The 72,089-nt window shown below is 47.5% G+C and overlaps 2 long non-coding RNA genes across 4 annotated transcripts in view; both read left to right on the top strand.

The window, feature by feature from the left end:
• LOC144113388 (uncharacterized) overlaps positions 1–12,999 on the top strand; it is a 24,359-nt gene extending 11,360 nt beyond the window's left edge. The window contains exon 6 of one of the 2 annotated variants that reach the window (XR_013310768.1): positions 11,580–12,999. This is a non-coding gene — a long non-coding RNA (uncharacterized LOC144113388). Of the gene's footprint in view, positions 1–11,416 lie in introns of both variants that reach the window. The other variant, XR_013310767.1, reaches the window with a different exon arrangement.
• A 25,223-nt stretch (positions 13,000–38,222) lies between these two features.
• LOC144113387 (uncharacterized) lies at positions 38,223–62,589 on the top strand. Of its 2 annotated transcripts, none has more exons than XR_013310766.1 (6): positions 38,223–38,505; positions 40,425–40,511; positions 41,653–41,801; positions 45,982–46,123; positions 49,318–49,490; positions 61,170–62,589. It is a non-coding gene; the product is annotated as an uncharacterized LOC144113387 (long non-coding RNA). The 2 variants fall into 2 exon arrangements; XR_013310765.1 differs by having other exon boundaries at positions 61,007–62,589.
• The last annotated feature ends 9,500 nt before the right edge of the window (positions 62,590–72,089 follow it).

Here is a 72,089-nt window from a genome sequence, read left to right as displayed (position 1 = left end):
CATATAGAATATTATGAGTGTAGAAACTTCGTAGCATGGCATTGAAGGGACTGTAGTACATTGATTGGATACGTATTTGATGACGGTTCTTCATTGCATGTGCATATTCGTGTCTCGAATATTTGAGTGTGTGGTATATGTAAGTACTTTGCTTGCTGTGGAGCATTATGTAGGTGGACGTTTTTAGTATCCTATTATTTCATGTGAGGAGGATATGATGCGTGTGTAAGCCATATGACCAAGTAGTGCACCAGCTGGCATTGCAGAGGAGATGTTATCAATCGAGCAAGCACTAAAAAGCAACTTGAGGAGGCAATGACCTAAAACAACTTTGAAGAGGTAGGGTTAATTAAGGTTCATCACCCAGTAATTGTCATTCTGCTCATGGTAAATGTCATCTTTAGGGATACTTATATAGATCAATCGGTGTACTCTTATACGTATTCACACACGTGCGCACGCACTGACCAGCCCTTATATGTAGCCTTCATGGATAACGAGAAAACATCCGACTGAGTCGAAACCTGAGCCAGCAGTCATGCAGGCATTATTTAATCAGGGTGTAGATGAGCCTTATGTAAAACAACCGGAAGATATCTATAATGGCTGCACAGCCACCGTAGTCCTCTATAAAACCAGCAATAAAGTTTTAATAAGGAAGGGTGTCTGGCAAGGAGACACGACCTCACCAATGCTGTTCATCACCTATTTATAGGAGGTGTTCAGAGGCCTGGTTTGGGAACAGCTGAGGACAAGAGTTAATAGAGAATACCTTAGTAATCTGCGATTCGCTGATAACATAACCTTGCTAAGTCACTCAGGGGATGAATTGCAAAGCACAATCAGTTACTTAGAGCAGAATGATTGATGTAAAAATTAACATGCAGGAAACCAGAGTAATGTTGAACAGTTTCGAAAGTAAGCAGCAGTTTACGATTGTTAGCGAGCTGCTGGAAGTGGTAAGGGAATACGTGTAATTAGGGCACTTAGTGACCACAGATTCAGATCACGTGAGTGAAATAACTAGAATAAGAATGGCTGGAACTCATTTGGCTGGCTTTCTCAGACCATGAATGGAAGTTTTCCAATATCCCTCAAGAGAAAAAAAATATATAACAGCTGTATCTTACCCTTACTTATGGGGCAGAAACATGGAGGGTGATGAAAAGGGTTCAACTTTATTTGACGACAACACAGTGAGCTATGGAAAGGAAATGGTAGGTGTAACATTAAGAGACAGGATGAGGGCAGAGTGGGTCAGGAAGCAAACGCAGGTTAATGACATTCCTAGTTGAAATCAAGAAAAAGAAATTGACTTGAGGAGGGCATGTAATGCGAAGGCAAAATAATTGGTCTTTAAGAGTAACGGACTGGATACCAGTAGATGTCAAGCATAGCAGAGGGCGGCAGGAAGTTCGTTTGACAAATGAGATTAAGATGTTTGCGGGGATAAGGTGGCCACAGCTGGCATAGGACAGGCTGAATCAGAGAAGTATGGGGGGAGGACGGGTTTAGGCTGGTAGTCATGCTGGCGCACTGCAGGGAGGTGGTGAATGGCGGCTTTTTTTCGTTGAGTTGAAGAGCGAAGTCCCTGGGCATATACTGGGGGCAGGTTACCTTTTTTGCGGTTGATGTTGTTCGGAGTGGTTTGCATATGCCAGGATTCCAGAAGGAGCCTTTTCTGGTAATTTCTTTCGGTTCTGGGGATGTGGGTTTCTTCAAAGTTGATTCTATGGTCGGAGTCCTCGGAATGCTCGGCTATTGGATTGAGCTCTCTTGCGAATTTGCGGACGTCATTTTTATGTTGCCGAATTCTTGCTTTGAAATTTTTGGTTTCGCCAATGTAGCTTGCGTCGCAGTCGCCGCATGGAATTTTGTAGACAATGCCTTGGGCTCTTTCTCTCGGCGGCTGGTCTTTGGGAACAGGTAGGCAAAGCGCAACAGTGTTTGTGGGCTCGTGTGCAACTTGAGATCTGATTTTTTTTAGGATTCGGGCGATGGTTTCGCTGACACCTCCGACATAAGGTAACGTGACGTATTTTGGTGGTGGCGTTGGTCTTTGTGCGTTGATTTCTTGGCGAATGTTGTGTTCTTGACGTTTTTGACGTGTTTTTTCAGTTCTGTGCAGCACAGAACTTGACAGAAAAAAAGAACAATGCACGATATTCAGAGAACTAATCATGAACGGCTACCCAAAAGACTTTATTCAAAAAACCATTCGACGTCAAAAACACAGCATTCGCACAGAAATCAATGCACAAAGACCTACGCCACCACCAAAATACGTCACATTACCTTATGTCAGAGGTGTCAGCGAAACCATCGCCCGAATCTTAAAAAAATCGTGTCTCCAGGTTGCGCACAATCCCACAAACACTGTTGCGCTTTGCCTACCTGTTCCCAAAGACCGGCCGCCGAGAGAAAGAGCCCAAGGCATTGTCTACAAAATTCCATGCGCCGACTGCGACGCAAGCTACATCGACGAAACCAAAAATTTCAAAGCAAGAATTTGGCAACATAAAAATGACGTCCGCAAATTCGCAAGAGAGTGCAATCCAGTAGCCGAACATCCGAGGACTCCAACCATAGAATGAACTTCGAAGAAACCCGCATCCTCGGAACCGAAAGAAATTACCACAAAGGCTCCTTCTGGAATCCAGGCATATCCAAATTACCCCGAACAACATTAACCGCACAAAAGGAAACCTGTCCCCAGTATATGCATAGGGACTTCGCTCTTCAACTTAAAGAAAGAAAGCCGCCATTCACCACCTCCCTGCAGTGCGCCAGCGTGACTAACAGCCTAAACCTCCCTCCCCCGCGCCTTTCGCATCACAGCTGTCATTCCTTTGACCCCGCTCCCCTCCATACCTAAAAGACGTTAGGTACTGCCCTTAAGTCACCCCTGATGAAGGAGCCGAGTCGGCTTCGAATTGTTGGGTTAAATTTAAAATTTTTGGTTGGAGATGTGTAGTTTATTATAAGTTTTCAAACCCAACCAGACAGGCAAATCTGTCACAATGTTTGGTGTTCTACATTCAGTGGCACTGGGCATGCTAGGTTGTTGCAGTCCATTGAAATCCAGGATGCCATGAAATATCAAAGGGGCTTGCCTCTGTTCTGATGACGAGTGAAGTGATTAGTGTAGCTAGAAAGAAAGCACAGGCAAAGGCCATATGTTTATGGCTATTTCACAAACTGAGACTAATGAGAAAGCTTGAAGACTAATGAGAAGCTTGAATTTAGATTACAGAAAAAGCAGAAGCTATGGAAAGGAAAATGCGGGTTACAGTTAAAAGACAGGATTAAAACAGCGGATTTGAGAACAAACTAGACTTAATGGTCTCCTAGCAGAAGTTAATAGTTGGAAATGAGCTTGGGAAGGACATGTAATGCGGAGGAGGATGGCCTTTTAGTGTGATAGTATTGCTGTGGCTGGTGCAGGACAGAGCCAATTGGAAGTGAATAAGAGAAGCACTCGTTTTGTAGTAGATGCACGCTTGCTGATGACTACTACTTGTGCATGTCTCACCACTGTCTTGGTTAGTTGCTTCGAGAACTAATGCGGACTGAGGACCTTGCTCTTCTTTGCAAGCAGTGATGTGTGAGCAGCAGAAATTGCTTGAGCACTTAATGCATAATACAAGCCACACATTCTTTGTCTAAAAAGTGAGAAAAGTTTGTTGAATTATGCATGTTGCTTGTGGATCTACGGGAAGGGCTATCACCAAACTAACTAGATTCTTCAGATTTAGGGAAAAAGGTACCTGAAATAAAGGGCAGTCTTTGTCCCAGTTTGTCATTGTGTTCATTGTGTCACTGCCTGTTCAAAATGAATTACTCTACTTCTGAATTCTGTACAAAGTGCATGAGCCTCAGATTGAGTTGGTAAATGCGAAGTAGCACCTGTGAAAAGTAGCTATTTGCTGTTGGAAACAACATTCTTCCCATATTTTCTGAATGCAAGAAAGGGTTTTCTCTTGGGTGAGTTAAGTAGCTTTCTATTTCTCTCCATGAATGAGGATTTTTGTCTCAGCAAGAATGGCTGTCTAATTCCTTATAGTCTGGGGTGCACCTGACCCTTATCATGGGAGGGTGCCTGAGAAGAACCTTTGGGAGAATACTTGCAGCCACTCTTGAATACTACATAATATGGCTTGTTCACTGCCTTTTCTCATGTGTGCAGCGTGATTTTCATGGAAGCTGTCTGCCAAGATTACATATACTACCTTGTGCTTCCAAAAGCAATTTTCTCCTGGAACAAAGGGAACAATAACGCTTTTTTCCAGTTTTTTTATTTTCGAGTGGTGTTTATTGCTTCATGCCATAAATAGGGACGATTATACGAAATGTAAAAGGTTTTCTGATCTAATGAAATCCAGAAGAGACCAATGATGGGGTCGCTGTATCCAAACAGAATAGTGCCAGGTGGCGTTCGTGGCGCTCGGAAAGAAGACGACGCTCGTGGTGCTCTCGTTTTGAAAGACGTTGAAGTTCGCCGTCTCGCCAACTGAAGGACGTGCTGCCGAGCCCTGCCTTCTAACAGGTCCTCTCTTGTCACCAACACCGTGACAAATCTGGTGGAGGTCGGATCGATCTCATGTCCCGTACCCCAACCGTTAGTCGGAGCTCCAGTCCAATTCCCGTCACGACGCCTGTTCACCGTACTCGCCGCCGGATTCGAGGCTTACCCCCCGAGCCTGTTCCATCCGGTATGTCCACGGAGCAACCTGCCTTGAGCATCCCAATGCCTGGGGCGTCGACACCCTACTTCACGCTCCAGAACCCCCGCATCCCGAAGTCCTTCCACGGCGACATCTTTGAAGACGTGGAAGACTGGTTGCAGCACTACGAGCGCGTTGCCGCATTCAACCAGTGGGATGACGCCGCCCAGCTCCGGAACGTCTACTTTAGCCTGGAGGACGGCGCTCGGATTTGGTTCGAGAACCGCGAAGATCAGCTGGTCTCTTGGAGTGAGTTCCGGCGTCGGCTCCTAGACACATACGGCAGCTCGGATCGTCGCGAACGGGCAGAACGCGCTCTGCAATCTCGCGTTCAGCTGCCCAATGAAAATGTTGCAGCGTATGTCGAGGACATGACGCGCCTTTTCAGACGCGCGGACCCTGCAATGCCCGAGGACAAAAAACTGCGCCATCTCATGCGTGGCGTCAAGGAGCAACTTTTTGCCGGCCTTGTCCGCAGCCCTCCGAAGACTGTCGCCGAGTTCCTCACTGAGTCTTCCACGATCGAGAGGGTTCTTCAGCAAAGAGCATCCGCGTACGATCGACCCGTATCCGCCGCCTCCGTTTCCAGCGAGTTACCGTTCCACGGCACCGATGCCTCCCGGATACGCGATCTCATACGGTCGATTGCGCACGAAGAAATCCGGCAGCTGTACGGGGCCCCTACCACAGCTCAAAGCTCCATGGCGACCTTTTTTCCGCGAGGAGGTGCAGCAAGTGCTCCGGCCGTCCTTACCTGCCGGTGAGGCTCGTCCATCCCCTCCTCCTTTCGCGCCTGACCGTCGTCTCACCTACGCCGAAGCCCTGCAGTCCCCTGCTCCAGCACCGGCGTCCTTCGTTCCGGCTCCTGCTGAAGTGCCGGGGCCGCCTGCACCCGTGCTGCAGTACGTGGAAGCTCCCCGACCGTCCGCGCGCAAAGCCGACGTGTGGCGCACATCCGACAGACGCCCCCTATGCTTTCACTGCGGGGAACCAGGTCACCTGTATCGGCACTGCCCCTACCGCCGTCTGGGCCTCGAAGGGTTTCCCCCCGATTCTCCTCGACCCCGCTATGGCGAACGACCCAGGGCCGTTGCGGATTTTCTTGAAGACCAACGTTGGCAACAGTCTCGTCGCCAGCGGGCTCGATCCCCATCGCCCGGGAGTCGTCCTTCACCTTCTATCGCGAGTTTTTCCCGGGCGGCGCAAGGCGGTCGCCCAGCCCACGGCGGGAAAACTGCAACCAGCGACCTTAGGGGGTGGGCTCGCTGGACGTCGTTCTGAGGGGGACCCCCCATCGCCGCGGGCACGACATGCCGACGCCTCGCGGGTTCCGAAGTCCGCGGTCACCATTCACTCCGACACAGCGACACTCCCTCGACATAACGACGCTTCGACGGTTCCGAGGTCCGCAGTACCCGTTCGCTTCGACACATCGACACTGACACATGACGGCGCCTCACCGATTCAGACGCCCGCATTCTCCGATACTTCCGACGCACTGACCCCATTAGAAAGCACACGCCACGCCGACGAACTACCGGTGGCACAGCCTGCAGACAACGACGCCTGTGCCCGATCATCTTCTCCGGAGCCTGCATCTCGTGAGCGGCTTTCCTTAGACATACCTGTGATGCTGGATGGTCGCCACGTTCGAGCGTTATTAGATACTGGTGCTGATTATTCGATTTTAAGCAGCCAGCTCGCCGCCGTCCTCAAAAAGGTTCTCACGCCATGGGCTGGCACACACGTTCGCACTGCGGGCGGTCATTTGATTGCACCTCTCGGCATGTGCACCACCCGAGTTCAAATCCGGGAGTCCACATTTGTCGTCTGCTGTCTTGTTCTGAATAACTGTTCGCGCGACCTCATCTTAGGTGTCGACTTTCTGCGTGAATATGGGGCGATTATTGACCTACGCGATAACAAGGTCACGTTTTCAACTGAGAGTGCTGTCGCCCTCCCCAACGCGCCGCGACCAAGCCAGACACTTCGAGTTTCTACGGACACAGTCACCCTGCCGCCTCGAACCAGCGCCTTCATTACGGTTGAGTGCGAATCATTTCAAGACGGTGACGCCATCGCCGAAACCAACCTGTCATTACTGTTGACGCAAGGCGTGTGCGTGGCCCGCAGTCTGATCCATCTTCACAGTGGCCAGTCACAGGTACTTGCTACCAATTTTTCGCACGAGCATCGGCATCTTTTTCGCGGCACTTCCGTAGCCTTTATCGAACGCATCTCCGATGTTTCCGAGTGCTTCTCCTCAGAACCAGTGCAGCCTCCTTTTCCCCTCGAGAGCCTCGATGTCAACTCCGCGCTGTCAACCAGCCAACGGGAGCAGCTGTGTGCACTATTGCTCGAATTCAGACAGTGTTTCGCCTCCTCGTCGAAAGTGCGTCAAACTACCATAGCCAAGCACCACATCGTGACGTACGATGACGTACACCCGATCCGTCAACACCCCTATCGGGTATCGTCTACAGAGCGCGAAGTCATTAAGTCCCAAGTTAAGGAGATGCTCGAAGATGACGTTATTCAGCCTTCCAACAGCCCATGGTCCTCGCCGGTCGTCCTCGTTAAAAAGAAAGACGGCACCCTCCGTTTCTGCGTCGATTACCGGAAGCTGAATGCAGTCACGAAGAAGGACGTTTACCCATTGCCACGTATTGACGACTCTCTCGACCGCCTTCGGCGCGCTCGTTATTTTTCGTCCATCGACCTAAAAAGTGGCTACTGGCAAATTGAGGTCGATGAGCGGGATCGTGAGAAGACGGCCTTTGTCACTCCCGACGGCCTTTATGAATTTAAAGTTCTACCTTTCGGTCTTTGTTCTGCGCCTGCCACATTTCAGCGGATGATGGACACTGTCCTTTCTGGTCTTAAATGGCAGTGTTGCCTAGTCTATCTCGACGACGTGGTGGTTTTCGCCGACTCATTTAGTCAACACCTTGATCGCCTGCGGACGGTCCTCGAAGCCCTTCGTTCAGCTAACCTGACATTGAAGCCCCAAAAATGCCACTTCGGTTACCAGGAGCTGAAATTTCTCGGCCATGTCGTCAGCGCCGCCGGCGTGAAGCCCGACCCCGACAAGCTGGCCGCGGTTGCGGAATTTCCACTGCCACGTGACAAGAAAGCTGTTCGGCGCTTCCTAGGGCTCTGCAGTTACTATCGGCGTTTTATCGAAAATTTCGCTGACCTCGCAGAACCGCTGACTCGCCTCACCCGTGACACCACACCTTTTGTTTGGTCCCACGAGCAAGAAATGGCTTTCGCCGAGCTCCGCCTGCGACTTCAAACGCCGCCCGTTCTTGCCCATTTTGATGAGCGAGGTGACACTGAGATACACACCGACGCCAGCAACATCGGCCTCGGCGCGGTTCTCGTGCAACGCCAGGATGGCGTTGAACGAGTCATCGCTTATGCAAGCCGCGCTCTGTCACGCGCAGAGATGAACTATTCGACGACAGAAAAAGAATGCCTCGCCATTATTTGGGCTGCTGCGAAATTTCGCCCCTATCTTTATGGACGCCCTTTCAAAGTGGTCACTGACCACCACTCCTTGTGTTGGTTGACCAACCTGCGTGACCCGTCTGGACGCCTGGCGCGATGGAGCCTTCGCCTGCAGGAGTTTGACCTCACCATTGTTTATAAGTCCGGACATAAGCATGAAGACGCCGACACCCTCTCTCGTGCGCCTGTCGAACTCGCAACCCCCGACACGGACGACGACATCAGTTTCCTTGGGGCTATCAATTCTTCTGATTTCTCAACCCAACAACGCGCCGATCCAGTGCTACGACCCCTCATCGATTATATGGAAGGCCAGCCAGCCACCGTTCCTAAATGTTTTTCTCGACACCTGTCGTCGTTTTCCCTGCAACGAGGCGTGCTCTATAAGAAGAACCCTGGTTCCAGTTCGCGCGCGTATCTCCTCGTCGTGCCGACAACACTTCAGGAGGAAATACTTTCTGCGTGCCATGACGAACCAACCTCTGGCCATTTAGGATACTCTCGCACGCTTTCCAGAATCCGCCAGCTGTTCTACTGGCCCAAACTCGCCACTGTTGTCAAACGCTATGTGCAGAGCTGTCGGCAATGTCAGCGCCGTAAGGCCCCGACCGCCAAGCCTCCGGGACTCCTCCAACCTATTGCACCACCACGCGCCCCATTCGATCAGGTCGGCATTGACCTTCTCGGTCCGTTCCCTTTGTCCTCGGGTGGCAACCGGTACATCATCATTGCCACAGACTACCTCACTCGATACGCCGAGGCCAAAGCCTTACCCCGTGGCACAGCGTCCGAGGTTGCGGATTTCTTCGTGCATCAGATCGTACTTCGGCACGGCGCCCCGACCTACGTCATTACCGACCGAGGAACCTCATTTACTTCCCAGATGATGGCCGAAATTTTTCAGCTAAGCGGGACGACCCACCGGAAAACTACTGCTTACCACCCGCAGGCAAATGGGCTGACAGAGCGGCTTAATAAGACTATGGCGGACATGCTGGCGATGTACGTCGATGTACAACACAGGAATTGGGATACGATCATACCGTACGTGACATTCGCCTACAACACAGCAGTTCAAGAGACGACCCGTTTCACACCGTTCCGCCTCCTCTACGGCAGGGAGGTTCAGACGATGCTCGACGCAATGCTCCCTTGCGCAACCGATGACCATCTTTCTGCTGACGCTGAGGAGTTTACCCACGAAGCCGAGCAGGCTCGTCAGCTAGCCCGTATTCACATCACCCAGCAACAAGACAAAGACTCGCGGCGATACAACCTCCGGCACAGACAAGTCTCCTACCATCCCGGCGACCAGGTTTGGGTATGGATACCTGTTCGACGACGCGGCTTGTCCGAAAAACTCATTTGCCGCTATTTCGGTCCCTACAAAGTCTTGCGGCGCGTCAGCGACGTTAATTACGAGGTAGAACCGGACGCTGAACTTTCCCAGCAGAGAACCCGTCGAAAGCCCCGTCCAGAGATCGTCCATGTTTTGCGCCTGAAGCCGTATTTGGCACGGGGACCCACCCAGAATCTTCGTGCCTCTCTTGTGTGATTAATTGTGCTTGTGTGTGCTTGTGTGTGTGCTTGTGTTCGCGCGCTCTTCTGCGCGTGTTTTTTTTTTTTTTTTTAAGAGGGGAGGAATGCCAGGTGGCGTTCGTGGCGCTCGGAAAGAAGACGACGCTCGTGGTGCTCTCGTTTTGAAAGACGTTGAAGTTCGCCGTCTCGCCAACTGAAGGACGTGCTGCCGAGCCCTGCCTTCTAACAGGTCCTCTCTTGTCACCAACACCGTGACAATAGGATGATGCGCTTTTCAACAAAAGACCCTTTGTTTCCAGGTGACTGATTCTCATTGGCTTCAGTGCTGGGCAGGCTAACGACAGTTTTCAATTATTCTTACTCTATGCTGCCTGTGCTAGTGTATTGGTTTGTGAGTTGCTGTCCTGTCTGTGTGATGTCTTGTACTGAAAATCTGTGTCTCATAAACCTCTCAAATTCTTGTAATGTTATATAGGTTTCTGTCGAGGCCATTCGCATGTGATGCAAAGAGAAGGTAACCAATGGTCCCTTCGGGTAAAGAGGTGGATTTCTAGAGAAGGCAACCATAAGTGGGACAGAAGAAAATACCTTGTGCCATGGCAGTCTTTGTCCACAGACACCTTTGTGCCATTTAAATCCATCATCATCGGGAAGTTTGCCTGGCCAAAGGTAGTCACAGCTGGCTCAGGACAAGGCTAATTGGAAATCAATGGGAGGAGCCTTTGTCCCGCAGTGGACATAAGTACGCTGATGATGATGAGAAGCCTCTCCAAAAAGTACTCCCAACTAGAGCACTACACGGGCTCAGGCTCTCCCGAAAGCCCGGGCCGGGCCTGGTCTTTGGGTTGTGGGCCTGGGCCAGGCTCGGGCCTGTATACTGACGGGCTTGAGCCAGGCTCAGGCTTGTGTAGTGAGCACGTACTGAGCACGTACGGGGTTAACAAACTGCAGGTCAAGACAATATTGTAGCTATCTTTCTACTTTTTCCAGAGTACAAACTTGTTAATCTTCAGTAATAAGTCATATGATAGGTTGAGCATGCAAACAATGAAAATGATGCGGAAAACAGAATAAATCAGGCAAAACAGCATATATACCACTCTTTACAAAGCTGAAGTTCTGAAGCACCGAAAGTCACAAACACAGTACTTTTGCTTGCCGCCTTCTTAGCTTCACAAAATCGTTAACCATAAAGCATAAGTACGGCGTCCACGCACAAAATAAAGCAACATTTTGCTTTACTCGTTCGGATATAGCCTGAGAGCAACAGGAACTGTGAGGCTGTCTTTGCTGTTTGCTGCCAGATGTTCAGCTCTGAATGCATCACACGTATCTCCTCCCCAGCATGCGCCTTGTCTCTTTAATGCTCTGCGCTCGATACTACCGAGTCTTGTATTTCCTGATAACTGTTGTATTATTTGTTTTGTTTAGTTGTGGTACTCCCGCGGGTTTCCCGGAGCATAGGGGAGACTGTGCATGCGGGCAAATCTGGGCCTTGAAGGGTGCATGTAATAAATGCACCCGTGTAGTGTAGTTTCTCTATTTTGGTCTCAGTATTTGTGCTAATGACTTTTTACAATGTATGGAATTATAATTATGAGACTTCTTTCTGTTGTCTGCCAAGTCCTTTCTTTTTTTTTCAGATTTTGTGACGATTAATTCTACAAAAGCTCTCTAAACGAATTGTCTAAGATATGACCGCATTAACACTCAGTTTCAGTGAAGTGTGGGACCTGTAGTAGTTGACATCTTCATTGTGTAATATATCCAAGCCCAGTTGATCTTCCTGCATTTTGTTATTGCTAGATGGTAAGAGACAAGCGACAGCGGGAGAAGCAGCTGTTTGAACAGACGCAAGCGGACACCTAACTGGCTTGCGGTCTCGTGCGACCTTTTGCGTTTCTGTGGCGATCCGATTGCAATGTTACAGCCTGTTCGACATAAGCTTGCAAATATTAAATCCGAAGCTAAGAGACGGAAAACGGCTTGAGTTGATTATTTTCAGCAAGTTGGTTTGTGTGGCATTCAAGGCACTGCACTTTGTTCTGGGCAAAAAAATTAAGTACCAACTCAAACAGAAGCAGACACTAGAGAATTTTAGACCTCTGTTCTAACAACCACTAATGCTTTTTCGCTGAAATTCATAGTAACAACAATGTTTGTGCTTCTGTAGCAGGCTTACAGCATTTGTGTTGTTTTGGGCCTGAGCCGGGCCCACCGACTTGTTGGGCCAGGCCGGGCCTGGTAGGTGAGAGCTTTCCTGGGCTCGGGCCAGGTCCAGGCATTAGAGAAACCGGGCTGGGCTTGGGCTGGTAGCGGTAGACGTTATCAGGCCCAGGCCGGGCCGAGCCAATAATTATGGCCCGTGCAGTGCTCTATTCCCAACATTCGATCACCATTCTTCTCACTGGTCTTTTTGTACGCATTTAGTGCAAGCACAGAGAAAGTGGTGGTGCGACTGTTTTGCATTTGTCGCCAACAGTTCATGGAGCCTATTTTGACTGCTGTGTATAAACAATAGAACGGTCTGTGGGGCTGCATGTTCTGATTCATCATGTGGTCCAGTAGTGCATATTCATCAGTAGTCAGGTCAACTCTTAGTGAAGTAGTATTTCCTTGCTGTAGCCTGCCATGAAAGTGAAATGCGTGTACACTTTGTGGCGCAGCTGGAAGAAATCTGTGCCACTAGCTTGCTTATAAGCTGTCATCCTGTCTGATTGCTTGTATGTGAATATAGTTTTCACAGCTGCCATGCCTGGTGCGTCAGCAAAACCTTGAGTTTCTCCCTCGCTTGCTGTATGTTGGTGCCTCTTTGAAGCTTTAGATTCTGGATGCCAACCCTGCTGATAAAGCAAAAGACAACAAGTAGTTTTGCCTTAACTATACAACACGCTATTTGCTAAAATGCACGTGCATATTATTGGCATAGTTGGCATGGCACATTTGGTGGCATATAGTAACAGCATTTAGATTGTTGACAACTTTGGGGTGAACTGTTTTCTCTTCTTTGTTAATTCATCCGTAGAATGCTTAGGAAGTAACTGTTGCTAACAGTTGTATGACACTTTTAGTGATGCTGACAAAATCAGTAATGCTGATTACTACTCTGAAAGGACATTGCAGTATTTATGTTTTCAATACATCCTTTGTTCAATTTTCAACTACTACTCTTCCGAGCATATGGTTTCAGTTTCCCTGACATGAATAAAAGCTATGAAAAGAAGCATTCCTGCCTGTTCATGAAGACCATCAGTGCAATTAATTTGAATTTCTTCGCCTGCAGGAGTAGTAGCCCTGAAAATAGTTTCAGGTGTGTAAGCACCAAATTTTTCTTACAACAGTAGTAGTTAGCACTCATGTTCTAGAGGTTATCCACCTGAAGACAGTCTGGCATCTGGTTAAGCAACTGATGAAATCTAATAAATGAAAGGTGGTTGCTGCATTTTAGAAAGCTTGTTGCTGGCCAAATTGTTTCCATTCTGAAGGAAACATGTTAAAACTGTACACTGACAGTATCAGCACTCATCTTGTTCATTTTCTTTCTTACTCGTGTCTTACTAAAGTATTGGCGCTAACATTTTTTCCTAAGATGGCAGTGGTGCTGTGGTGTAGACTGGTGCAACACAATTCTGATCGCCTCTGTGGCGAGACCTGCATTTCTCTCATGATTGGAATCACATTACTTGAGTTGCTGCTTTGTTCTAGATTGCAGGTATACATTGAGGACAGTGTTGCTTTTCATGCAATGCATACAAATCACTTCACTTTGTGCTTCTTTGTGCAATGTTTATGGTCAAAGTGATACTTTCATGTGAAAAATTGGAAGCAAACTTGCTTGCTGCATGAGCCCAATGCAAAAAACTGCTTTCATCATTTGCATCATATATAATATACATGCAACAGACACTGTGCAGCCACATAGCTAGCTAAAGAAAAATTACTTTTGAAGGAGCATTTTTAGTTTTCTTGGCAGTTGTCTAGTGCTATGGCAAGACAACCAAAAATGTTGTCATGTACCTTAATAGATCTGTCTTGCTGATAAACCCACGTTCATGTGCTGTTAGCTGAGCATCGAACATCTGAGCCCAAGAAGAGATAGGGAATAATGGAAAGGCAGGGAGGTTAACTAGGCAGTGTCCTGTGAAATCAACATCTTAAAGGAGCATACCTAGAGACCTATCTTTTGGTTGCGTGTTTTCTTGTTTGTCTTGATGTGTAAGGCATTATTATACAAGGATTACCATGCGATATTCTCCTATGACCGTTAAATAATTCATAAGTGAGTTTGTTTCTCGTGTTGTTTCGGTTTTGCTTTCAACAGCCGACTGATGACGGTAACTTCAAAGTGAGCTGATAGGTCATGTGAGGCATGAAAAAACTGCAATCACTTCTTCTACATGTATTGTCATTCCGGCTCATGAGGAAGGCTGGCTTCAGCACTGTAGTGAATTAAAATGATGAAGCAGCGACTATATGGACGTTTTTCCATGCCTCACATGACATATAACCACACTTTGACGTACGGCTATCATTTGAAACCAAAACAGCATGACAGAAAAATTCGATTGTAATTTATTTTAGTAGTCGTAGGCAAATACCACATGGCTATTCATGCATAGTAGTGTCTTCCGCATCATTGTAGAGCATAAGACATGCCCCCAAAATTATCTGTCTGTACTCCTTTAAGTTCTTGTATTGTCAAAGATCTTGTGATGGACCTCAGGGTCTACTTGCTAGTGCGTGGGCATCGCAAAGAGCTGAGTCTAGATGCCTGTGACAGGAAGGAGCAAACGCATTTAATGACTGATGAAGATCAGCACTGCTCCAGGAGAAGTGCAGCACCACGCAAACTTGCAGTGATGACGGTGACGGAGACTTCTGGTGTTAGCAACACGAATTTCCACCATTCTAACTCCGCCAGATAGGTTGCGCTAAGTGATTTCCATTGGATATAAGTGTTGTGTGGGACGTTTCACAGTGGTTCTGCAGGGGAATCACAGCAAGCACGATCTAACTTTTTCGTCTTGACCACGATGTAGATCCTGTGTTCGCGCTGATGTCTGAATACCTCAGGCATTTGTTATTAACTAGCATGACAGATCCCCATTTTATGAGATCGGGGGGTTTCGAGTGGTTCATAGAAATGTTTCTCAACTTAATCAAGTATTCTCTAACCCAGTGGGGCCAAAAGGCTTGTAATTGGTTCTCTCTGAGTCGTCAAATGTTCCTCAGTTGGTCTGGTGGGGAGCAGGGAGTGTTTGCCATGCTAAACAAAGGGAATGATGTGAGCCATTGTCCAGCCAGAAAACTCAATAAATAGAGGGCAGGGTCCATCAACACTTCTGAAAACAAAGGTGAGGGGATGAGAGTTCAACATTGCCTCCACTTCTGTAAGAATGATAATGAGGTCATTCTCGCTGACCATTTGTCTTCCCAGCACCCTTTACTGACTGCACAAGTCTTCCATAAAACCCTACCCACCACGGGGAATTTGGGCAAATAAACTTCCATTGTATATTCGAAACCATGAAGAATGAGAGAATGTCAGGATCTTGAATCATGCTCCATATTTTCTTCAGTTGCTTAAAAGATTTCACGAAAGTTCATGCATTGTCAGTGTTTACTAATACCTGTGCTACACGGGTACGTTGAAATGACATTCGAGTCGAACGGCATTCGAAACTTCAAATGGCATTCGGACTGGATGGATCCGCACGGTGCTACACGACTATTCCAAAAGCATTCGAAAGCTTCAGTATTCTGCCGCCAAGCTACAGGGGTGCTGCTGCCATCAAGTTTTGTTTTAAACAAATATAGCAGCAACAATTAATTTGTATAGTTGCAGCCCGCTATAAAATTGCTACTTTTAAAAGTAATATGTCATTTATAATAAATTTTACTATTTATTCATTACTAAACGCATCTATTTTAACAGAGGCCGATGCCCAAAGCCCTGCCATTTTTTGTGTGCGGTCTGTTTGCTACAATGGGCTCTATCTCCTGCGTGTGTCGCAAAAACGAAAAAGTGCAATAAACTTCACCGAATAAAAAAAATGTTCACTAAAGTGTACACACAGACGCTCTCGCACACAAAATAAAAAGACAAAACACAGCAACAGCACCAAGTGAAAAAACTGACTCCGGGCCAAAATGGCTGCCTTTCTTTCCTACGATGGGTTCCAGAGTATGCGGTAAATATTTGCTTCCTAACAAAACTTCTGGAAAAGATCCGTGTAGTGTATATAAATAGTATTTAGAATTTCATTGTTTAACGGAACGTATTTGCTCTTCAAAACTTATGCTGCCATCTATGGCGCGAAGACGCTGCGGTAGAGAGTAGTCGCGCTTGCTCCTCGAAGGCATTCCAAAATCTCGAATGTCTCCGCGGAGCTCAGTCGACTGGATTGTCATGTGAACCGAATGCCATTCAAAAACGTCGTGTAGCAACGCACGTTTAGCTGTCGAGTCAAATGACATTCGTTTGGAAGGCATTGGAGACGCCCGTGTAGCACAGGTATAACACGGTCTCCATCTGGGCAGAAATCGACAAAAGGCATGAAGGAAATTGACAGCCGTCATGTCATCAACTGGTTCGAAATGTACAGCCATTGTGACAGTACAGTCAAAAAGAGTGAGGTATACTTTTCTCTGATCTTCATTAGGGACAAGAATAGATCCTGCAAATTAGTCGATGCCAATGATGAGGAAGGAGGTTGCAGTCTTGGAAGGTCTACAAGTAACAGTGTTTCCTGGTCAAATATTGTAGACTGCGTCTTCCAACAAATAAAACATTTGCATTTCAGTTTCTTCGCTGACTGCCATCCTCAAGGAATCCAATATCTTTCATGGATCTTCATAAGGGTGTCACAAGCACCGGCATGAAAAACCTTCGCGTGAGCTTGCCAGATAAGTGTACTCAACGACGAATCCTTTGGAAGCAGAATAGGACAACTGGCTGCATGTATTTCGTTTATGCTCGTTGCTCTTCCTAGGACTCGTAATAAGCCCTTGTTGTTGATACTCGGTCTTAGTTGTCGTATCAAGCGTCCTGGAAGGAAAGCTCTCTGTTCCAACAGGCAGTTAACTTCCACTGCAAAGTGGCGCTTTTGCTCGACGCCATTCAAATGCCTTTCAGCATTGACTTCTTCAGATGAACGTTCCCCTATCTTTTTGGGCCTGTTTAGGTTGTGCAGGTATCTTAAAATCTATGCTGTTAATCACAGTAGCCTCATTAAAGAGCTGAAGGTCTTGATGTCGAATAGAGGCTCATCCTGGATCTTGATTTCGAATATGTGACGGTAGCCAATTCTTGATTGGGCATTGCACACTGTACGGCTTCTTTCGAAATTTGGCCCGGCTGACCTGCCTTATCCCTTATCCACTGTGGATCTAGATTGCAACAGCTTGTCTATGGAGATGCCACTTGTAAGTAGATCAACTGGGTTCTCGTTGCCAGAACAGAATCGCCAGAGTGAAAGATCGGTAGAGTGCATATCTCTTGAACTTTGTTGCGCTTTTGCTCGACGCCATTCAAATGCCTTTCAGCATTGACTTCTTCAGATGAACGTTCCCCTATCTTTTTGGGCCTGTTTAGGTTGTGCAGGTATCTAAAAATCTATGCTGTTAATCACAGTAGCCTCATTAAAGAGCTGAAGGTCTTGATGTCGAATAGAGGCTCATCCTGGATCTTGATTTCGAATGTGTGACGGTAGCCAATTTTTGATTGGGCATTGCACGCTGTACGGCTTCTTTCGAAATTTGGCCCGGCTGACCTGCCTTATCCCTTATCCACTGTGGATATAGATGGCAACAGCTTGTCTATGGAGATGCCTCTTGTAAGTAGATGAACTGGGTTCTCCTTGCCAGAACAGAATCGCCAGAGTGAAAGATCGGTAGAGTGCATATCTCTTGAACTTTGTTGCACACAGATGTCTTCCACATACGTGGATCTTTCCAAATCCAGCTGAGAACTATTTGAGTCCGTTCAAAAAGGTCACATCGCTGAGGCCAAGGTCACCGTTATGAGAAAAATAGCTGTACATTCGCACAGCCATCAAAGCTGACATCAACATTAGCCTTGTTAGACTTACTGTTTTCAAAGGTGCAACCCTTGTCTTCGAGAGCAGTAAAACTGTGTCAACTCTTCTGCAAGATCCATGTGTGCATAAATACGTTGCCACACCATAGGCACTCTGACCAGCATCTGCGGAAAGATGAAGCTCAGCTTGGCTGATAGGTCCTTTATGCTATTGCAGCTCCTAGATTCTTCGGAATGCTGAAATCCTCAAGTGTATCTATATCTTCTCTCCATTTAAGACAGGTGTCAGCCAAATGTGCTGGCAAAGGGCCATCCTTTCGAACATTCGCTTCTAATAGGTCTTGAAGAAGAATCTTTGCCTGCACCAAAAAAGGTACAAGGAAACCCAGTGGGTCATAGAGCCCTGCGACAGCTTTGAGTACGAAGTGCTTCATGACGATGGTATTCGATGAAATGAGTCTTACTTCAGGGCTTAAATGAAAAGTAGTCTGTCCACACATTCCAAGACAGCCCTAAAACCTAATTTATTTATTTATTGTCAACTGTATTTGTCTCTTGCATGTTACTAGGTTTGAGGATGTGCAGGCTATTTGAAGACTGTGAGCATAGACTGAATACATAATGGACTTGGGGATTACATTGGCTGAGGAATTCGTTTTTATAACGAAAAGCATTGTGCTTAAAATGCACCCCTGGGGAACTCCATATTCTTGAACGAAGTTTCTTGAGAGGTATGAGCCTAGACGTATGTGGAAAGAACGATTGGACAGCAAATTATTTAGCCAGATTAACATCCTGCCACCAATGCAAAGCTCTGCTGGGTCGCAAGAATCCCAACCGTCCAGGTTGTGTCGTATGTCTTCTCGGGGCCGAAGAAGAGGGCAAGACAGTGCTGTTTGTGTATAAAAGCTTCTCTGACAGTAATTTTGAGGCAAACTAAATGGTCTGTTGTTGAACATGCCTTTTTAAAACTGCATTGATGGACATGACATGGAAGTATGACAATACTTTTACTACTCGTACTAAGACACCTATACCCTACTGGTACAGAATTAACTCTATAGCTGACAGCAATGTCACTTCCTATAAATACCTCGGAGTTTACCTAACAAGTAAATTTTCATGGCATGTTCATGTGAAATATATCAGTAACAATGCTAATCGTGCTCTCGGTTATCTGCATAATAACTTCTCTCAAGCGCCAAAGCATCCCAAACAAATTTTTTATCAAACATTTTAAGTTTCAAAATTTATTTCCCATCTAACAAAACAGATGGAAGAATTGTAGAAAAAAGCTGCCCTTGGCCGGCTTCACGAGTCTACAATCCTAATGATCGGCAGGGAGGCAGCATAAGAGTTTATGCAGTTTTAAAAACAAGCACATCAAGGAAACACCAAAGAATACACGAAACAGCAATATGTATACATAAGGAAACTTAGAATTTGACCTAAACTAGAATATGACTCCGTAATATGGGATCCAGCTCTTTGTACACTAACTGAAGACATTGAAGCAATCCAACATCAATCAATGCACTTCATTCTATTATGCCTGAACTGCGAGTGTTTCTCTAACAAAGTCACAACTAGGTCTACCGAACTTACACACTAGAAAGAAAGCTTCCCATTTGTGTTTGTTTCAATATTTATTTCTATAACTCCTTACTGAAAATTTTATTAATTTCTGAACCAACTTATCAACACGTGTGGATCACAGACATAAGATTTGCACCCGACATTGCTGTATAATAATAATTGGTTTTGGGGAAAGGGAATGGCGCATTATCTGTCTCATATATCGTTGGACACCTGAACTGAGCCGTAAGGGAAGGGATAAAGGAGGGAGTGAAAGAAGGAAGAAAGAGGTGCCGTAGTGGACGACTCCGGAATAATTTCGACCACCTGGGGATCTTTAACGTGCACTGACATCGCACAGATCATTGGAGCGTGTGCGTTTCACCGCCATCGAAACGTGGCCGCCGCGGTCGGGTTCGAACCCGTGTGCTCCGGCGCAGTAGACGAGCGCCTTAACCAAAGACCGTAGGCATGTCAGCGTTTCCGGCAGCGTTTAGAATTGTTCGTTACATGACCCGATTGCCATTAAACACACTGCAATTTTCCTTTCATTTTTTTATTTCGTTTTGGTACCGCCTTTAGATTGGGTACAAGTTCAGAAGATCAACAAATCAGATGGCTTCCTACTATATACAACCTGAATGCACTTCACCGTGAAAGCATCACGATTCGCCGACTCAGGCGCCCCGCTGCCTGGGGGTCGGCGGCCAGTGTCTCGCGGTCGTGAGCCGCCTCTTCACGTGTCCGTGATGCTCGGCCGTTGCGACTTGGCCAAGGCCGGTCAACTACTTCACAACGACACGAACTGGCAGCACCTCAGTCGCGAGTGGCTGCCTTCACCTTGTCCTTCACTCAGGCTGCTGTGTGGCTCCACTGGTGGCGGGTTGAATTCCGGTGTGAGGTCAGCGACAGACTGATACGGCGGCATAAGATTGGCGCGCGACGAGAGCACAGGCTCGGCGATGCCATCCTCGATTTCAATCTGACAGCAGGATGCAAGGCAACCCATTTTGCCTGGGCTCGTTTGCGGTGACTTGGTAGACAGTGAGTGGCAGATGTTACCTTATGCTGGTCGGGGCTTCAAGACCGCCGTCCTCTTGAAATGTGTCTACGCTCCCTTGGTGAACAGGGGTACCAACGGTAAATGACTGTAGTTCTACGACGCAGCGACGATAGCAAGCTCCGACATTCGACATTCGAACGGAATCGCGCGTGGCGCCCCTATTGCCGCGTGGCGTTCTTCTTCATCGTCGTCAGCTAAGGAAAGTTGAGAGTTTCGTTCCGTAATGATTCCGCCGGGCGACGAAACTAACAATAGACTCTGTTACGAGTGCGCGAGCAGTATGCTTTGCTCGCTGCGTGCGAGGCTCTTGCTGGCCTCACGCGCCCGACGGAATGCAAAAGATAAATATGAGGCTATGCATCTCGTGCTAGGCGCCTTAACCGTGCAGTGAAGCAAGGGATGAAAGGAGGAATTAAGGGGTACGCGGGGAATTAAATACACGTACCTATACAGGCAGTGAGGGATGTAAGATGCGTGCAGCCGCCTCAGTGGTTCAGTGGTTATTGCGCTCGGCGGCTGAGCACAGTTAGGTCACAGGGTCAAATAATAATAATAATTGGTTTTTCGGGAAAGGGAATGACGCAGTATCTGTCTCATATATCGTTGGACACCTGAACCGCGCTGTAAGGGAAGGGATAAAGGAGGGAGTGAAAGAAGAAAGAAGTGCCGTAGTGGAGGACTCCGGAATAATTTTTACCACCTGGGGAACTTTAATGTGCAATGATATCGCACAGCACACGGCCGCGCCTTAGCATTTTGCCTCCATAAAAATGCAGCCGCCGCGGTCGAACTGATTATGGAAAAACATGACGTGCACCCGCTTTCAGCTCAAAAACATCACTAAAGGCTTACCTGCCGAAATTCGAAAAAAAAAAGTCTGAAAATGAATGACCTACCAATTTGCTTTACTTTTTGTTGTGGAATGGAGAGAACTGGAGACGACGGCTTCCGCAAGTATCGTACTCTCACGATCTCGCTAGCCAACCACACACGTCTGGAAGCCATAGCTTGCGTTTGTAGGTTTTAAGTATATGTAAATAAATATGTCACGTGTAAAGAAAAGACGCAGTAACTATCTCACTCTCGGTGGACACCTCAACCGCTCATTTAGGGAATAGGTAAAGGGAGGAGTGGAAGAAGGAAGACCACCTTTTGTGTTTCGCCTCAATCTAAACGCGGCCGGAATTTGGCCGGGCAGCCGCCGACGGTCGGGTAAAATTCCGGCCGCGTTTCAAATTCCGACGACGATCACGCGAAATCGGGGGTAGTGAGACGACTGCTATGAGACAACTAGCAGTCTAAAACTCTGGATGAAGCAGAGATGGGGTGTGGCGGACTCCTCCAATTATTGTTTTTCACCAAAGTTCCCGATATTATTTTGCTGTGACATGCGAGGCATTCGGGCCGAAAGTTGAGGCAGGGAACCCCACATGCCGGATGCTTGTCGGCGTTTCCTGCAGCATTCGTTACATGACCCGATTGCCGTGAAAGAGAGGTTAATTTTTGTTTCATATTCTTTTATTTTGCTTTGGCACAACCTTTAGATTGGGTACACGTTCATAAGATCAACAAATCAGATTGCTTCCGACTATGCACAACCTAAATGCACTTCACCGTACGAGCATCACGATTAGCCGACCCAGGCGCCCCGCTGCCTGGTGGTCGCCGGCCAGTGTGTCGCGATCGTGAGCCACCTCTTCACCTGTCTGTGATGCTCGGCCGTTGCGACTTGCCAAGACCTGTCGACGACTTCACAACGGCACGAACTGGCAGCACCTCAGCCGCGAGTGGCTGCCTTCACCTTGTCCTTCGCTCAGTCTGCTGTGTGGCTCCACTGGTGGCGGGTTGAATTCCGGTGTGAGGTCAGCGACAGGCTGATACGGCGGCATAAGATTGGCGCGCGACGAGAGCACTGACTGTGAGTGGCAGGTGTTACCTTGTGCTGGTCGGGGCTTGAAGCGCGTCAACCTCTTGAATTGTGCCTACGCTCCCTTGGTGCAAAGGGGCACCAACGGTAAATGACCGGAGTTGTGCAGCGCAGCGACGATCGCAAGCTGACATTCGAAGGGAAACGCGCGTGGCGCCCCTATTGCCGCGGGGCGTACTTCTTAGTTGTTATCAGCTAAGTTTTGTTCCCCGATGCCTACCAACTAATCAGCCAAGTGGCCGAACAGCAACCAGTGAATATGCATGTTGTCATTCTTGTACACATTTAGTGCTGTAATCGGCATCTACTGTTTTCATTGTTGCATAAATTGGAAACATCTGGTTTACCCGAATCACTTCCTATGCCGGATTCTGCCGGGCGACGAAACAATGGACTCTCTTGCGAGTGCACGAGGAGTATGCATTGCTCGCTGCGCTCGAGGCTCTTGCTGGCCTCACAGGGCCGACGGAATGTAAAGGAGAAAGAAGATTCTGTGGAGAATGGGAAGGCGTAATCCTGCTAGGCCCCTTAACTGCGCTGTGAAACCAGGGATGAAAAGAGGAATAAAGATGGCCCGGCGAATGAATTCCAGGTGCCTACCGCGCAGTGAGGGATGGAAGCTTCGTGCAGCCGTCGAAGTAGTTCAGTCGTTATTGCGTTCGGCTGCTGAGCAAAATTAGGTCAAAGGATAAAAGTTGAGTTGAGGTGTTGAATGCTACAGGTAGGATTAGCCTTGCTTATACTGCCGGCAATTGCGCCGCCGTAGTGTCACTTCTATATTATTAATGTCTTAAAACATGTCGGATCTACCCCGCTATGCGCACAGTCACTTATAATAGCACATATTCCACTCCGTACTCACCATCTATGCACACATTCACACCACACAGTCCACTCCAGAAGTCCATCTATGCACATATTCAGTCACAGTAGAACATAGTCCATTGCAGTGCTACAATCCATACACACATTCGCTCACAGTATAACATAGTCCACTCCAGAAGACACCATCTACGCACAAATTCAATCACAGTAGATCATAGTCCGTTCCTGCTGTCACCATTTAGAAACGAGATCAGTGTCCTGCAGAAATGTTAAAAGAAGGCATGCAGCCTCCCTTCTGCAGGTCTGGTTCCCACTCGGGTAGACAATGTCCTGAACTGTGCTGTGAAGGATTCTTGTCTTCTTGAAGGAAGCGAACATCGCATACCTTTCCGCGTAGTACTCTGGGCAGTACATAATATAATGTTCGATTGCCCCGCACACACTACATAAAGAACATAGCGGAGACGATGCCATGCCCGTCTTATGCATCCAGGCAGGAGTGCGAGCAGAGGCCGCGCGAATTCGATGTAGTTGATTGTCCTGGGATATTCTCAGTAATTTGGTCACACATGGCTCGTGGGGCGCACTCCACAGCACAGGATACCGAAATGATCGAGCACCGTTTTCCTGTAGAGACATTTCCCATCTCGAGGTACTTTTTTGGATGGATTCCTTGACAGAGCATTATGGGGGAGACTGTCTGGCACCTCATTGCCTCTTCATGTGAGAGGGCACCATTGAAAATATTGAGTAAAGCCTCTGATGTGCAGGTTCTGCACCAAGCGTAGATAGCTTATAGATAAGGGATGAGTAGGGAATCCGCGCTCTAATTCTCTGAAGGGCGGATTTTTAATCAGGATGACAACAGGTTGAGCCGCACGAGACCCTAGCTTCCGTAAAGCCGCATCAATAGCAACGCTTTCGGCCGTTGGGGAGGATACGACAGCAGTAAAGGGTACAGACCACTTACAGTCCAAAGAAGGAATGTAAAAGTCTGCTGCGCTAGCTTGTTTGACCTTGTTTACTGAACCATCCGTGGAAATTTGTAGATGGCACGCATACTCTGTTTCCAAATGTTCAAGTACGAGCAAACGCGTTGCTGCTAAAGGAAAGCTGCGCTTTGTGCTCGCATGGGGATTTGTGACCTAACAGTCGAGGGTCGGAAAAGACCAGGGGGGTTTCAACGACTTTCATGTGTAAAGAACTAAGAGTATTAAGCGCCAAGTAGGCCTTCGACTCATATCTCTTGCAGAGCCGCTGGAGAAAAGATCGCCCAGCTAACGTCTCTCCTAGGCGGCCAAGATGCTTGAGTAATCTCTGACAAGCGACAAGGCTAAGATGTTTCGACAGACATGAAGTACTGCCTTGTTCGCAGTCGCCCGATGAACTCCAATGGCTCTTAGGCCCTTTCTGTGGAGAACTTCGAGTCGTTCAAGCTGTGATGCCGAGGGGGAAATTAAAGGTAATTGATACATTATGCGACTGACCACCAGCGCTTCATGAAGTTTGACTATTGAAAAAGGATGGCTTCTCCATCGCTCACATACAGTTCTACGGATCACATAGAGATGAAGATGAAACAATCGCGTCGACAGCTTTTCGCCACTGTAGACGGGAGTCAATAATGACGCCCAGGAAGCGCGTGTGGTTGAATTGGCGGATGCAAGAGTGACAAAGGTCTATCTTCAACAGCGCTGGACGTCTTCCTACACCTGAAACAGAAAAAAGCTGGAGTTTTCCACTGATAGAGGCAATTCCACACCTTGAAGGTAAGCTTGTACCGAAAGTAGAGCCTGTCGAGCTATCAGGGCTAATGGCTTGAGTTGGTAGCCAGTAATCCACATACAGATGTCGTCAGGGCATATTGACATACGCACTTGCCTGCAATTTTTTAGGAACGAATCGGGAACACCAGCCATTACGACGTTAAAGAGCGTGAGGGAAAGAACACTTCCTTGAGGTGCACCTCGTGATAGAACCCTTTTGGTGCCTAAGGTACTCTCTAACCGTACACGAACCGCACGATCACTTATAAACTTGTAAACGAGTCGTAACATATGGCCCTGTATGCCCATGGCTTCCAAACTGTTTAGAATTGAGCTCTTAAGCACTTTGTCATAAGCATTTGCAACGTCAAGGAAAATGGCTAAGGTGGAAAGGCCGAAACTCTGGTGTTCAATGTGACTCACCAAGCCTAAGATGAAGACATAATAAAATGCCAGCTGGTTTTAGATGGAGGCTACTACGGCACCTCTTTCTTGCTTTCTTCTTTCTCTTCCCTTCTATCCCTTCTTTACGGGTGGTTCGGGTGTCCACCGAAATATGTGAGAGAGTTACAGCGCCATTTCCTTTCCTCAAAAACCAATTTTCATTTCCATAACGCAAAATATGGCCTTGCTTTCTTACTCTCCCCTTTATTCCTTCCTTGACGGCGCGGTTGAGGTGACCACCGAGAGTGAGGAAGTTACTGCGCCTTTCCTTTCCACGTGACACATTCTTGCAACCTACGAGCGAAAACGATGGCTTCCAGACGTCTGTGGTTGGCTAACGAGATCGTGAGAGTGTATACTTACAGAAGCCGTCGCCTCCCGGTCTCGGCACTCCATTGCAAAAGTTTGGCTGAGGCTTAGCTAAAGTGTTAAGCCTGGGTACCTCGAAGAGAAAAGCTCCGTGGTGATGCTCGTGGTTTAGTTTAAGGTTTCATACATGCTGCTTTTGAGCCAACTCCCACCCTACCACTTCTGGGTCTTCTCCTCCTTCCATGGCGAAAGGTCAGACGACGGAGGCTAGCTAGCGCATGGCGGCGACGGCGGCTGCGGCAGCAGCGACCACCTGCGCTCCGCGTGTCGTCACTCGGTTTCACGGTCAGACGGCGGAGTCAGCGCGCTGTGGCTACGACGGCTGCGGCAGCAGCGACCACCTGCGCTCCGCGTGATGTCGCTCGGTTTCGCGCATGCGCAGCTGTGACAAATCTGTAGTGTGGCTCACGCGAAGCCCGGGGTTGACGAGCCTAGTGAAACTTTTCGCTTCAAAAGTAAAGCGTAATAGTCAGTAGGCCCTTCGGTTTGAGGTTTTTTTTTTTTGAATTTCGGTGGGTAAACCTTATTCGATGTTTTGGGGCTCAAGTCGGGTGCACGTCTGGTTTTTCCACAATCAATTCGGTAATTCTGGGCTTTCCAGGTTTTTCGAAGCTATCATAATTCTGTAGTTCATAAAACTGTATTTTTGCTTATTTTTTAACATTCTGTATATGGCAGGTGACACGAACACAAAAAATATGTTTTGTAAATCTGATTGTTCAACCTCATGCCGGAGTCGTTCATGTGTTGATAACCAGTCATGCAGGGATGAACTGCCTCATCAGCTTGTCCACGAATCTCAACCGGTTTCTGGCAGTAACCTAGGTGGGACCACCTACGAGCGTCGAGGCACGGCTCTGTACATGTTTATCACTAAGCACTGGCTCAAGCTCCGGCACGCCATGACTCAGTTACCTCCGCCCCCTTCCCCCCCCCCCCCTTCACGTCCCAGAGTCACGTTCAAACCAACACGCTCGTTCCCGCGGCTAAGCAGTACGTCAACGGCATCCGGAACGCACACTCCTCCCCCAGCGGACACGCCGCGGTGGCTGAATGACTTTGGCGTTCGGCTGGAAATTCCAAGTGTCGACAGCGAATCCCCGCTGCGGCGGCCGCATTTCAGTGGGGTCTAAATACAGAATATTGGCAGTGGCTTAGCTCCGCTATGCCATGATGTACGTAGGTACGTTTCCGTGGCTGAGCTTGTTGGCACCGTATGTTTAACTATGAGAGACATGTCCGTTTGAAATCTCCGGGTCGCAGATGCACTTTCGGAAACTCGAATGGTGTGATCAGACACGATGGGCCTTCACATCATCTTCGGTTGGTTACCGTTTACTGACGCCTTCCACAGGCGGCTATGCGGCGTCTATTACGCTCAGCAGTCTGGCGTCTCAGTTTGGCAAGGCGTTCCTCTCTCTGTGCGGGCGTCTTCGCTGCTCTCTTCGCCTTCTGACGATCGTTCTCTCTTTGTTGAGTAGCCAGCTTCCAGGCGACAACCACAGGATCGGAAGAGTTAATGTTCTCTTGTCTATACCGCCGTTTAGCAGCGCTGGACTCTCCTGTGCATTCATATCAAGCGTTGCGATACAGCCGTCTATTACATCTCCGCTTTTTATACGCAATGCTGCGCATGCGACGACGCGCGGTTCGGGTGATGAATGCGGTGTGACGTCATACCAAACGTCTGCGGTGGCGAGCCGCGTGGTGTGACGTCATGCCAGATGGCGCCGCGAGCGCGCAAAGCACAGTAACCGTCTCACATATCTCGGTGGACACCAGAACCGCGCCGTAAAGGAAAGGATAAAGGAGGGAGGGAAACGACAAAACGCGCGGCGCACCCACTCCTCCCTGGTTGCCATGGTAACGGCGCATGCGCACAACTCGCCTTCCACATATACCATGGTAGCGCATGCGGACAACTGGCGTCTCGCTTGTACCGTGAAATGCTCGGCTGGTAGCCTAGTGTAGCTCCCGCTACAACTGGCCTTTGCTGTGTGATGCGGCGCGCGTTAAATAATCCGAGGGGGTCTAGATTAATCCACAGCCCGGAACTGGGGCGTCCCTCATAGTCACCACTACCCTCCTGCTGCCTCGCTCAGTGCCATCCCGGAGCAATAATTATCTCCCCCTCTATCTCGCTGCCATCAAATCCTACAACTCTCCCAACCTGGACAGCAGCAGCGGCCTAGTGGTTTGAGATTCCTCCTCATATGCGACAGGTGCTGGGGTCGATCGCCAGTGCAGCCTGCAGGTCCCCACCGGTTTTCCAGTCGGCACAACCTTTCCGCCGTCCTGGTGTTCGGCTTTTCAGGGGCGAAGTTTTTAAAAAAAGCAGCCGGCTGTTCCCTGTGGCAGGTCGCACTGCGTTTCGCTCCTGTCTGTTTCGCCCTGCCCGCGTCGCTAGACCATTCTGGCAAGCTTTTTTGCTCGGAGGGGCCATGTAAACTCTCACCTCCGTTTCCTCTCAGCTCCGGGTGACCTCCGTTTCTGAGGTCCACCACCGCTTTCTAAATTTTAGCGATTTTAGTTGCCAAGCAGCCGCCTATTTAGGACTGGCAGCTACCGGCTCGGCCATGTCCGAGCGCGCCGCCTCAGATGAACCACAACTGGCCACCCGGTCGACGGCGTTGCGCGCGGACCACGCTCTCCCGACTCCGAGAGCGACCTCACGGACAACGGGTCGGGCTATACCATCGTCCCGGATGAACGCCTGGCGCCTGTGCCGAACGCAACTCCAGCACTCACTCCCCGTGGGGCTTCGACCTGTCCAACCTCACGGACATTCCGGGCATCTCCCCTTAACCGGCTGATTCCCGCCCTTCCTTGGACCATGTAGATCTCGACCTCAGAGCGGACGCGACGGCCAGACAGGCCAGGGATCTGGTGCACGAGTCTGTCATGGACCCCAGACGCAATGTCTTGTCCTGGCTCCGGGCCACGCTCTTTTCCATAACCACGGACCTTTACGCAGAGGCGGCCCACATATTGTCATGTGGAGTCGTGGCCAAGGAACGTGTCCGGTCCTTAGGAGACCAAATACTCGCCCAAGACGGCGAGCTGGACATCCTGACCGCCAGGGTTGCAGATTTGTCCTCCCGGAGCACCGAGGCCGAGGCGGAACTTCGCCTCCTGAGGCTTAGTAAGATGCCCCACGGATCCTTGCGGGGGCGCGCTCACAGCTGCTTATCAAAGGGACGCAATGGAATCACAGCACCGGATATGACCGAGACTGGCGGGAACGTTTGTATGCGCGTGCGAACTCTCTGCCCGCGCGCCGTCTTGTGTCCTCTCCCCTTGGCGCCTCTCCTTGCTGATGATGAGGATGCATTTTAATGGCGCAAGGGCACCTTTGGTGAAAGAGCGCCACATGGTATTTTTCGCAAGGTTTGATGAAAGGTATATATTTCCAAGCATTTCAGCAGGCCAGCGGGAAAGATTGTACCCATAGTGTCACCGGTGGGTACCCTGGTCCACCGGACAGCCAACGTCGCCAGTCTTTAACGTGCACTGACATCGCACAGCAGACGGGCGCCTTCCGAAACGCTAAGGTGCCCGTTTGCTATGCGATATCAGGGCACGTTAAAGATCTCCACGCTGTCGAAATTATTCCGGAGCCCTCCACTACGGCACCTCTTTCTTCCTTTCTTCTTTCACTCCCTCCTTTATCCCTTCCCTTGCGACGCGGTTAAGTGTCTGCCTATATGTGAGACAGATACTGCGTCATTTCCTTTCCCTAAAAACAATTTTTCAATTTTTTTCTCCTTTGCGTATCGCCTCCATCGAAATGCAGCCGCCGCGGCCGAGTGCTGTACGTTGTGAGTGCTTGTTAAAGATCGCATGGTGGTCGAAATTATCCCGGAGCCCTCCACTACCGCACCTCTTTCTTCCTTTCTTCTCTCACTCCCTCCTTTATGCCTTCCCTTACTACGCAATTGAGGTGTCCGGTGAAATGTGAGACTGCGCCATTTCCTTTCACCCGCCGCGGTTGCTCAGTGGGTAGGGCGCTCGGCTACTGATCCGGTGTTCCCGGGTTCGAACCCGACCGCGGCGGCTGCGTTTTTATGGAGTAAAAACGCTAAAGCGTCCGTGTTCTGTCCGATGCCAGTACACGTTAAAGATCCCCAGGTGGTCTAAATTATTCCGGAGCCCTCCACTACGGCACCTCTCTCTTCCTTTCTTCTTTCACTCCCTAAATTATCCCTTCCCTTACGGCGCGCTCCAGGTGTCCAACGATATATGAGACAGATACTGCGCCATTTCCAAACCCAATTATTATTATTATTATTATTTCCTTTCCCCAAAAACCAATTTTCATTTTTTCCTTTGCGTTTCGCCTCCATAGAAAGGCGGCCGCCGCGGCCAGGTGCTGTGCCTTGTCAGTGCACGTTAAAGATCCCCTGGTAGTCGAAACTAATCCGGAGCCCTCCACTACGCCTCCTCTTTCTTCTTTCGCCCCCTCCTTTACCCCTTCCCTTACGGCGCGGTTCAGGTGTCCAACGATATATGAGACAGATACTGCGCCATTTCCTTTCCCCAAAAACAAATTATTATTATTATTATTATTATTATTATTATTATTATTATTATTATTATTATATTATTATTATTTTTATTATTATTATTATTATTATTATTATTATTATTATTATCACTTCTTCAGTATGAACATCAACCAACTATCCCAACTTTCTGCTCTCAAAGCAACAGCGTTAAGTCAGATGACACGCATATTTTTACTATGGCCTAAGAGATGGTGTCTCCAAATTAAAACCGGGTCGTTTCCGAAATGTTGCCTATCCCACCCCCGAAATTTGACCTTCATTGATTTGGACCAAAATCTATTTTCAGGCTAATTTCAATGTGCACGAACGATGGTAGTCTCTAAATGTGGCCCGGGCCAGTCCCGAAATTTGACCTCGGTTGATTTGGACCAACCATAACTAAGTGTCCAACCTTATTGAGCGTGCAACCATAAGAGAGCGTGGCCGACACGATGACGACCTCGAAATCGGGTCCGGGCCATTGCCAAAATGCTTTCGCTCGACCTTTGGTATAACCATGATTAAACCATGCCTAACTTTCTTTTTCGCACTGCACAGTCGATTAACTAGTTTATACTGACTAGCTAGCTTCTTAAATGTTAACTTTGTTTATCGTATGTTAATTCGTTTATCGTATATCCTGCGCCCAGTGCAAACACAAAACTTGCCGGAGACTCGTTTACCTTGAACGCCTCGTATGTTGCCAAATAAAATAAAACCGTCATCCGCTCTCTGTTCCTTGGCAGCGGGCGCTTCTCGGGGCGCAAGACGCGTGCATCTCCCGACGGAGAAAAGAAAAAAAAAGGGGGGGGGGGGCTTCTTTTTTTTTTTTTGCGCCCGCGCACCCACGAACCGGCGCATCGCCGCCGCCGAAGCCGCGATAGGGAAGCTGCGAAAGCTGCGACGCTCGCCAGCGCCATCTCTCGCTCGCAGCAAGCAAGCCGTGGGTCACGTGAGTCGATTTCGAAACAAGTTGAGCGGTATTTAAACCGTAGGCAATTTTTGTGCAGCCTCGCCACCAATGTTTCTATACAAAATTGGCGCACATGCGTTGCAACGCTTCGACCGCGCAATGGAGACACATTCCTGGCGACTATGCGGTTCTCTTTACTGCACAGAAGGCTCTAAAGTGCACTAATATTCTAAAGAAATGCAGCACTTTTTGCTCTACTTCGTGAATGCTTGAGCGTAAGTTGCGAGGAATGTCTATGTATCTCACAAGCTTCTTTTATCTTGAAATTAATTTTTGCATATAATTGACCTTTATCGGAAAGGAGCCAACATTGTAAGCAGAGCTTACAGCATCACATTCCTACGTCGTAATTGAGATCAGCCGCGGGTTACTACAGCATAATAATAATAATAATAATAATAATAATAATAATAATAATTGGTTTTTGGGGAAAGGAAATGGCGCAGTATCTGTCTCGTTGGTCACCTGAACCGCGCTGTAAGGGAAGGTATAAAGGAGGGAGTGAAAGAAGAAATGAAGAGAGAGGTGCCGCAGTGGAGTACTCCGGAATAATTTCGACCACCTGGGGATCTTTAATATGCCCTGACATCGCACAGCAAACGGGTGCCTTAGCGTTTCGCAAGGTACCTGTGTGCTGTGCGACGTCAGTGCACGTTAAAGACGGGCGACGTTGGGTGCCCAGTGGAACAGGGTACACACCGGTGATACAATGCGTACAAGCTTTCCCGCTGGCCTGGTGATTAAACGGACAGTGAAGAGAACTGTATCAATTTTTTTTTGTTAGCAAAATCTGATCGGAATTTCATGGCTTTGTTGCCGTTTATCTGGGAGCGATAGATGCATTTATTTCAAAGAAATTTGGATTCGAAGTTGAAAAAGTTTTTCCCGACACCATCCTCAGAAAGGCTTACAAGACAGCCCTCCACCTACCCATAAACACGTCCAACGAGAAACTCCTGCAGTTGGGCGTCAGCAACACCTTCAGCGAACTCGCGGAAGCGCTGCTGGGTGCACAGACCATCAGACTCGGAGGCACCCCCGCAGGACGGGCGCTCCTGAAAAGGCTGGGTCGGGACACGCGCGGAGATACGCGGAGGTTCCGGACCACCTCAGAAAATCCTTTAACATAGGGCCTATGCCAAAGAACATGGACCCTAATCTCCACGCAAACCGACGCAAGGCTAGGGCAGAATACGTCGAACGAACGCTAGCCCCAAAAGACAACACTGTCTACACAGACGCTGCCGTCTATCCATGCGGAGCAGAACATGCAGCCGCAATGGTGGTAGTAGACAACGAAGGACACCTAGTGACGAGCGCCACGGCGAAAGTCGCTGGCGCAGCGGAGGCCGAGGAAATTGCCGTCGCGCTGGCGGCAGCAGAACGCTATAGGACCGGCCGCCCCCTAAATATTCTAACAGATTCGAAAGAAACGTGCAAAAACTACACGAAGGGCAGAATTAGCAAAACGGCAATCAGGATACTCAGCGGGGTAGCCCCTACCGAGTTAAACAAACCCAGACACAATCTGATTTGGATCCCAGGCCACGCGGGGGTAGAGGGAAACGAAAGGGCAGACAGCCTAGCTCGAGGCGAAGCAATCCGAGCAGGACAGTCTAACGCCCCGGAGTTCCATCTGCAAGCCTGCGAGGAGGGATACGCAGAACTTTTAAACTTACACAGGGGGATCAGAATCAAATATCCACCACCACACAAAGCTCTGACAAAGGAGGAGGCCACCATCTGGCGTAGACTACAGACAAACACCTTCTCCAACCTACACATACTCAACAAAATGTTCCCATAACAATACAGGGCCGCCTGCCCGTGGTGCGGAGCCACACCCACACTTTATCACATTACTTGGGAGTGCGAACGCAACAAAGCATTCCACAAACACGAACACCCGAATGCGGAGCAATGGGAGAGCCGTCTCACCAGCAGCGAGCTCACGGCCCAACGGGCCTTAGTGAGGCACGCGGGCGATGCAGCACGGCCTCTACTGAGCCGGAGTACCTGGGTTCGAACCCGACCGCGGCAGCCGCGTTTCGATGGAGGCGAAACGCAAAAGGCTCCAGTGTGCTGTGCGTTGTCAGTGCGATTTCGGAGACCACACGGCACATCTTCTTCTTTCACTCCCACCTTTCTACTCTTACGGCGCTGTTCCGGTGTCCACAGCAAGTTGCCGGCGAGAGTATCAATCTACATGCCTGAACTATCGAACTCGAAGTTCGAAACTGCAGACAAAATTTGCAGACAAATTTGAACTTCCGCGTCTTCGCGCCTTTCAGTGGCCTCTCGCACGTGAAAACGGCGGCGCTCCCCCCCCCCCCCCCCCCCCCCCCGCCTCCGCCGGCTGCGGCGCGCGCGGAGTGGCCTTGGCAACGGTAGCGCGTGACGTCTGCAAAAATTTGGCGCTGTGAACCAATGAACGCGCTGTGAACCCCCGGCTGTTGAAGCCATTAGCAAGACGTGACGTCGTCTGCCAGGTTTACGTGCGAAAGACCGGCACCGCGCATCTCCGCGAGGTGCGAAAGCGGGTATCTTTGAAAATGTATTGTAAATTTCCCGCTCGCTTTTGAGGTCTCGTACGCGGCATGGACGCTCGGTGGCCTGTACTCTACATAGTGCAAGTATATTAAAGCCAAGCTCAAACACCCCTTTCTGTGGCCCTTTAAGGAAAGGAAATGGCGCCTGTCTCGCATATCTCGGTGGACACCCGAACCGCGCCGTAAAGGAAGAAATATTTCAGACGCGCGGCGCCGACAACTACTACTGCTACTACACCGACGGCAATTCGACCGAACGAGCTGTATACGCTGTCGCGAAATAACATCAGAGGCTTAAAAAATGAGAACAGTGAATTTTAATGCATCGCTTAGGCAAGAAAAAAGTTTTCCGAGTCGAGAAAATCTATCCTTCACATTACCATTTCAAACATGGTTACAATTTGAAGCTTACATTTTTTCCACAACTGTCGTGCTGCTTGCGAGTGCTGACGCAGGCCGCATCAAGAACATAAAGATGCACATCAACGTGCTGTTCTTGCGAAAAACAGTCCGGCAGTGAAGCGTGTGTATCAAGGTTCCTCCATGCGCTCCAGCCACCTGGAAACCTTTTCGTGACTTGTTTGTACACGGCCTGGCAACTGCGGTCCTCTGGTTACAGGGTGCTCCTCACCACCGCCGATGGCTCTGCGGCTTCTCGGAGACCTCCCTCTTGCTCTGCGCTGCATCTTCGCCGCGCGCTTGGCGACGCCGCTGCTTGACGACGAACTACTTCGCAAGAGGCGTCTCTTGTAAGCGCTGCTCTCGCTGCTTCGGTTGCTGCTGGTCCAACCACTTCGCAAACGACGCTGTTTCTCAGCGCTCTTGCAGCTTCCGCTGCCACCGCTACTGCTCTCTAACCAGCGTTGACTCTTGGAGCCAGGGACGCCGGTATCGTCCGACGAACCAGTCAACTGTCCTCGCGTTCGCCTTCCGTGGCAACCAGGCGTTGTGCGTCTTGAGGAGTCTCGCAGTTCGGCGCTGGGCCTGGTGTCGCCCGTGTTGCTGCTACTGCTGACTGGAGACGAAGAACTTCTAGACCTGCTTCGGGCCGTCATTCGGACTGGCCTTCTTTTCCTTCTGCTGGAGGAAGGAGCGTTGTGGTCACCGTGAAGCAGCGGCGTTGTCCTCGCGGCGGACGACGTCTTCGCTGTGGCTTTCGATGGCAACGTATGCTTCAAAGGCCTACCTCTACCCTTAGGATCCTGCTCTGGCCGACCACGACTAGAAGTCTTCCCCGAGGAGCACAAACGCTTTTTTTCCACTGTCGCCGCCTTACGTTTCCTTCTCAGTGTATTAGTGGCTGTCGCTGAGGCTTTACCTTTGGATACGACTGGCTTGGGAGGTTCTGCCTTCACTCCGGACCGGCGTCCATTCGCGTCCGTGGCCGCCAGGAAATTGGCTTGCTTGCTGGCGAGCCTGGCGGACCTCCTCCGGGTCACGGGCGGTCCAGGGGACGTGTCGGCGACTTCGCCACGTCGACGCTTCGCAGGAAGAGACGCTGCCTGCGTTGCCTTCGGAGGTCTCATTTTTCAGTCTTTCAGTCCGAACGAGGCCAACACAGTCACCGATAGGTGGGGCTGCACCCGGCTTTAACAAGCTTCTATCGCAGCCACATTGCCGGCTGCTGATTTGGATTTGGATTTGTATACGTGGCTTTTCCTTTGTGTCGGGTGCCGAGTGGTGGAACTGATGTCGTTGTTGTCGCGACTGGCCAAGCAGAGAAGCGCACCTTTGCTTCCTTATCCCTGCTCTTTTTCGACTAGCCAGCTAACTTTCGTACATGAAAATATTTATCTGAAAAACTCCCTGTGCCCCACAATCCTTGGCCAATTCTCCTAGTGGGCATGTGCCATTGTTTGAGGGTAACAACAGCCCCGCTTCAGCGCCTCCGTGTTCGCCACAGGGTACCCCTTTACTGTGGCTTTCATTTCCTCAGTAATAATAACTGGTTTTGGGGAAAAGGAAATGGCGCAGTATCTGTCTCATATATCGTTGGACACCTGAACCGCGCCGTAAGGAAATGGATAAGGAGGGAGTGTAAGAAAGGAAGATAGATGTGCCGTAGTGGAGGGCTTCAGAATAATTTCGACCACCTGGGGATCTTTAACGTGCACTGACATCGCACAGCACACGGGCGCCTTATCGTTTTTCCTCCATAAATACGCAGCCGCCGCGGTCGCAAAAATCAATTTTCTATGCTGTGGATTCGCTCAGCTAATTCAGGATATACAAAGGCAAAGCTGTCGGCAATCATTGTGTTCGTTGGCGTTGACAACGTTCTAGACTCCGATTTTGAGGAAAGGAAGGGTGTGTAACTGGCTTCCTTGGTCAGTGGACACCTCAATCGCGCTTTGAGGTAAGTACGTACGTGGCGGTGGTGAGAAAGATATGTGGGCTGCACGCATTAGCGCTGACAACTTTGTGGCAGACACGCGGCACTGCAGCTATATCGCCCAACAGGCCGCAGCGTTCATTGCGTGAGCAACCTGTCGCGATGAACCATTAATTTAACTGCTACCAGCCGTGCTACGATGGGCTCGCTACCTATCCAGTGTGCGGAACGTACTCAACGTTACAGACGCCAAGCCGTGTCTACTTACCCGATACACCACAACTTTCGCTTTGTAACCAGGTTCAGCAGTAGTTAAACCGCAGCTTATTTTACGCGACAGCATATACAGCTCGTTCTGTCGAAAAGGCGTCGGCGTCGTATTAGCTCTGGACCTCTGGAAACTCTGGACCTGTATATATGGGAAATGCAAACCAGTAAAGTATTGTATTATGTTAATTCAAGAGGCAGCGCCCTGACGATTGAACACACATGAACACAGACGTCACCGGCATTCTTATTAGGCATCATAACATAATAGGACAAAAAGAACATCTAAAATTAATATTCCCTGATCCGCCTGGGGCAGTCTATAAAGACTATCAAAAAATTTGCGTGTTTTCTAAATTCCCCCAAAATTTCTAATCGTCTGGCAGAAGAAGGCGGCCGCCCTTGCTATAAGCCGAGATGCAAAATCTGCTCACATGTGACTGGCTCACTTCTGATTATCAAGTCAAAATTAAAGGCACATTCTGCTGTGACACTTCGAACGTAATTTACTTGCTGGAGTGTTCTGTGTCCAATAGCAATACAGAGGAAAACCGAAACCCCTGTTCGATTACGCTTCGACAACCACAAAGCTCACCGCGCTCCTCTCCACAACCTACCGCTATTTAAGCACATCAGGATTCCCGGTCGCTCATTCGATAAATAGAAGTCACTATTTTACAATTATCTTATATACAAATTTTATACTGTTTCTGCTGACTTGAACAACCGTCCTGGCGCGCTGTATTGTCAGCCATGGTAATTAACAGTTATGCTTCCCACATTTGTGCTTTCGTTTAGGTATTCTAAATTTTTAATGTATCTTTCATTGACATATACACCATCACCCGCGATACTGATATCGCATCCAGTGCATGCTCTGCCTTGTTCTTGACCTTATGTAAAAGTGGCATTGATAGTTGTTGGTGTAAAAGCATATACCTGAGTACCACTGTGATGAAGACGTCCACAGTCGAAACGTCAGTAAGCCCTTGTGTTTTCAAGCATGTTAGTCTAATTTATAAGTGTATAACTTCTGGTTCGTAGTGCCTTCTTCGTAACTGTTGTGTGTGTGTGTGTGTGTGTGTGTGTGTGTGTGTGTGTGTGTGTGTGTGTGTGTGTGTGTGTGTGTGTGTGTGTGTGTGTGTGTGTGTGTGTGTGTGTGTGTGTGTGTGTGTGTGTGTGTGTGTGTGTGTGTGTGTGTGTGTGTGTGTGTGTGTGTGTGTGTGTGTGTGTGTGTGTGTGTTCGTGCGTGCGTGCGTGTGTGAAAACATTCATTGTACAGCATCTTCAAACCTCCCGCAAAAACAACCCCCACTTCTTCTGCCAAATCTCCAGGACCTAGGGCAAAGAAACGAGATGGCGCCACCAGTACACTCGCTGAAAAAGCGGCCTTATTCGTTTCTTCGTCATCCCAGACGATGCGAATAAACGACTTTTTCTTGTCGATTCAGGCAGGTACCCCAACAAATCTGGTATAAAACAATTCTGCCGAAGAAATGCCATTCCTGGGCGAAATTTCAGCTCGAACAATTCACCGGTTTACTGAGAAGCATTCTACGCGCTGCATATGCTCCCGCTGGAAAACTTATGCCACGTAGTACACTCTTACTGCCAGCTACCTGTACGGTTTTCATCGCTCCGGTGCGCTACGGGAACCACATGCTCCTCAGTATTGAAGACTTATAGTAGGGTGGCTCTTATAGAAAATCACGAACAAACAAAATTGGCATTCGACAAGCCTCATGAAGCCAATCCCAGCTGCTGGCTGTCTGTTTGGCGCCAAAGTTTTCGTACTTGCCATGCGTACATGGGCAACTTGGGGTACTTGTTGATAAGAACGGAAAACTGGTCGAGGTGGTAGGGAATCATGTTTAACTGCGCAAAGAAACGAAGACAGAGAACAAGAAGGCACGACACGGCCGCACTTGTTGCTTGCGCAAGCCCGGTTGAACGGCGCATGAATCTTCCTATCGGTCGAGGTCTGTCCTTGCAGTGCACTAACGTTTTCAGTCGAGCACCTTCGAAGACAGCTGAAATGGCGGCAGCAAACCTCTAAAGTGGTGAGTATTCGGTTCGTCTTTCTTCGGAAAGGAGCGTGTCTCGGATGCGTCAAAGATGATGAGTCAGTGGCGGCAGATTCGACGGCTGACGAACCGGCGCGTAGACGAATGCATCGAACTTTTGGCGTTTGCGTAAAGTGCCCATATTTTCCCCAGACCCCAAAGCGGGACATAAGCGGGACGTGGGTGGGGGGCCTTTGAATGGCACGGGTAGTATTTTAGACATTCACTTTTTTTTTCTATCCATATCATGCAGCATTTCTTTTCCTCCAGTTTTCGCCTAGATGGCGCAAACATCTAATACTTCTGGCTTGAATGGATTTTCTGCAGCAATCCAGTTTTGTAGATGTGTCCGTGGTACGGTTCACATGTCATGTGCCCATTCGCTTTGAGCATGAGCAGCGCTTTAAGTGTCGTCACTTGAAACTGCGTCTTCTCTGCAGACCACAGCTTGTTCATCAACAAAAGCGCCCTCCCCACTGGTGCATTTATTCCTGGCATGCACATGCAGTACTCAATATATAATTGCCCTCATGTTGCACGGCACATCTTTCGTCTCAAAGTGCTGGAGAACATCCACCCGCCGTTCCCTGTCCGGCTTCTTCTGGCTCTTCCATTCCTCAAGTTTTTCAGTCGTGACATAATGTGAAACGTTACAGGCTTCGTCAAATAAAGCATTCTCATCAAGACCGATGTGACTGAACTCTGGAGTTATGAGCGCCTGCCTAGGGATTGTTTCTTCCATTATATAGGCTGGTTTGGTGGAGCTAGGCAGAGCAGGTGTAGCCAGTGTAGCGAAGGCGGGACAAAATGCCGTCCCGCAAGCATGCTGGCGGAACGGCGGGACCAGACCTGCAGAACAAGGACATGTCCCGCCTAAATTGACACGTCTGGTCACTTTCTGTTTTCCAGTGATGAAACTGGTCACACTACATCTGCCGATCACCAATGTCAGCCAGTAGAACCGGATGCAACTAACGCTTGCGTTGAAGTTAATACATCCGTACGCACGTTACTGCGCATGCCTTGTGACGATTGCTCGGAGGTCTGCAATGATCATCGTGTTGTGGATAGCCAGGAACATGCAATTGATACTGAACAGCATCGCGATATGGCCTGTGCCCAGTATAAGTGCACGACTCCGCAGTTGCAGAGATGACCTTTCCGCATTCCTGTTAAAACTTGGGCAGTGGAATCGGGCACCTCGCATGCATCCGTGACTGCTCCTCTGGGAGTGTTGCGCAAGCATTCGTGCTTTTCTTCTTTGCCGCGTTAGATAAGAGCGTTGTTAGAAACGCCTAGGAAGTCCCTCGGTAGTGTATACATTGCCGGTGGAAAGTAACGCCATTTTGGCATTGCTGAACGGGTCCGTTAAGCAGTGAGCCACGCCAGGGAGGTGCCCTGAGAGAATGCGGCTAGCACCGTATCTATAAACCAACCTAGACAATGATACGCCGGTACTGCAAAGCATGTCATGCTTACATCAAATCTTGATGACGCGATAGTCTGCAATTTTTCTCTCAGTACTGGCATATCATTTGACTGAACATAAATAAGTGTGAGTGCACATCCTGAATATGTGCATAGATGGTGACTGCGGGAGTGGAATATGACTATTATAAGTTACTGTGCGCATAGCAGGGCAGGTCCGACAGGTTTTAGGTCATTATTAACATATAAGTGACGCTACGGTGGAGCAACTGCTGGCAGAACAAGCAAGGCTAATCCCACCGGTAGCATACAACAACTCCACTGACATCCTGAGCAAGAACTCTTAAGCTGATTAATAAACATATTACTCGTGCAAGGATGGCCGTTTATGGGCTCGCTTATTTTCGCGAGCATCATTCAGCTTTTATTAAGTACTGCATCTTTGCTGGAGTGAAGCAGGCATGTTTTTCTGGTCTTATTCATTGCAGGGTCATATCCAGAAGACGCTTTTCTGCTTTGATGGGAATGTTGCATTCATGCGTCTGTTTTACATAAAGAAACTGCTCCTGTGCCATGTGAGTCTGGGCAGTTAAGTTTCTTTTTTTCATCTGGAAAAGCTTTCAAGCTGAAACTGTGCTTTGCATTTGTGTGTAGATTTTAGGCATTTAAATTTGATATATGAAGGAAAAAGCCTTGGCTCATGGGTGTGCGCAAGGCCTGTCTGCAGGAAACGTGTGCACGAAATGTCCGTCCCACTTGTCAATCAAAGGAATATTAAAAATGTTAGAAGAAAAGGCAAAATAAAAATAAGTGGTAAAAATAAAAATACAGAAATAACACAAAATTGAAATAAAAACAACAATGAAAAAAAAAAACAAATATGAAATTTGAAGAAAATAGAAAGAATAAAAAATGGAGGGAGAAAGGACACGGAAAGGGTTTTGGCTTTCGCTTTTCCACTCATAAGCAGACTAAGTGTAAATAATTTTTTTGTTATACATTTTCAGCAAGTTTGTTTTCTTTAAACAGACACAGAGACGACAACTTGCAATTCTTGTTCTCCATAAGAATTGATTCTATGGCTCTTTCAGGCTATGTTGGTGTTTGTCCAACCCCAAAAGACGCATTTGTTGCCGAGAAAAAATATATTGGATCATTTGAGCCACTCAATTCAAACTCGTGTCATCTGCGCTGAAACAGACCCAGTGATCACTGTGATCTGCACCACAACAGACCCTGTGATCCCAAATTTTAATCTAGAACACTGAAATTTTCATACTTTTCAGGCAAACTAACAGGAAACATTTTGAATATTTAAGCAATTTAAATTATACTTGCTTTTCATCTTACAGCATATAAGTACTGTTGACATGTTTTTTGCCAAATGTTGTATTAAATAATAAATTACACTCTAGAACCTAATTTTATTGCTTGAAATGGATTTTATAATAAAGCACATGACACATATAACTGTGTCTATGTTATGAATCTTGCCGAAAAATAATAACCAACAGAAATGGCCCATTTTTTCCTCCACAAGTAAAGAATAAGGCAGGTGTGCTTTTAGCAGAAGCATTGATGCATTTTTGCAAAATCCTGTGCACTGATTTATGTGTGTGTATTTTAGGGATGGTTTTTGTATACAGTGTGGAGTCTAGGTGGGTGTGTCAATGCCGTCAGAGCACTGTGTAGAGTGTACCATCTCTGGTCATGCAGGCCCTTGGAATAAGTGCTTTCAAGGAACAGTCTCCACATATGCCAAAGCCAATGCAAACATCATGCCTGCAGAGATGCTTGCCACAAATTTCGTCCACTGGAGCAGATGTTACAGTGCAACTTGTTTCATTCATTTCTGTGTTCAGAAGGTGAGCTATGGAATGTTAGACATAGATTTTTTGCGGCAGCCACTCCCATGGGATCTAACTTTTTATGGTACTACATAGTTGCTAACAGTTTTTTAAGCTTAGAATTGGGAGCTGAAAGAATTGTACTGTGTGGTTACATAGATTTCTTGATGCTGGTGAAAGAAGTTTAATCTGTTTTGTGTTGCACAGATCCTCGGGCATTGACATACATATGTCCGAAAATTACTGAGGAAGATAGCTACAATTTCTTGATTCCTACCCACTAGGAGCATGATCACCAATACTTGCGCAAACTCAGAGCATGCAGCAACTCGTGCTTCACGTTCCTCTGCTAGGCATCATGAAAGTATGTATCTGTCAACTTGCAGCAAATGTCTATGTTTTTAATGCATCATAAAGTTTCAATGGCATTAATATTTGTTTCTTACGGCACCTCTGTATAACTCAGCTATGACGTGCTGGTAAAATGTTAAAACCACTGCAGCCGTGTGAAGAGCATCTTAACAACGTAAAAAGATAGAGATAGAAATAATGAGTTTGGTCTCTACAATGTCGAAGCAGCAACTAGTCTATAAATTGCTCTGTAATGGATGGCTCTGGATAATTTTAGGCTTCCTAGGCTGTTTTGATGTGCACTTGATATCACCTTGCACCGGTTAGAGTGCCTGCCTCATGTGAAAGAGCGACTGCTTTCAAATGTTTGAAAACAACCACTGGTTAAAAACAAAGTCGGTTCAGGGCTGAAATTGCACATGCTATGCTGCCTATTCGTAATGAACAACTCAGAGGGTCAGTGAGGCTATTTTTTAATGTTGTTTCACTTGCAAAACAACAGCACAGCAGTCTACAAGGACAGTGCACATTACAAGAAGAGCACTACAATGGACAAAGAAGACCACTACGATACACACAAGAAGTTAAATGACACAGTGGATATAGTGTGCAAAAGAAGGAAAGATGGCAATGAAAACGTAATAATAGTGGCAGCCACCTCCAGTTTTGTGCTGATAGATAGAAAAAACATCAGTGCACAACAAGAAAAATCATAATAACAAACAAGATAAATACATGTCACAATCTGTATACTTGTAGTAGCGTAGATATAGAAGTCTGTTGATGAGATTACAATGGCCAGTGTGTCTTCGTTAAAAGACAGTTTGTTTTCTCAGGCTTGTATTCGATGATTGCCTGTCCAGATCCAACAATTCTTAGCACCTTTCGCTACATCGGAGGCATGACCGCCACCTTGGTCAGCTCATCCACAGCCACTGGGGACGGAGGGCCGAGGGTTAACTCACAAATCCACAAAGGCGGCGGTGGCAGCCAAGTACAGTATCAATGGCCAATTCCTGTTCTGTGGAGGGAGCATGCTTATATAGCTCTTCACTCAGTGAGCATTTCTTTCATAGTTGCGTCTCACTTATTTCCTATTTTTTTGGTAGCGCTGAGAAAAGCAGGATATTGCTTTCCTTTACAAGGTGCTCCACGGTACCATTGGTTGTCGTAAAATGCTATCAGATATTTTTATAAGAGTCCCCACTAGAAACTAAACTTGTCAGTGTTCAATGCAAGAATCTTATCCAGTGAGTCTTGCCTAATTGTTCTGTTTGAAGAATATCGGGCAGTGAATGGGACATCGTAGCGCTTAACAATGTTATGAGGACTGATGCAATGTATACACTAAATAACGGGTACATAAGGAGGTGGTTGTCATTATAATCAAGATTAATAAAAACCGAAAGTTGAAGATACTGCGAGCCTGTGCACCAACACCCAGTCACTGGCAAGGTGGTTAAAAGGAAATGTAAAGATGTCATATCAGTGATGAATTAAATATGGAAAGAGAGGTTTATAAATAAATAGTATGTAAACCTAAGCTGTAATTTTCCAGCCTTATACTATGCCTTATACTTAGCCTTATACTTGGAGCCATGGAAAGAAAAATGATAGGTGTAACATTAAGAGACCGGAAGCATGCAGAGTGGGTGAGGGAACAAGCACGTGCTAATGACATCCTAGTCGAAATAAAGAGGAAGAAATGGGCTTGGGCAGGGCATGTACTGCAAAGGCAAGATAACCACTGGCCCTTATAGGTAAGGGAGTGGATTCCAAGAGAAGGCAACCGTAGCAGGGGGCGGCAGAAGGTTAGGTGGACAGATGAGATTATGAAGTTTGCAGGCATAGGGTGGGCGCAGCTGGCAAATGACAGAGTTAATTGCGGAGACATGGGAGAGGCCTTTGCCCTGGAGTGGGTGTAGTCAGGTTGATGATGATGATGATGATGATACTAGAGAATCGTAGCACAGGCTAACCTCTCTGCCTTGAATTTAGTAAGAATGCACTACACTGTACTGATGGGCAACTTCGAAGTCAAAGTATGGAAGTTCGAAAGAAGCAGGCATGCAAACAAAAGGTAAACATGGAGTGACTGAGTGGGGAGACAAGTAATGAAAAAGACTTGACAATGAATGCCCTTCCTGGCACCATGCAGGCTGTAGAAGGACTAGAGGAGGTAAGGTGTAGTGACTGTACAGTCGTGATGTCTAGAATCAGCCTGAATTGAATAGAGAGTGGAGGAAAGTTGTCATGAAGAAGGTAAATGTGATGACCTTCCCAGCATAATTCCACGGCGCTCAGTTGAAGTAGGAGGTACACTAGCTAAGTAGGATATTGGCAAGCTCTCCAAGGAAACAAGATGCATCATACTATGAAGTGGTAGCGCATGAAAGTCTCAGACCTCTTAGATAAGGTAGAACATGCAGAACCATCAAAATTTATATGTGGAAGGTAATTATGCAAAGTAAAAAATTGTACTAACATGAAGAGAACTCAGCAAGCACTAAAGCACCCAGAAAGCCTGAAAGGAGCAAAGTCTGGATTAGGCGTGTGCAGAGATACATGTTTGTAGAAGGGACAAAGGCAACAGTGCCGTGAGAAATTTAAATATGGTAGGTAAGACAGCAGAAAAATTCTGTGTGCATTTCTTGATGTGTGCTGCTCTTACAGGTTGATCCTGACATTAATCAGTTTGTATCCCATAAATGCTTGTGCTCTTGGGGATTCTGGAAAGAGGCTCACTGCAATTCGTATGGTAGAAGCAATTTTTTGTACCATTTTCCACGTGAACTTATATGGTAGCCAAAATTATAATACTAATGCAGGAAATGGTGCAAACAAGGAAATGGAAATTTTCATTTAAACTGAAGCGATTATAGAGGATATGTCACAAACAGAGGGAAAAGTGCAGGAGACAAGCAACTCGAGATTTTTGGAAGGACAGTAGAGATTCGTTATACAAGAGTGCTTCACGACCTCAAGTATAGGGAAGAATGCTTATATTGTATTAACCCAGCACACAGATCTATGGAAAGGAGAGTGAGTGATGTGGGTGACATTAAGAGGAAACAGCAGATTGTATTAGAGATTGAACTTGAGTTATCAACATCCTAGTGGAATCAAGCGGAAGATATGGGCTTGGACCAGACAAACGTAACATCCAGAACAGATAACCGATGATCTATTAATGTAACAGAGTGGAATCCAGGGCTAGGGAAACAGTCAGGTACGGTAAAAAGATAGATGGGCAAATGCGATCTGAACATTTGATGGGATGGCCACATCTTCTGCGGAACAGGGCAAATTGGGTATCAGTGGAAGAGTCCTTTTCCCTTCTGTGTATGTAGCCTGCTGATGATGGTGGTGAATGTGACATACACACTGATATCTTTGTGTTTCACCTCGATGAGAAAGATAGCTGCTGCTGCCTAGTTTTTAACCATGGACTTTTGTTTTTAGCAGCTAATCTCTTTAGCTGCTTCACTACTATGATGGACTATGAATATGCTGAAAGGTTGCAGCTCTGAAGCTTCTATAGCTAACTAGGGCTTGTTCTCAGTGTTAACATTTCTTTTATGGTAAATCTGCTATGGTCAAGACAGTTATGGTAATATTGAGACACTTGTGGTTCTGCTCATGAATGCTACCTAAAGGAGCCACGTACCATTCAGACTCTTGTCTGCGCTACCCACATTGCCCTTTGAATTGGGAAGGACAAAGGCTAGCATTAGAGAGGTGAACCTTGTGAATTACTTGCTCTTACTATCTGTTATCATCATTCTATTTCCAATGCTTAAAACTAATCTCATTATATGTTCTGTACATATTTCGTTTCCTAATACAGGTAGCAAGCAGGCTTGGAATGTGGAGCAGTGCCAGATCCTGCCTAGTTCAACAAAGAATCTGTAGAGTCCCAAGACAAAGCCATACCTATCAGAATGATGCAGCTGCAAGTGCTTTTACAGCTTGTGGCTGTGATGTGCAGGGTGTGTGCTTAAGATGGTTAAGAACCATCTTTTATCATATTATTATCATTTTATTTCGACACGTCCCGCCATTTATAGTTACAGCAAAACCGCGTTGATACATTCCCAGTTCGTTCAATTTACCAGTTCGTACGCTCGAAATCACGGACATTAAAAATCTCCCATAGAGTCGCACTATTTTTTTTTTCTGGGGAATGTGTTAGCGGTTAACATGCTTTTCCGGCTCCTATGTTTAATATTTTGACAAATCGTGGTCGCATGTTACATTTCTTGACCAACCCGCACATGCGCAAACATACAAGTGCACCAAACATGAAGGCACGGGACATAAAGAGCTGAAATGCAGCGGCATGCAATCATCCACCGTGGTGCCTTCTCTGCGGTTCCTAGGTGCGAGGAGACGAAGAACCACCACCACTACCACCGCCACCACCGTCGCCAACAACCTCAAAAATAAAAATGTTGCGCTAGCACTCAAGAGAGCCGTTTTTGCGGGGACGCGACATAAATTATAAACCCCAGCGACGCGCATACATACGAGCGGGGCGCTGCTGGGAAACGCTGCTTAAAAATTGCAAACTCCTAACCAACTGTTAGGAAGCCGCAAGCGACAGCGTTAGAAGTCACTTAGCCCTCCTTCGCAACTCCACAAGTACAAATTGAAAACAATGTATCTGTAAAGCTGTTTGCCAATGACTGTGTTGTTTTGAAGGATATAATAAGTGATTATAACTATACTTGTCACTACAAAAAACGATAGTAGCAATCACAAAATGGTGAGTGTGCGGGGGTGTGAATATTAACAAAGATAAAACCATATTGTTACAAATCACAAGGAAAAAAGTTCCCAGGCTATGTAGTTATATACTTCACAACCTTTATATTTTAGAAGTGGAGAGCTATAAATACTTCGGAGTAACCCTCACTAACAAACTCACTTGGTCCTCACATCTGCTCTAACGTCTCCTCATCCGCAATGAAGAAATGATGATTTATTAAAAGAAAACTTAGAAATTCTCCCATCATTACTGGAATCACGGTATACAAGGCTTGTATTAAGTCCCGACTTGAATGTGCAGCAGCAGTCTGGGATCCACATAATTAAAAAGTCAGTGCTCAACTGGAGCGTGTACAGCGAAAAGCAGTTCATTTTATTTATGGTAAATATAGAAGGACAGATTCTTCAAGGGCATTAATTCTAAAGAATAATTTACAGTCCTTAGAAGTAAGGAGAAAAGTTACAGGTCTAGCATTACTTCAACGTTTCATCTCAGGAAACCTGAAGCCAGAGCTTCCCAATTTTGCGAAATTGGCGACAAAGCTTGGCAAAGTAAAATGGATACAGTCTGTAAAAAAAATTACATCCTTAGGGTGGTGTTTTTATCTATAACTAGCACCATTGCAATTCCAAAGTGGCTGGAAAGTATCTGCCACACTCCTACAGTGCATTGTTAAGAGTTGTACTGATCTTCTCAATTGGGTGAAATTCGCAAGCATTACAATAACACAACTTTACACGAGCATTCATTAGCCCCAATTTATCATGAACCCCTGGGATTACTGTCATGGAGTGAAATCTTCTTCCTTCGGCTTTTTTGTAAATCGAAATATTTCATAAAGGAGATGGAGGATTTTTTGTATGGCTCCTATTATTGTTGTTGTGATGTCCTGTATATGACTGTAGCTGTTGCGGCTGGTGGTTTTATGACTTTTATATTTCAGTTGTGTGCCCCTCCTGCTTGGTCCACAATCATGGCTCGCAGTATTTACAAGCAAATTAATAAATAAGCCATTAGTGTACGTCTGCATCTGTCTCGGAGCCTCTTTCTTTTTCAGAAGCGCTGCAGCGGTGGCTCAGTGGTTATGGCACTCAGCTGCTGACCGGAAAGACGCGGGTTCGATCCCGGCCTAGAGGACCGTGTACTGTGCGATGTCAGTGCATGTTAAAGAACCCCAGGTGGTCGAAATTTCTGGAGCCCTTCACTACAGCGTCCCTCATGGCCTGAGTTTCTTTGGGACGTTAAACCCCCACTAACCACAATCTTTTTGAGAAGCACTCCTTCGCCGATTCTTTACCCCCCCCAGCCAGGTCATGCACCCTGTCACATGACATGGCGTGTGATTCTGAATCGTACTCAGTGGTTGGCCGGGCTGGTGGGGTGCCAGCTGCGCAACAGTCAGCATGTGGAAAGTTTTCACTGCTCTCTGGTTGACACGTCGAGTCATCTGACAGGGAGGCATGACCTAGTTTGGGGGGTGGGGCGGGGGGGGGGGGGGGGGGGATAGAGAAGCGGCGAAGGAGCGCTTTTTAAAAAGAAAATGGCTCCGAGACGGATGCATGCGACTCGACTCTTTGGCCGTGTCTGACGTCATACCTCGCTCACATTGGTTGACTATGCTCTGACATCATGAGCTATGACCAATCCTGAATTAGTGTGACAGCGCGTACGGCTTCTCCGAACGTCAGATCTACGCGCTAAAAGCTGAAACGCTGCAGTTAGGGCGCTTAGCTACTGATCCGGAGTACCCGAGTTCGAACCCGACCGTGGCGGCCGCGTTTAGATGGAGGCGACGCGCAAAGGCGCCTAGGTGGTCGAAATTATTCCGCAGCCTTCTACTACGGCACCTCTTTCTTGACTCTGTCCCTCCTTTATCTAATCCCTTAGGCGTTACGGCGCAGTTCAGGTGTCCGCCGAGATGTAAGACATACTGCGTCATTTCCTATCCCAAAAACCAATTTTCACTTTTTTTCGACAGTCTGCTGCTGCGGTGGCTTCCCCGCAGTACTGAGATGCAAAGGGGCGAAGCATTCGAAAATGACACGAAAGATATTTTTGTTACCTTGGTCATTGCCGCCGACGGACCGGATGCGTTACGAAGTTCCTTCCGAGCTTAAGACAGCGTAAATGCGGTCTGAATTCTGCGAGCGCTAGAAAAGGATATTTTCAGATCTTGTGCCAAGAAATTCTGACATTTTTGTGAAGTGAAATTGTCAATAAATGTTTTTGTACATCTTTCAACAGTCAAATTAAAAAAGAATTAGGCGGTTAATTTGGATCATGTCTTCCCAAATAATACGTTTTTCTTGCAGTTTTTTTTTACATATCAATGAAGTATTACTATATTGCATAGGGAGCAGGATATCAATATTTTTCTCATGAACGATAAATTATTACTTCTTTCTTCCCATCTAGACGAGCAGTTTGCTGATGTGATGTCTCGAGGAAGGCCATTCCAGTCAGCAGCTCCGCTGGGGAAAGAAGATGCTGCAAGAATATTTTGCAGGAACATATGTGAGCAACTGGGAAGGAATGGGATATACGGTGAAATCTGTTGTCTGGGAGAACAAGATATGGTGATTAATGAGGTGAGCTGTGGAAAAACATGTTAAATAAGCAGAAGATATGGTGAGGAACAGCGAGATTCACAGACCAGATTATTTTCTTTGTTAAGAGATGCTGCCATCATATAGAATATTATGAGTGTAGAAACTTCGTAGCATGGCATTGAAGGGACTGTAGTACATTGATTGGATACGTATTTGATGACGGTTCTTCATTGCATGTGCATATTCGTGTCTCGAATATTTGAGTGTGTGGTATATGTAAGTACTTTGCTTGCTGTGGAGCATTATGTAGGTGGACGTTTTTAGTATCCTATTATTTCATGTGAGGAGGATATGATGCGTGTGTAAGCCATATGACCAAGTAGTGCACCAGCTGGCATTGCAGAGGAGATGTTATCAATCGAGCAAGCACTAAAAAGCAACTTGAGGAGGCAATGACCTAAAACAACTTTGAAGAGGTAGGGTTAATTAAGGTTCATCACCCAGTAATTGTCATTCTGCTCATGGTAAATGTCATCTTTAGGGATACTTATATAGATCAATCGGTGTACTCTTATACGTATTCACACACGTGCGCACGCACTGACCAGCCCTTATATGTAGCCTTCATGGATAACGAGAAAACATCCGACTGAGTCGAAACCTGAGCCAGCAGTCATGCAGGCATTATTTAATCAGGGTGTAGATGAGCCTTATGTAAAACAACCGGAAGATATCTATAATGGCTGCACAGCCACCGTAGTCCTCTATAAAACCAGCAATAAAGTTTTAATAAGGAAGGGTGTCTGGCAAGGAGACACGACCTCACCAATGCTGTTCATCACCTATTTATAGGAGGTGTTCAGAGGCCTGGTTTGGAAACAGCTGAGGACAAGAGTTAATAGAGAATACCTTAGTAATCTGCGATTCGCTGATAACATAACCTTGCTAAGTCACTCAGGGGATGAATTGCAAAGCACAATCAGTTACTTAGAGCAGAATGATTGATGTAAAAATTAACATGCAGGAAACCAGAGTAATGTTGAACAGTTTCGAAAGTAAGCAGCAGTTTACGATTGTTAGCGAGCTGCTGGAAGTGGTAAGGGAATACGTGTAATTAGGGCACTTAGTGACCACAGATTCAGATCACGTGAGTGAAATAACTAGAATAAGAATGGCTGGAACTCATTTGGCTGGCTTTCTCAGACCATGAATGGAAGTTTTCCAATATCCCTCAAGAGAAAAAAAATATATAACAGCTGTATCTTACCCTTACTTATGGGGCAGAAACATGGAGGGTGATGAAAAGGGTTCAACTTTATTTGACGACAACACAGTGAGCTATGGAAAGGAAATGGTAGGTGTAACATTAAGAGACAGGATGAGGGCAGAGTGGGTCAGGAAGCAAACGCAGGTTAATGACATTCCTAGTTGAAATCAAGAAAAAGAAATTGACTTGAGGAGGGCATGTAATGCGAAGGCAAAATAATTGGTCTTTAAGAGTAACGGACTGGATACCAGTAGATGTCAAGCATAGCAGAGGGCGGCAGGAAGTTCGTTTGACAAATGAGATTAAGATGTTTGCGGGGATAAGGTGGCCACAGCTGGCATAGGACAGGCTGAATCAGAGAAGTATGGGGGGAGGACGGGTTTAGGCTGGTAGTCATGCTGGCGCACTGCAGGGAGGTGGTGAATGGCGGCTTTTTTTCGTTGAGTTGAAGAGCGAAGTCCCTGGGCATATACTGGGGGCAGGTTACCTTTTTTGCGGTTGATGTTGTTCGGAGTGGTTTGCATATGCCAGGATTCCAGAAGGAGCCTTTTCTGGTAATTTCTTTTGGTTCTGGGGATGTGGGTTTCTTCAAAGTTGATTCTATGGTCGGAGTCCTCGGAATGCTCGGCTATTGGATTGAGCTCTCTTGCGAATTTGCGGACGTCATTTTTATGTTGCCGAATTCTTGCTTTGAAATTTTTGGTTTCGCCAATGTAGCTTGCGTCGCAGTCGCCGCATGGAATTTTGTAGACAATGCCTTGGGCTCTTTCTCTCGGCGGCTGGTCTTTGGGAACAGGTAGGCAAAGCGCAACAGTGTTTGTGGGCTCGTGTGCAACTTGAGATCTGATTTTTTTTAGGATTCGGGCGATGGTTTCGCTGACACCTCCGACATAAGGTAACGTGACGTATTTTGGTGGTGGCGTTGGTCTTTGTGCGTTGATTTCTTGGCGAATGTTGTGTTCTTGACGTTTTTGACGTGTTTTTTCAGTTCTGTGCAGCACAGAACTTGACAGAAAAAAAGAACAATGCACGATATTCAAAGAACTAATCATGAACGGCTACCCAAAAGACTTTATTCAAAAAACCATTCGACGTCAAAAACACAGCATTCGCACAGAAATCAATGCACAAAGACCTACGCCACCACCAAAATACGTCACATTACCTTATGTCAGAGGTGTCAGCGAAACCATCGCCCGAATCTTAAAAAAATCGGGTCTCCAGGTTGCGCACAATCCCACAAACACTGTTGCGCTTTGCCTACCTGTTCCCAAAGACCGGCCGCCGAGAGAAAGAGCCCAAGGCATTGTCTACAAAATTCCATGCGCCGACTGCGACGCAAGCTACATCGACGAAACCAAAAATTTCAAAGCAAGAATTTGGCAACATAAAAATGACGTCCGCAAATTCGCAAGAGAGTGCAATCCAGTAGCCGAACATCCGAGGACTCCAACCATAGAATGAACTTCGAAGAAACCCGCATCCTCGGAACCGAAAGAAATTACCACAAAGGCTCCTTCTGGAATCCAGGCATATCCAAATTACCCCGAACAACATTAACCGCACAAAAGGAAACCTGTCCCCAGTATATGCATAGGGACTTCGCTCTTCAACTTAAAGAAAGAAAGCCGCCATTCACCACCTCCCTGCAGTGCGCCAGCGTGACTAACAGCCTAAACCTCCCTCCCCCGCGCCTTTCGCATCACAGCTGTCATTCCTTTGACCCCGCTCCCCTCCATACCTAAAAGACGTTAGGTACTGCCCTTAGTCACCCCTGATGAAGGAGCCGAGTCGGCTTCGAATTGTTGGGTTAAATTTAAAATTTTTGGTTGGAGATGTGTAGTTTATTATAAGTTTTCAAACCCAACCAGACAGGCAAATCTGTCACAATGTTTGGTGTTCTACATTCAGTGGCACTGGGCATGCTAGGTTGTTGCAGTCCATTGAAATCCAGGATGCCATGAAATATCAAAGGGGCTTGCCTCTGTTCTGATGACGAGTGAAGTGATTAGTGTAGCTAGAAAGAAAGCACAGGCAAAGGCCATATGTTTATGGCTATTTCACAAACTGAGACTAATGAGAAAGCTTGAAGACTAATGAGAAGCTTGAATTTAGATTACAGAAAAAGCAGAAGCTATGGAAAGGAAAATGCGGGTTACAGTTAAAAGACAGGATTAAAACAGCGGATTTGAGAACAAACTAGACTTAATGGTCTCCTAGCAGAAGTTAATAGTTGGAAATGAGCTTGGGAAGGACATGTAATGCGGAGGAGGATGGCCTTTTAGTGTGATAGTATTGCTGTGGCTGGTGCAGGACAGAGCCAATTGGAAGTGAATAAGAGAAGCACTCGTTTTGTAGTAGATGCACGCTTGCTGATGACTACTACTTGTGCATGTCTCACCACTGTCTTGGTTAGTTGCTTCGAGAACTAATGCGGACTGAGGACCTTGCTCTTCTTTGCAAGCAGTGATGTGTGAGCAGCAGAAATTGCTTGAGCACTTAATGCATAATACAAGCCACACATTCTTTGTCTAAAAAGTGAGAAAAGTTTGTTGAATTATGCATGTTGCTTGTGGATCTACGGGAAGGGCTATCACCAAACTAACTAGATTCTTCAGATTTAGGGAAAAAGGTACCTGAAATAAAGGGCAGTCTTTGTCCCAGTTTGTCATTGTGTTCATTGTGTCACTGCCTGTTCAAAATGAATTACTCTACTTCTGAATTCTGTACAAAGTGCATGAGCCTCAGATTGAGTTGGTAAATGCGAAGTAGCACCTGTGAAAAGTAGCTATTTGCTGTTGGAAACAACATTCTTCCCATATTTTCTGAATGCAAGAAAGGGTTTTCTCTTGGGTGAGTTAAGTAGCTTTCTATTTCTCTCCATGAATGAGGATTTTTGTCTCAGCAAGAATGGCTGTCTAATTCCTTATAGTCTGGGGTGCACCTGACCCTTATCATGGGAGGGTGCCTGAGAAGAACCTTTGGGAGAATACTTGCAGCCACTCTTGAATACTACATAATATGGCTTGTTCACTGCCTTTTCTCATGTGTGCAGCGTGATTTTCATGGAAGCTGTCTGCCAAGATTACATATACTACCTTGTGCTTCCAAAAGCAATTTTCTCCTGGAACAAAGGGAACAATAACGCTTTTTTCCAGTTTTTTTATTTTCGAGTGGTGTTTATTGCTTCATGCCATAAATAGGGACGATTATACGAAATGTAAAAGGTTTTCTGATCTAATGAAATCCAGAAGAGACCAATGATGGGGTCGCTGTATCCAAACAGAATAGTGCCAGGTGGCGTTCGTGGCGCTCGGAAAGAAGACGACGCTCGTGGTGCTCTCGTTTTGAAAGACGTTGAAGTTCGCCGTCTCGCCAACTGAAGGACGTGCTGCCGAGCCCTGCCTTCTAACAGGTCCTCTCTTGTCACCAACACCGTGACAAATCTGGTGGAGGTCGGATCGATCTCATGTCCCGTACCCCAACCGTTAGTCGGAGCTCCAGTCCAATTCCCGTCACGACGCCTGTTCACCGTACTCGCCGCCGGATTCGAGGCTTACCCCCCGAGCCTGTTCCATCCGGTATGTCCACGGAGCAACCTGCCTTGAGCATCCCAATGCCTGGGGCGTCGACACCCTACTTCACGCTCTCAGAACCCCCGCATCCCGAAGTCCTTCCACGGCGACATCTTTGAAGACGTGGAAGACTGGTTGCAGCACTACGAGCGCGTTGCCGCATTCAACCAGTGGGATGACGCCGCCCAGCTCCGGAACGTCTACTTTAGCCTGGAGGACGGCGCTCGGATTTGGTTCGAGAACCGCGAAGATCAGCTGGTCTCTTGGAGTGAGTTCCGGCGTCGGCTCCTAGACACATACGGCAGCTCGGATCGTCGCGAACGGGCAGAACGCGCTCTGCAATCTCGCGTTCAGCTGCCCAATGAAAATGTTGAGCGTATGTCGAGGACATGACGCGCCTTTTCAGACGCGCGGACCCTGCAATGCCCGAGGACAAAAAACTGCGCCATCTCATGCGTGGCGTCAAGGAGCAACTTTTTGCCGGCCTTGTCCGCAGCCCTCCGAAGACTGTCGCCGAGTTCCTCACTGAGTCTTCCACGATCGAGAGGGTTCTTCAGCAAAGAGCATCCGCGTACGATCGACCCGTATCCGCCGCCTCCGTTTCCAGCGAGTTACCGTTCCACGGCACCGATGCCTCCCGGATACGCGATCTCATACGGTCGATTGTGCACGAAGAAATCCGGCAGCTGTACGGGGCCCCTACCACAGCTCAAAGCTCCATGGCGACCTTTTTTCCGCGAGGAGGTGCAGCAAGTGCTCCGGCCGTCCTTACCTGCCGGTGAGGCTCGTCCATCCCCTCCTCCTTTCGCGCCTGACCGTCGTCTCACCTACGCCGAAGCCCTGCAGTCCCCTGCTCCAGCACCGGCGTCCTTCGTTCCGGCTCCTGCTGAAGTGCCGGGGCCGCCTGCACCCGTGCTGCAGTACGTGGAAGCTCCCCGACCGTCCGCGCGCAAAGCCGACGTGTGGCGCACATCCGACAGACGCCCCCTATGCTTTCACTGCGGGGAACCAGGTCACCTGTATCGGCACTGCCCCTACCGCCGTCTGGGCCTCGAAGGGTTTCCCCCCGATTCTCCTCGACCCCGCTATGGCGAACGACCCAGGGCCGTTGCGGATTTTCTTGAAGACCAACGTTGGCAACAGTCTCGTCGCCAGCGGGCTCGATCCCCATCGCCCGGGAGTCGTCCTTCACCTTCTACCGCGAGTTTTTCCCGGGCGGCGCAAGGCGGTCGCCCAGCCCACGGCGGGAAAACTGCAACCAGCGACCTTAGGGGGTGGGCTCGCTGGACGTCGTTCTGAGGGGGACCCCCCATCGCCGCGGGCACGACATGCCGACGCCTCGCGGGTTCCGAAGTCCGCGGTCACCATTCACTCCGACACAGCGACACTCCCTCGACATAACGACGCTTCGACGGTTCCGAGGTCCGCAGTACCCGTTCGCTTCGACACATCGACACTGACACATGACGGCGCCTCACCGATTCAGACGCCCGCATTCTCCGATACTTCCGACGCACTGACCCCATTAGAAAGCACACGCCACGCCGACGAACTACCGGTGGCACAGCCTGCAGACAACGACGCCTGTGCCCGATCATCTTCTCCGGAGCCTGCATCTCGTGAGCGGCTTTCCTTAGACATACCTGTGATGCTGGATGGTCGCCACGTTCGAGCGTTATTAGATACTGGTGCTGATTATTCGATTTTAAGCAGCCAGCTCGCCGCCGTCCTCAAAAAGGTTCTCACGCCATGGGCTGGCACACACGTTCGCACTGCGGGCGGTCATTTGATTGCACCTCTCGGCATGTGCACCGCCCGAGTTCAAATCCGGGAGTCCACATTTGTCGTCTGCTGTCTTGTTCTGAATAACTGTTCGCGCGACCTCATCTTAGGTGTCGACTTTCTGCGTGAATATGGGGCGATTATTGACCTACGCGATAACAAGGTCACGTTTTCAACTGAGAGTGCTGTCGCCCTCCCCAACGCGCCGCGACCAAGCCAGACACTTCGAGTTTCTACGGACACAGTCACCCTGCCGCCTCGAACCAGCGCCTTCATTACGGTTGAGTGCGAATCATTTCAAGACGGTGACGCCATCGCCGAAACCAACCTGTCATTACTGTTGACGCAAGGCGTGTGCGTGGCCCGCAGTCTGATCCATCTTCACAGTGGCCAGTCACAGGTACTTGCTACCAATTTTTCGCACGAGCATCGGCATCTTTTTCGCGGCACTTCCGTAGCCTTTATCGAACGCATCTCCGATGTTTCCGAGTGCTTCTCCTCAGAACCAGTGCAGCCTCCTTTTCCCCTCGAGAGCCTCGATGTCAACTCCGCGCTGTCAACCAGCCAACGGGAGCAGCTGTGTGCACTATTGCTCGAATTCAGACAGTGTTTCGCCTCCTCGTCGAAAGTGCGTCAAACTACCATAGCCAAGCACCACATCGTGACGTACGATGACGTACACCCGATCCGTCAACACCCCTATCGGGTATCGTCTACAGAGCGCGAAGTCATTAAGTCCCAAGTTAAGGAGATGCTCGAAGATGACGTTATTCAGCCTTCCAACAGCCCATGGTCCTCGCCGGTCGTCCTCGTTAAAAAGAAAGACGGCACCCTCCGTTTCTGCGTCGATTACCGGAAGCTGAATGCAGTCACGAAGAAGGACGTTTACCCATTGCCACGTATTGACGACTCTCTCGACCGCCTTCGGCGCGCTCGTTATTTTTCGTCCATCGACCTAAAAAGTGGCTACTGGCAAATTGAGGTCGATGAGCGGGATCGTGAGAAGACGGCCTTTGTCACTCCCGACGGCCTTTATGAATTTAAAGTTCTACCTTTCGGTCTTTGTTCTGCGCCTGCCACATTTCAGCGGATGATGGACACTGTCCTTTCTGGTCTTAAATGGCAGTGTTGCCTAGTCTATCTCGACGATGTGGTGGTTTTCGCCGACTCATTTAGTCAACACCTTGATCGCCTGCGGACGGTCCTCGAAGCCCTTCGTTCAGCTAACCTGACATTGAAGCCCCAAAAATGCCACTTCGGTTACCAGGAGCTGAAATTTCTCGGCCATGTCGTCAGCGCCGCCGGCGTGAAGCCCGACCCCGACAAGCTGGCCGCGGTTGCGGAATTTCCACTGCCACGTGACAAGAAAGCTGTTCGGCGCTTCCTAGGGCTCTGCAGTTACTATCGGCGTTTTATCGAAAATTTCGCTGACCTCGCAGAACCGCTGACTCGCCTCACCCGTGACACCACACCTTTTGTTTGGTCCCACGAGCAAGAAATGGCTTTCGCCGAGCTCCGCCTGCGACTTCAAACGCCGCCCGTTCTTGCCCATTTTGATGAGCGAGGTGACACTGAGATACACACCGACGCCAGCAACATCGGCCTCGGCGCGGTTCTCGTGCAACGCCAGGATGGCGTTGAACGAGTCATCGCTTATGCAAGCCGCGCTCTGTCACGCGCAGAGATGAACTATTCGACGACAGAAAAAGAATGCCTCGCCATTATTTGGGCTGCTGCGAAATTTCGCCCCTATCTTTATGGACGCCCTTTCAAAGTGGTCACTGACCACCACTCCTTGTGTTGGTTGACCAACCTGCGTGACCCGTCTGGACGCCTGGCGCGATGGAGCCTTCGCCTGCAGGAGTTTGACCTCACCATTGTTTATAAGTCCGGACATAAGCATGAAGACGCCGACACCCTCTCTCGTGCGCCTGTCGAACTCGCAACCCCCGACACGGACGACGACATCAGTTTCCTTGGGGCTATCAATTCTTCTGATTTCTCAACCCAACAACGCGCCGATCCAGTGCTACGACCCCTCATCGATTATTTGGAAGGCCAGCCAGCCACCGTTCCTAAATGTTTTTCTCGACACCTGTCGTCGTTTTCCCTGCAACGAGGCGTGCTCTATAAGAAGAACCCTGGTTCCAGTTCGCGCGCGTATCTCCTCGTCGTGCCGACAACACTTCAGGAGGAAATACTTTCTGCGTGCCATGACGAACCAACCTCTGGCCATTTAGGATACTCTCGCACGCTTTCCAGAATCCGCCAGCTGTTCTACTGGCCCAAACTCGCCACTGTTGTCAAACGCTATGTGCAGAGCTGTCGGCAATGTCAGCGCCGTAAGGCCCCGACCGCCAAGCCTCCGGGACTCCTCCAACCTATTGCACCACCACGCGCCCCATTCGATCAGGTCGGCATTGACCTTCTCGGTCCGTTCCCTTTGTCCTCGGGTGGCAACCGGTACATCATCATTGCCACAGACTACCTCACTCGATACGCCGAGGCCAAAGCCTTACCCCGTGGCACAGCGTCCGAGGTTGCGGATTTCTTCGTGCATCAGATCGTACTTCGGCACGGCGCCCCGACCTACGTCATTACCGACCGAGGAACCTCATTTACTTCCCAGATGATGGCCGAAATTTTTCAGCTAAGCGGGACGACCCACCGGAAAACTACTGCTTACCACCCGCAGGCAAATGGGCTGACAGAGCGGCTTAATAAGACTATGGCGGACATGCTGGCGATGTACGTCGATGTACAACACAGGAATTGGGATACGATCATACCGTACGTGACATTCGCCTACAACACAGCAGTTCAAGAGACGACCCGTTTCACACCGTTCCGCCTCCTCTACGGCAGGGAGGTTCAGACGATGCTCGACGCAATGCTCCCTTGCGCAACCGATGACCATCTTTCTGCTGACGCTGAGGAGTTTACCCACGAAGCCGAGCAGGCTCGTCAGCTAGCCCGTATTCACATCACCCAGCAACAAGACAAAGACTCGCGGCGATACAACCTCCGGCACAGACAAGTCTCCTACCATCCCGGCGACCAGGTTTGGGTATGGATACCTGTTCGACGACGCGGCTTGTCCGAAAAACTCATTTGCCGCTATTTCGGTCCCTACAAAGTCTTGCGGCGCGTCAGCGACGTTAATTACGAGGTAGAACCGGACGCTGAACTTTCCCAGCAGAGAACCCGTCGAAAGCCCCGTCCAGAGATCGTCCATGTTTTGCGCCTGAAGCCGTATTTGGCACGGGGACCCACCCAGAATCTTCGTGCCTCTCTTGTGTGATTAATTGTGCTTGTGTGTGCTTGTGTGTGTGCTTGTGTTCGCGCGCTCTTCTGCGCATGTTTTTTTTTTTTTTTTTTTAAGAGGGGAGGAATGCCAGGTGGCGTTCGTGGCGCTCGGAAAGAAGACGACGCTCGTGGTGCTCTCGTTTTGAAAGACGTTGAAGTTCGCCGTCTCGCCAACTGAAGGACGTGCTGCCGAGCCCTGCCTTCTAACAGGTCCTCTCTTGTCACCAACACCGTGACAATAGGATGATGCGCTTTTCAACAAAAGACCCTTTGTTTCCAGGTGACTGATTCTCATTGGCTTCAGTGCTGGGCAGGCTAACGACAGTTTTCAATTATTCTTACTCTATGCTGCCTGTGCTAGTGTATTGGTTTGTGAGTTGCTGTCCTGTCTGTGTGATGTCTTGTACTGAAAATCTGTGTCTCATAAACCTCTCAAATTCTTGTAATGTTATATAGGTTTCTGTCGAGGCCATTCGCATGTGATGCAAAGAGAAGGTAACCAATGGTCCCTTCGGGTAAAGAGGTGGATTTCTAGAGAAGGCAACCATAAGTGGGACAGAAGAAAATACCTTGTGCCATGGCAGTCTTTGTCCACAGACACCTTTGTGCCATTTAAATCCATCATCATCGGGAAGTTTGCCTGGCCAAAGGTAGTCACAGCTGGCTCAGGACAAGGCTAATTGGAAATCAATGGGAGGAGCCTTTGTCCCGCAGTGGACATAAGTACGCTGATGATGATGAGAAGCCTCTCCAAAAAGTACTCCCAACTAGAGCACTACACGGGCTCAGGCTCTCCCGAAAGCCCGGGCCGGGCCTGGTCTTTGGGTTGTGGGCCTGGGCCAGGCTCGGGCCTGTATACTGACGGGCTTGAGCCAGGCTCAGGCTTGTGTAGTGAGCACGTACTGAGCACGTACGGGGTTAACAAACTGCAGGTCAAGACAATATTGTAGCTATCTTTCTACTTTTTCCAGAGTACAAACTTGTTAATCTTCAGTAATAAGTCATATGATAGGTTGAGCATGCAAACAATGAAAATGATGCGGAAAACAGAATAAATCAGGCAAAACAGCATATATACCACTCTTTACAAAGCTGAAGTTCTGAAGCACCGAAAGTCACAAACACAGTACTTTTGCTTGCCGCCTTCTTAGCTTCACAAAATCGTTAACCATAAAGCATAAGTACGGCGTCCACGCACAAAATAAAGCAACATTTTGCTTTACTCGTTCGGATATAGCCTGAGAGCAACAGGAACTGTGAGGCTGTCTTTGCTGTTTGCTGCCAGATGTTCAGCTCTGAATGCATCACACGTATCTCCTCCCCAGCATGCGCCTTGTCTCTTTAATGCTCTGCGCTCGATACTACCGAGTCTTGTATTTCCTGATAACTGTTGTATTATTTGTTTTGTTTAGTTGTGGTACTCCCGCGGGTTTCCCGGAGCATAGGGGAGACTGTGCATGCGGGCAAATCTGGGCCTTGAAGGGTGCATGTAATAAATGCACCCGTGTAGTGTAGTTTCTCTATTTTGGTCTCAGTATTTGTGCTAATGACTTTTTACAATGTATGGAATTATAATTATGAGACTTCTTTCTGTTGTCTGCCAAGTCCTTTCTTTTTTTTTTCAGATTTTGTGACGATTAATTCTACAAAAGCTCTCTAAACGAATTGTCTAAGATATGACCGCATTAACACTCAGTTTCAGTGAAGTGTGGGACCTGTAGTAGTTGACATCTTCATTGTGTAATATATCCAAGCCCAGTTGATCTTCCTGCATTTTGTTATTGCTAGATGGTAAGAGACAAGCGACAGCGGGAGAAGCAGCTGTTTGAACAGACGCAAGCGGACACCTAACTGGCTTGCGGTCTCGTGCGACCTTTTGCGTTTCTGTGGCGATCCGATTGCAATGTTACAGCCTGTTCGACATAAGCTTGCAAATATTAAATCCGAAGCTAAGAGACGGAAAACGGCTTGAGTTGATTATTTTCAGCAAGTTGGTTTGTGTGGCATTCAAGGCACTGCACTTTGTTCTGGGCAAAAAAATTAAGTACCAACTCAAACAGAAGCAGACACTAGAGAATTTTAGACCTCTGTTCTAACAACCACTAATGCTTTTTCGCTGAAATTCATAGTAACAACAATGTTTGTGCTTCTGTAGCAGGCTTACAGCATTTGTGTTGTTTTGGGCCTGAGCCGGGCCCACCGACTTGTTGGGCCAGGCCGGGCCTGGTAGGTGAGAGCTTTCCTGGGCTCGGGCCAGGTCCAGGCATTAGAGAAACCGGGCTGGGCTTGGGCTGGTAGCGGTAGACGTTATCAGGCCCAGGCCGGGCCGAGCCAATAATTATGGCCCGTGCAGTGCTCTATTCCCAACATTCGATCACCATTCTTCTCACTGGTCTTTTTGTACGCATTTAGTGCAAGCACAGAGAAAGTGGTGGTGCGACTGTTTTGCATTTGTCGCCAACAGTTCATGGAGCCTATTTTGACTGCTGTGTATAAACAATAGAACGGTCTGTGGGGCTGCATGTTCTGATTCATCATGTGGTCCAGTAGTGCATATTCATCAGTAGTCAGGTCAACTCTTAGTGAAGTAGTATTTCCTTGCTGTAGCCTGCCATGAAAGTGAAATGCGTGTACACTTTGTGGCGCAGCTGGAAGAAATCTGTGCCACTAGCTTGCTTATAAGCTGTCATCCTGTCTGATTGCTTGTATGTGAATATAGTTTTCACAGCTGCCATGCCTGGTGCGTCAGCAAAACCTTGAGTTTCTCCCTCGCTTGCTGTATGTTGGTGCCTCTTTGAAGCTTTAGATTCTGGATGCCAACCCTGCTGATAAAGCAAAAGACAACAAGTAGTTTTGCCTTAACTATACAACACGCTATTTGCTAAAATGCACGTGCATATTATTGGCATAGTTGGCATGGCACATTTGGTGGCATATAGTAACAGCATTTAGATTGTTGACAACTTTGGGGTGAACTGTTTTCTCTTCTTTGTTAATTCATCCGTAGAATGCTTAGGAAGTAACTGTTGCTAACAGTTGTATGACACTTTTAGTGATGCTGACAAAATCAGTAATGCTGATTACTACTCTGAAAGGACATTGCAGTATTTATGTTTTCAATACATCCTTTGTTCAATTTTCAACTACTACTCTTCCGAGCATATGGTTTCAGTTTCCCTGACATGAATAAAAGCTATGAAAAGAAGCATTCCTGCCTGTTCATGAAGACCATCAGTGCAATTAATTTGAATTTCTTCGCCTGCAGGAGTAGTAGCCCTGAAAATAGTTTCAGGTGTGTAAGCACCAAATTTTTCTTACAACAGTAGTAGTTAGCACTCATGTTCTAGAGGTTATCCACCTGAAGACAGTCTGGCATCTGGTTAAGCAACTGATGAAATCTAATAAATGAAAGGTGGTTGCTGCATTTTAGAAAGCTTGTTGCTGGCCAAATTGTTTCCATTCTGAAGGAAACATGTTAAAACTGTACACTGACAGTATCAGCACTCATCTTGTTCATTTTCTTTCTTACTCGTGTCTTACTAAAGTATTGGCGCTAACATTTTTTCCTAAGATGGCAGTGGTGCTGTGGTGTAGACTGGTGCAACACAATTCTGATCGCCTCTGTGGCGAGACCTGCATTTCTCTCATGATTGGAATCACATTACTTGAGTTGCTGCTTTGTTCTAGATTGCAGGTATACATTGAGGACAGTGTTGCTTTTCATGCAATGCATACAAATCACTTCACTTTGTGCTTCTTTGTGCAATGTTTATGGTCAAAGTGATACTTTCATGTGAAAAATTGGAAGCAAACTTGCTTGCTGCATGAGCCCAATGCAAAAAACTGCTTTCATCATTTGCATCATATATAATATACATGCAACAGACACTGTGCAGCCACATAGCTAGCTAAAGAAAAATTACTTTTGAAGGAGCATTTTTAGTTTTCTTGGCAGTTGTCTAGTGCTATGGCAAGACAACCAAAAATGTTGTCATGTACCTTAATAGATCTGTCTTGCTGATAAACCCACGTTCATGTGCTGTTAGCTGAGCATCGAACATCTGAGCCCAAGAAGAGATAGGGAATAATGGAAAGGCAGGGAGGTTAACTAGGCAGTGTCCTGTGAAATCAACATCTTAAAGGAGCATACCTAGAGACCTATCTTTTGGTTGCGTGTTTTCTTGTTTGTCTTGATGTGTAAGGCATTATTATACAAGGATTACCATGCGATATTCTCCTATGACCGTTAAATAATTCATAAGTGAGTTTGTTTCTCGTGTTGTTTCGGTTTTGCTTTCAACAGCCGACTGATGACGGTAACTTCAAAGTGAGCTGATAGGTCATGTGAGGCATGAAAAAACTGCAATCACTTCTTCTACATGTATTGTCATTCCGGCTCATGAGGAAGGCTGGCTTCAGCACTGTAGTGAATTAAAATGATGAAGCAGCGACTATATGGACGTTTTTCCATGCCTCACATGACATATAACCACACTTTGACGTACGGCTATCATTTGAAACCAAAACAGCATGACAGAAAAATTCGATTGTAATTTATTTTAGTAGTCGTAGGCAAATACCACATGGCTATTCATGCATAGTAGTGTCTTCCGCATCATTGTAGAGCATAAGACATGCCCCCAAAATTATCTGTCTGTACTCCTTTAAGTTCTTGTATTGTCAAAGATCTTGTGATGGACCTCAGGGTCTACTTGCTAGTGCGTGGGCATCGCAAAGAGCTGAGTCTAGATGCCTGTGACAGGAAGGAGCAAACGCATTTAATGACTGATGAAGATCAGCACTGCTCCAGGAGAAGTGCAGCACCACGCAAACTTGCAGTGATGACGGTGACGGAGACTTCTGGTGTTAGCAACACGAATTTCCACCATTCTAACTCCGCCAGATAGGTTGCGCTAAGTGATTTCCATTGGATATAAGTGTTGTGTGGGACGTTTCACAGTGGTTCTGCAGGGGAATCACAGCAAGCACGATCTAACTTTTTCGTCTTGACCACGATGTAGATCCTGTGTTCGCGCTGATGTCTGAATACCTCAGGCATTTGTTATTAACTAGCATGACAGATCCCCATTTTATGAGATCGGGGGGTTTCGAGTGGTTCATAGAAATGTTTCTCAACTTAATCAAGTATTCTCTAACCCAGTGGGGCCAAAAGGCTTGTAATTGGTTCTCTCTGAGTCGTCAAATGTTCCTCAGTTGGTCTGGTGGGGAGCAGGGAGTGTTTGCCATGCTAAACAAAGGGAATGATGTGAGCCATTGTCCAGCCAGAAAACTCAATAAATAGAGGGCAGGGTCCATCAACACTTCTGAAAACAAAGGTGAGGGGATGAGAGTTCAACATTGCCTCCACTTCTGTAAGAATGATAATGAGGTCATTCTCGCTGACCATTTGTCTTCCCAGCACCCTTTACTGACTGCACAAGTCTTCCATAAAACCCTACCCACCACGGGGAATTTGGGCAAATAAACTTCCATTGTATATTCGAAACCATGAAGAATGAGAGAATGTCAGGATCTTGAATCATGCTCCATATTTTCTTCAGTTGCTTAAAAGATTTCACGAAAGTTCATGCATTGTCAGTGTTTACTAATACCTGTGCTACACGGGTACGTTGAAATGACATTCGAGTCGAACGGCATTCGAAACTTCAAATGGCATTCGGACTGGATGGATCCGCACGGTGCTACACGACTATTCCAAAAGCATTCGAAAGCTTCAGTATTCTGCCGCCAAGCTACAGGGGTGCTGCTGCCATCAAGTTTTGTTTTAAACAAATATAGCAGCAACAATTAATTTGTATAGTTGCAGCCCGCTATAAAATTGCTACTTTTAAAAGTAATATGTCATTTATAATAAATTTTACTATTTATTCATTACTAAACGCATCTATTTTAACAGAGGCCGATGCCCAAAGCCCTGCCATTTTTTGTGTGCGGTCTGTTTGCTACAATGGGCTCTATCTCCTGCGTGTGTCGCAAAAACGAAAAAGTGCAATAAACTTCACCGAATAAAAAAAATGTTCACTAAAGTGTACACACAGACGCTCTCGCACACAAAATAAAAAGACAAAACACAGCAACAGCACCAAGTGAAAAAACTGACTCCGGGCCAAAATGGCTGCCTTTCTTTCCTACGATGGGTTCCAGAGTATGCGGTAAATATTTGCTTCCTAACAAAACTTCTGGAAAAGATCCGTGTAGTGTATATAAATAGTATTTAGAATTTCATTGTTTAACGGAACGTATTTGCTCTTCAAAACTTATGCTGCCATCTATGGCGCGAAGACGCTGCGGTAGAGAGTAGTCGCGCTTGCTCCTCGAAGGCATTCCAAAATCTCGAATGTCTCCGCGGAGCTCAGTCGACTGGATTGTCATGTGAACCGAATGCCATTCAAAAACGTCGTGTAGCAACGCACGTTTAGCTGTCGAGTCAAATGACATTCGTTTGGAAGGCATTGGAGACGCCCGTGTAGCACAGGTATAACACGGTCTCCATCTGGGCAGAAATCGACAAAAGGCATGAAGGAAATTGACAGCCGTCATGTCATCAACTGGTTCGAAATGTACAGCCATTGTGACAGTACAGTCAAAAAGAGTGAGGTATACTTTTCTCTGATCTTCATTAGGGACAAGAATAGATCCTGCAAATTAGTCGATGCCAATGATGAGGAAGGAGGTTGCAGTCTTGGAAGGTCTACAAGTAACAGTGTTTCCTGGTCAAATATTGTAGACTGCGTCTTCCAACAAATAAAACATTTGCATTTCAGTTTCTTCGCTGACTGCCATCCTCAAGGAATCCAATATCTTTCATGGATCTTCATAAGGGTGTCACAAGCACCGGCATGAAAAACCTTCGCGTGAGCTTGCCAGATAAGTGTACTCAACGACGAATCCTTTGGAACCAGAATAGGACAACTGGCTGCATGTATTTCGTTTATGCTCGTTGCTCTTCCTAGGACTCGTAATAAGCCCTTGTTGTTGATACTCGGTCTTAGTTGTCGTATCAAGCGTCCTGGAAGGAAAGCTCTCTGTTCCAACAGGCAGTTAACTTCCACTGCAAAGTGGCGCTTTTGCTCGACGCCATTCAAATGCCTTTCAGCATTGACTTCTTCAGATGAACGTTCCCCTATCTTTTTGGGCCTGTTTAGGTTGTGCAGGTATCTTAAAATCTATGCTGTTAATCACAGTAGCCTCATTAAAGAGCTGAAGGTCTTGATGTCGAATAGAGGCTCATCCTGGATGTTGATTTCGAATATGTGACGGTAGCCAATTCTTGATTGGGCATTGCACACTGTACGGCTTCTTTCGAAATTTGGCCCGGCTGACCTGCCTTATCCCTTATCCACTGTGGATCTAGATTGCAACAGCTTGTCTATGGAGATGCCACTTGTAAGTAGATCAACTGGGTTCTCGTTGCCAGAACAGAATCGCCAGAGTGAAAGATCGGTAGAGTGCATATCTCTTGAACTTTGTTGCGCTTTTGCTCGACGCCATTCAAATGCCTTTCAGCATTGACTTCTTCAGATGAACGTTCCCCTATCTTTTTGGGCCTGTTTAGGTTGTGCAGGTATCTAAAAATCTATGCTGTTAATCACAGTAGCCTCATTAAAGAGCTGAAGGTCTTGATGTCGAATAGAGGCTCATCCTGGATCTTGATTTCGAATGTGTGACGGTAGCCAATTTTTGATTGGGCATTGCACGCTGTACGGCTTCTTTCGAAATTTGGCCCGGCTGACCTGCCTTATCCCTTATCCACTGTGGATATAGATGGCAACAGCTTGTCTATGGAGATGCCTCTTGTAAGTAGATGAACTGGGTTCTCCTTGCCAGAACAGAATCGCCAGAGTGAAAGATCGGTAGAGTGCATATCTCTTGAACTTTGTTGCACACAGATGTCTTCCACATACGTGGATCTTTCCAAATCCAGCTGAGAACTATTTGAGTCCGTTCAAAAAGGTCACATCGCTGAGGCCAAGGTCACCGTTATGAGAAAAATAGCTGTACATTCGCACAGCCATCAAAGCTGACATCAACATTAGCCTTGTTAGACTTACTGTTTTCAAAGGTGCAACCCTTGTCTTCGAGAGCAGTAAAACTGTGTCAACTCTTCTGCAAGATCCATGTGTGCATAAATACGTTGCCACACCATAGGCACTCTGACCAGCATCTGCGGAAAGATGAAGCTCAGCTTGGCTGATAGGTCCTTTATGCTATTGCAGCTCCTAGATTCTTCGGAATGCTGAAATCCTCAAGTGTATCTATATCTTCTCTCCATTTAAGACAGGTGTCAGCCAAATGTGCTGGCAAAGGGCCATCCTTTCGAACATTCGCTTCTAATAGGTCTTGAAGAAGAATCTTTGCCTGCACCAAAAAAGGTACAAGGAAACCCAGTGGGTCATAGAGCCCTGCGACAGCTTTGAGTACGAAGTGCTTCATGACGATGGTATTCGATGAAATGAGTCTTACTTCAGGGCTTAAATGAAAAGTAGTCTGTCCACACATTCCAAGACAGCCCTAAAACCTAATTTATTTATTTATTGTCAACTGTATTTGTCTCTTGCATGTTACTAGGTTTGAGGATGTGCAGGCTATTTGAAGACTGTGAGCATAGACTGAATACATAATGGACTTGGGGATTACATTGGCTGAGGAATTCGTTTTTATAACGAAAAGCATTGTGCTTAAAATGCACCCCTGGGGAACTCCATATTCTTGAACGAAGTTTCTTGAGAGGTATGAGCCTAGACGTATGTGGAAAGAACGATTGGACAGCAAATTATTTAGCCAGATTAACATCCTGCCACCAATGCAAAGCTCTGCTGGGTCGCAAGAATCCCAACCGTCCAGGTTGTGTCGTATGTCTTCTCGGGGCCGAAGAAGAGGGCAAGACAGTGCTGTTTGTGTATAAAAGCTTCTCTGACAGTAATTTTGAGGCAAACTAAATGGTCTGTTGTTGAACATGCCTTTTTAAAACTGCATTGATGGACATGACATGGAAGTATGACAATACTTTTACTACTCGTACTAAGACACCTATACCCTACTGGTACAGAATTAACTCTATAGCTGACAGCAATGTCACTTCCTATAAATACCTCGGAGTTTACCTAACAAGTAAATTTTCATGGCATGTTCATGTGAAATATATCAGTAACAATGCTAATCGTGCTCTCGGTTATCTGCATAATAACTTCTCTCAAGCGCCAAAGCATCCCAAACAAATTTTTTATCAAACATTTTAAGTTTCAAAATTTATTTCCCATCTAACAAAACAGATGGAAGAATTGTAGAAAAAAGCTGCCCTTGGCCGGCTTCACGAGTCTACAATCCTAATGATCGGCAGGGAGGCAGCATAAGAGTTTATGCAGTTTTAAAAACAAGCACATCAAGGAAACACCAAAGAATACACGAAACAGCAATATGTATACATAAGGAAACTTAGAATTTGACCTAAACTAGAATATGACTCCGTAATATGGGATCCAGCTCTTTGTACACTAACTGAAGACATTGAAGCAATCCAACATCAATCAATGCACTTCATTCTATTATGCCTGAACTGCGAGTGTTTCTCTAACAAAGTCACAACTAGGTCTACCGAACTTACACACTAGAAAGAAAGCTTCCCATTTGTGTTTGTTTCAATATTTATTTCTATAACTCCTTACTGAAAATTTTATTAATTTCTGAACCAACTTATCAACACGTGTGGATCACAGACATAAGATTTGCACCCGACATTGCTGTATAATAATAATTGGTTTTGGGGAAAGGGAATGGCGCATTATCTGTCTCATATATCGTTGGACACCTGAACTGAGCCGTAAGGGAAGGGATAAAGGAGGGAGTGAAAGAAGGAAGAAAGAGGTGCCGTAGTGGACGACTCCGGAATAATTTCGACCACCTGTGGATCTTTAACGTGCACTGACATCGCACAGATCATTGGAGCGTGTGCGTTTCACCGCCATCGAAACGTGGCCGCCGCGGTCGGGTTCGAACCCGTGTGCTCCGGCGCAGTAGACGAGCGCCTTAACCAAAGACCGTAGGCATGTCAGCGTTTCCGGCAGCGTTTAGAATTGTTCGTTACATGACCCGATTGCCATTAAACACACTGCAATTTTCCTTTCATTTTTTTATTTCGTTTTGGTACCGCCTTTAGATTGGGTACAAGTTCAGAAGATCAACAAATCAGATGGCTTCCTACTATATACAACCTGAATGCACTTCACCGTGAAAGCATCACGATTCGCCGACTCAGGCGCCCCGCTGCCTGGGGGTCGGCGGCCAGTGTCTCGCGGTCGTGAGCCGCCTCTTCACGTGTCCGTGATGCTCGGCCGTTGCGACTTGGCCAAGGCCGGTCAACTACTTCACAACGACACGAACTGGCAGCACCTCAGTCGCGAGTGGCTGCCTTCACCTTGTCCTTCACTCAGGCTGCTGTGTGGCTCCACTGGTGGCGGGTTGAATTCCGGTGTGAGGTCAGCGACAGACTGATACGGCGGCATAAGATTGGCGCGCGACGAGAGCACAGGCTCGGCGATGCCATCCTCGATTTCAATCTGACAGCAGGATGCAAGGCAACCCATTTTGCCTGGGCTCGTTTGCGGTGACTTGGTAGACAGTGAGTGGCAGATGTTACCTTATGCTGGTCGGGGCTTCAAGACCGCCGTCCTCTTGAAATGTGTCTACGCTCCCTTGGTGAACAGGGGTACCAACGGTAAATGACTGTAGTTCTACGACGCAGCGACGATAGCAAGCTCCGACATTCGACATTCGAACGGAATCGCGCGTGGCGCCCCTATTGCCGCGTGGCGTTCTTCTTCATCGTCGTCAGCTAAGGAAAGTTGAGAGTTTCGTTCCGTAATGATTCCGCCGGGCGACGAAACTAACAATAGACTCTGTTACGAGTGCGCGAGCAGTATGCTTTGCTCGCTGCGTGCGAGGCTCTTGCTGGCCTCACGCGCCCGACGGAATGCAAAAGATAAATATGAGGCTATGCATCTCGTGCTAGGCGCCTTAACCGTGCAGTGAAGCAAGGGATGAAAGGAGGAATTAAGGGGTACGCGGGGAATTAAATACAGGTACCTATACAGGCAGTGAGGGATGTAAGATGCGTGCAGCCGCCTCAGTGGTTCAGTGGTTATTGCGCTCGGCGGCTGAGCACAGTTAGGTCACAGGGTCAAATAATAATAATAATTGGTTTTTCGGGAAAGCGAATGACGCAGTATCTGTCTCATATATCGTTGGACACCTGAACCGCGCTGTAAGGGAAGGGATAAAGGAGGGAGTGAAAGAAGAAAGAAGTGCCGTAGTGGAGGACTCCGGAATAATTTTTACCACCTGGGGAACTTTAATGTGCAATGATATCGCACAGCACACGGCCGCGCCTTAGCATTTTGCCTCCATAAAAATGCAGCCGCCGCGGTCGAACTGATTATGGAAAAACATGACGTGCACCCGCTTTCAGCTCAAAAACATCACTAAAGGCTTACCTGCCGAAATTCGAAAAAAAAAAGTCTGAAAATGAATGACCTACCAATTTGCTTTACTTTTTGTTGTGGAATGGAGAGAACTGGAGACGACGGCTTCCGCAAGTATCGTACTCTCACGATCTCGCTAGCCAACCACACACGTCTGGAAGCCATAGCTTGCGTTTGTAGGTTTTAAGTATATGTAAATAAATATGTCACGTGTAAAGAAAAGACGCAGTAACTATCTCACTCTCGGTGGACACCTCAACCGCTCATTTAGGGAATAGGTAAAGGGAGGAGTGGAAGAAGGAAGACCACCTTTTGTGTTTCGCCTCAATCTAAACGCGGCCGGAATTTGGCCGGGCAGCCGCCGACGGTCGGGTAAAATTCCGGCCGCGTTTCAAATTCCGACGACGATCACGCGAAATCGGGGGTAGTGAGACGACTGCTATGAGACAACTAGCAGTCTAAAACTCTGGATGAAGCAGAGATGGGGTGTGGCGGACTCCTCCAATTATTGTTTTTCACCAAAGTTCCCGATATTATTTTGCTGTGACATGCGAGGCATTCGGGCCGAAAGTTGAGGCAGGGAACCCCACATGCCGGATGCTTGTCGGCGTTTCCTGCAGCATTCGTTACATGACCCGATTGCCGTGAAAGAGAGGTTAATTTTTGTTTCATATTCTTTTATTTTGCTTTGGCACAACCTTTAGATTGGGTACACGTTCATAAGATCAACAAATCAGATTGCTTCCGACTATGCACAACCTAAATGCACTTCACCGTACGAGCATCACGATTAGCCGACCCAGGCGCCCCGCTGCCTGGTGGTCGCCGGCCAGTGTGTCGCGATCGTGAGCCACCTCTTCACCTGTCTGTGATGCTCGGCCGTTGCGACTTGCCAAGACCTGTCGACGACTTCACAACGGCACGAACTGGCAGCACCTCAGCCGCGAGTGGCTGCCTTCGCCTTGTCCTTCGCTCAGTCTGCTGTGTGGCTCCACTGGTGGCGGGTTGAATTCCGGTGTGAGGTCAGCGACAGGCTGATACGGCGGCATAAGATTGGCGCGCGACGAGAGCACTGACTGTGAGTGGCAGGTGTTACCTTGTGCTGGTCGGGGCTTGAAGCGCGTCAACCTCTTGAATTGTGCCTACGCTCCCTTGGTGCAAAGGGGCACCAACGGTAAATGACCGGAGTTGTGCAGCGCAGCGACGATCG

Source organism: Amblyomma americanum, chromosome 1, assembly GCF_052857255.1.
Source record: "Amblyomma americanum isolate KBUSLIRL-KWMA chromosome 1, ASM5285725v1, whole genome shotgun sequence".
Lineage (NCBI taxonomy): Eukaryota > Metazoa > Arthropoda > Arachnida > Ixodida > Ixodidae > Amblyomma > Amblyomma americanum.
Note: the sequence above shows the minus strand (reverse complement) of the source record. Positions and strands in the feature narration are given on the sequence as shown.